This window comes from Hemiscyllium ocellatum, chromosome 21, assembly GCF_020745735.1.
Source record: "Hemiscyllium ocellatum isolate sHemOce1 chromosome 21, sHemOce1.pat.X.cur, whole genome shotgun sequence".
NCBI lineage: Eukaryota > Metazoa > Chordata > Chondrichthyes > Orectolobiformes > Hemiscylliidae > Hemiscyllium > Hemiscyllium ocellatum.
This window is the reverse complement of record NC_083421.1, coordinates 17,279,253-17,351,341: the sequence shown is the minus strand read 5'-3', so window position 1 is coordinate 17,351,341 and position 72,089 is coordinate 17,279,253. Positions and strand designations below refer to the sequence as shown.

Genomic DNA, 72,089 nt, shown 5'->3' with positions numbered 1-72,089 from the left:
ACGGGTTTTATAAAGGGATGTAGGTCCTCCAATAATATTTAAAAATGTCTTTATATGGTCTGAGTGTGTCAGCAATGACTGATTTAGGATTTGCTGATGTCTTTAGACACAGAGAAGTCATTCGATCGGGTGGAGTGGCTGTATAACTTTTATATTCTGGACTAGTTTGGTCCAGGCAAGGTCTATGTCAGATGGGTGGGGGTCCTATATGTTGACTCTCTGGCTGCGGTTCTCACCAATGGTGGAAGATCCGGTAATTTCAGTATTGGTTGGGGCAATCGCCAAGTAGCCCCCACATCACCGCCCGTGTTTACATTGGTGATTGAGCCGCTGGCAGAGGCGATCCATAAGGAATCTAACATAACTGCCCCAGAAGTGGGATCAGGGGCACGTAAGGTTATGTTGCATGCAGATGCCATTCTCCTCCTCTAATCAAACCTGACAACTTCTGTTCCCCATCTAATGCAACATACTAATTTACTCGGCTCTTTTTCGGGGTGTTAAGGGAATACCTGATATTGAAGGTGAATTACGATTCCCCTTTAAATAGTCGTTGGGGGGTTTCTTTACTTAAACATTAACGTTACTCCCACCTTTAATCAGTTCTTTAAGGCTAAATTTGCTCATTTGTTTGACAAGATTAGACAAGACCTTCAAAGAAGGGAGGCCCTTCCAATCTCCTGGTTAGGTCGAATAGCCTTGATCAAACTGAATGCCCTTCCTTATCTGTTATATCCCATGCCAATGCTCCCACTGATGTTTCCCAGGAAAATGTTGCAGAGACTCACTGGTTGGTTTAGTTCTTTTATTTGGTGTCACAGGTGGCCCCTGATTAAGCTGGCCAAATTGCAGTTACCCCAAAGATTGGGAGGAATAGACTTTCTGGATATTAAGAATTGCCAACTAAGTCCTTACTGTCCTTCGTGAGTGACTGAGCTTATGAGGACCCGAGATCAAAATGGTTGGATATTGAGGCGTCCCAGGCAAAGTGTCCCCCTTACTCATCGATTGTTTGTGGATAAGATGAGGGCAGTTATGGAATACTGTCTGGATCCAATCATTATTAATACAGTCAAAGCATGGAGAGCAATGTGACAGAGCAGGGAAGTTTATCTCAAACTTTCTTTCTTACCTGTATAGTTAGTACTCCAAGATTCCGGCCAGGGATGATGGACCCTGGATTCAAACTGTGGGCAACTAGGGGAGTCTCCTGTTTGGGAGACTTGTTTGAGGGGAGGTCACGATGTCCTTTTCCAAATGAACCAATTGTATGGATTGGCCAGCCCAGAAGAGATCTTGTTTGTTACTTTCAGGTTCAAGAAAAGACCAACCTCCATCAGTATGATACGGAGAGGAGAGTGTTTCATGCCACAAGCACTCTCTCAGTTAGTACTCTTTACCATCTTTTGGAGTACAGTGTCTCGAGTGACATTGAGCGACTATGTGAGGTCTGGGAGCAAGAGTTGGGAGTGGAGATTCCTTCAGGGACATGGGAAGACATTTGGGGGAATGCAAGAAAGATCTCAATCTGTAACAGGACGCATGCCATACAGTTGAAGGTTCTTCCATAGGCTTCATCTGGCCCCAGATTGTCTTGTGAAATTCAAAAAGGGAACATCTCCAATGTGCTCCAAGTGCAAAATAATCATAGGCACTCTCACTCATTGTTTGTGGTCATGCCACAAGCAGGGTAGGTACTGGAGCGCTGTGGCGGGAGTAATAGAGAGGGTCCTGGGGACTGAAGTTAAGATAGACCTGGTCTCTCTGCTCTTGGGTCTGCTGAATTTATCTTCCTTAGATGCACGTGGGAAAAAGTTATCAGAGTCCTGAATAAATATGGGTGTAATAATCAATGCTTCTGAAGATTGCGAACCTTGGTGCGGTTACGCTGAGTGGCGCTATTTATTTATTTATCGATTTGTAGTGAGTGTAGTTTTGATTTGTTTTATGGGGTAAGGTAGTAGTTACTTCATTACAATTGTTGTTATAATAATAAATTGTTATATTTTTGCTTTTTTATAATTTTGTAAAGAAAAAAATTCTCAATAAAAATACTTCAAAAAGAAAATACAAACCTCAAACAGATTATTGTTCACAGGAAATTGCCCAGCCTTCAGGACAACATTGACCACAACACTGGACAACCCTGTCATGGCAACCTCTGCAAGACGTTGCAGAGTATTGGCAGAGATAACACCATTATGCGTGGGGACACTTCCCATCATGTACTATGTGAGCACTCATGTGGCTCAGCCTATGTTGCCCATCTATACGCTGCAGGCAAGAATGCCCTAAGGCTTGGTACATTGGTACCAGCAGACACTACGATATTAGATGAATGGAACCATACAACAATCACGAGGCAGGAGTGTTCCCTCCCAGTCGGGGAACACTTTAGCGGTCAGGGATATTCTGCCTCGGGCCTTCTGGTGACCATCCTCCAAGCAGACTACAGGACAGGAGCGCAGAGTTGCTGAGCAGAGGCTGATAGCCAAGTTCAGTACCCATGAGGATGGCCTCAAATGGGATCTTGGTTTCATGTCACACTACAGGTCACCCCATTGTGTGCACACACACACACACACACACACACGCACACAGACACACACAGACACAGACACCTTAATATTCCAGGTGCATCATTTGAAGGAGCAACTAGCCATTGTTGTCTAAAACAGCCCGTGAAACCCCAAGAGGAAGAACCCTACTCATGACGCGCTGAGTGGAGACAATTAAAGGCTCATAGAGCCTAAGGAACATATCCACAAAATCTATTAAAACAAAACTTCTAAAAACTGCAGCTACAATAAACTAATACAAAACACAGATAATAGGAGACTTTCCCCCTTGCCCATAGGGGGCACTCACACCACCCACAAACACCTCCACGGCTCCTTCCAGCTGAAGCTTTGCTCCAAACCCAGACAAAACAGAAGTAATAAAAAAACGTAAATCTTATAAGCATAGGAATTAAAAGTGGGCATTTCACCCATCCCACCTATGCTTTGACCTCCAATATTGCTGGGAAAAACAAACCAAAAGTTCCAACAACGCTTCCCAGACCCAGGAAAGCGAAAAACAACAACAAAGGAGAACCATTATTGTCCATATTACTCGAGCCAGTCAGTCTATTTTAAGGTGTCCAAAAAGTTCTTTGTTTTCTCTGATAAATCAACGACAGGTATGGACCCTGCATGGCTACAACAGAGCTCTGCTACGTATCTGATGGAGTATTGGATATCCAGATCCCTCAGCCTCTTCCTTACCTCATTAAAGGTATTCCTCTTACGGATCACTACCACAGAAACGTCCTGACACAACATAATCTTTGATCCCTTATAGATCAGGGCCTGCAGTTCCTTCCCCAGTGTTCTGGAAGCTTCTAAACCTTTTGTTTGTCTCTATAGGACTGAAATCGCACTTGGACTGGGCAGGGGTGCTGGGCTGACCTGGGCCTGCGCACCGTGACCTGGTGAACTTGATCAATCCGCACCAGGCCCGCCTTGGCTTCCCATCCCAGAAAATGCGGCAGCCATTGCTCAAAAAAACCTGGCTGGCTTGATCCCCTTCTTCTTGCTCCGCCAATAATATGAAAGTTCTTTCTCTGGCCTCGATTCTCAAGGTTGTCGACCTGCTCCACAAAGCCTGGATCCATCCCACCGAAGATTCAGCCGTGGTCTCCGATGCCATGGTCTGCTGCTCGACCTCCTCTACATGCTGCCAAAGACACTGCATCTCCTGCTCATGCTTTTGCAGCATGGCCGAGATCAGTCCCAGCCTGGTCCGGGTCTCTTCCATTGCTGATTTGATATTTTTTCGGAGTTTAACAAACTCCAAAGCCGGGCCTTGCTGATCAGGTAAATCCAACTGATACTGCGGCTGTAGATGTCCCCACCACTGTAGGGGAGTACCCTGCTTGTTGTGATCCATGCTGACCTTTTCCATCAGTCATCCTCCCCGTTCACTAAAAAGGAGGTATAGCGATTCTAATCACTTAAAATTACCTATTTTTCCCAGAATAGATAAAATGTGGACAGTAAAAGCATCACTTTGCCTGGGTTATGGTGCAGAGCTCAGCAAGGCAGACCTGTTAGATCGCCACCATCTTGAATCCCCATAGTTCTTTGAGAGTTGTATCGCAGGTTGATAGGGTGGTTAAGAGGCTGCTGGGCATGCTTGCCTTTATGGCTCAGACCTCTGAATACAGGAGTAGGGATGTCATGTTGAGGCTGTACAGAATGTTGGTGAGGCCACTTCTGGAGTATTGTGTACAGTTCTGGTCACCCTGCTATCGGAGAGCTGTTATTATTAAACTGCAGAGGGTTCAGAACAGATTTACCAAGATGTTGCCGGGACAAGAGTGTTTGAGTTATAAGGAGAGGCTGGACAGGCTGCAGGCTTTATTCACTGGAGCATAGGAGATTGAGGGGTGACCTTATAAAAGGTTTAAAAGATCATGAAAGGCAAAGATAAGATGGATAGCAAAGGTCTTTTCCCTAGGGTGAGGGAGTTCAAAATTATGGTGCACATTTTTAAGTTGAGAGGAGAGAGATTTAAAAGGGACCTGAGAGGGACCTTTTTCACACAGAAGGTGTTTCATAGATGGAATGAACTGCCAGAGAAAGTGGTAGATGCATTTACAGTTACAACATTTAAAAGACATTTGGACAGGTACATGAACAGGAAAACTTTAGAGGGATATGGGCCAAACACAGGCAAGTGGGGCTAGTTTAGTTTGGAAACTTGGTCAGCATGGACAAGTTGGACTGAGGGGTCTGTTTCTGTGCTGCTTGGCTCTATGATTCTATGGCACAGTCTATACCACCTCCTTGTGTATATGCCTCTTCCATGCTGCAATGTCACCTACATGCCCTTTCTAGATGAAGAGGCAATTTCCGAATCTATCACAGCTCATAAAGGAATCAAAACCTTACCTTTGGCACCAATCTGAAGCACGCACCAGTCATCCAGAAAGCTGAGCTAACCAATTCCTCAGAAAAGGTAGGGAATAGAGAAAAGAAGGAGGATAGTATTACTGCTAAAGGAGCTGGAGACAGAGCCTGGGACAGAAATGTCAAAAACAGACTGTATCTTGTGACAGCTGAGAATGCATCGAGGGATATTTAGGAGGCACAGCTCTGGCTCATTGGTCTGGGGTACGATTCCTGCTTTAGTGGGTGGCGTAAATGTGAGGGGTGGGCAGCACGATGGCACAGTGGTTAGCACTGCTGCCTCACAGCGCCAGAGACCTGGGTTCAATTCCCGCCTCAGGCGACTGACTGTGTAGAGTTTGCACACTCTCCCTGTGTCTGCGTGGGTTTCCTCCGGGTGCTCCGGTTTCCTCCCACAGTCCAAAGATGTGCAGGTTAGGTGAATTGGCCATGCTAAATTGCCCGTAGTGTTAGGCGAAGGGGTAAATGTAGGGCATTGGGTCTGGGTGGGTTACGCTTTGGTGGGTCGTTGTGGACTTGCTGGGCCGAAAAGCCTGTTTCCACACTGTAAGTAATCTAATCTAATCTAGGTCCTGAGTTCAAATCCCTGATGAGCTCTGGTGTTCTGCATCTAGTTCCATTTTATTTCAAGGTGAGTGGGGAAAGATTTAAGAAGAACCTGAGGAGCAATTTCTTCACACAGTGGTGGTGCATATATGGGCTGTCAGAGAAAGTGGCCAAAGCAGGTACAATAGCAACATTTTAAAAAATAATTTGGATAGATACATGGATGGGAAGGGTTGAGAGGGATATGGACCAAATGCGGGCAGTTAGAACTAGCTGAGTGGGCACCATGGTCAGCATGGACCAGTTTGGGCTGAAGGATCTGTTTCAATGCTGCATTACTCTATGACTCTATGACTTTACGACTGTCTAACTGGAGCTGTTATATGGGCCACTGACTGGTGGGACAGGTCTTTTGGAGGAAACATACAGAGATGTTTCACAAACTATAGAGTAGCAAGAGTGAGGCGCTGAAGCTACTCTCATTCAGACTGAGATAGTGATGGTGGGAAGGGCACAAATCAGGAAGGAGCATATCCTGATGTTTCCCTTTGAAGGGAAGGAGGCATTGCTGGATCTAGAGAAGGAGTAGGTGTCCGTGTGGGAACATTTCAGAAACTGTAATATAAGAAACTACAATTGTGCATTTCAAAAGGCAATGGGTCAAGGAAAAAGGAGTGAAAATTTGCCGGTAAGAGTCCATGGGATCCAAGGCAAGTTGGCAAATTGGATACAATGTGATTGGAAGCCTGGGACCAGTGATGTACACAGGGATTGCTGCTGGGACCCTTGTTATTTGTCAACTATCAAGTTAAAGAATCTGACATAAATGTAGAAGGTATAATTAGTAAGTTTGTTGATGACATGAAAGTTGATGGAATATTGTTAATATTGAGGAGGATGGCTGATATTGATCAGCTGGGAAATTGGGCAGAACAATGGCAAGTGGAATTTAATCCTGGTAAATGCAAGATGATGCATTTTGGGAGGTCTCATAAGGGAAGGATATGCACAATGTGGAGTGGGTCCCGAGGGAGTACTGAGGAGCAAAGTCATAGATCCCTGAAGGTGTCAACACAAACAGATAGACAGATATTCCTGATGAAGGGCTTTTGCCCGAAACATTGATTTTACTGCTCCTTGGATGCTGCCTGGAATACTGTGCTTTTCCAGCACCACTAATCCAGAATCTGGTTTCCAGCATCTGCAGTCATTGTTTTTACCTAGATAGACAGATGGACAGATAGGTAAAAACAAGGACTGCAGATGCTGGAAACCAGGGTCTAGATTAGAGTGGTGCTGGAAAAGCACAGCAGGTCAGGCAGCATCCGAGGAGCAGGAAAATCAATATTTTGGGCAAAAGCTCTTCATCAGGAATATCTGTCTGCAGGAAAGGTAGACAGATAGACAGATATTCAGATAGGCAGGTTGTTCGCCTTCATCAGCAGGAGAGTAGAAAATAGGAGCAGGAAATCTTGTAACTTTATAAAACATTGATTAGGGCACTGATGGAATACTGTGTGCAGTTCTGGTTGTCACACTGTAGGTAGGGTGTAATTGCACAGGAGAGGATGCAGAGGCAATTCACCAGGATTTTGCCTGAGTTAGAAAGTCACAGTCATGAAGACAGACTGGATAGGCTGGGTTTGTTTTCCTTGGAGCAGGCAAAGACATGAGAACATCTGATAGAGGTCAACAAAATTATGAAAGGCATAGACAGGATGGATCATGAGAACCTTTTCCCTATGTCAGAGGTGTCTAAGATAGGGGAGGTGAGGAGTGAGTAGTTTGGAGGGGAACTGAGGAAAAATGTTTTCTTCTGGAGGGTGTTAGAAATGTGGGACGTGCTGCTTGAAATGATGGTGGAGGTAGGTACTTTCACAATATTTCTGGGGATGAGCACTTAAAATGGCAGGACACAGTAAGATGTGGACCAAGTGCAAGCAAATGAGATGAGTGTAGTTTGGTGTTTGGGCAAGGCTGGAGGAGTGCATTGAGCTAGGGTGCTTTTGCAGAGACCCAGCACTGACATGACCTGCTGATTGGTCTCTATCTGTGCTGAAACCATTTCTTGTTTCAGTGATTGCAGGTGTTGGAGAATGATGTGGGGCTTAGAGAGCAATCGAAAGGGAGCAGCTCTCACAGGTATCTGCTGTCCTTGTCCTTCTCATTGGTATAGCTCATAGGTCACAGAAAATGTGACGCTGCTGTTAGAAAAAGGAGTTAGACGAAAATTGGGGAATAATGGGCTGCTTAGCTTAACTTCTGTAATGGGGAAAATGATTCATAGAATTCCTACAATGTGGAAACAGGCTAACAAGTCCACACTGGCCCTCTGAAGAGTACTGCAACCAGACCCATTCCCCTACCTTATTATTCTACATTTCCCCTGACCTATGCACCTCACCTACACATCCCTGAACACTATGGGCAATTTAGCATGGCCAAACAAACTAACCTGCACATCTTTGGACTGTGGGAGGAAATGGAGCACCAGGAGGAAACCCACACAGTCACCCAGGGCTGGAATCAAACCTGGCATCACGAGGCAACAATGCTAACCACAATGCTACCCTAGAATTTACTGCCCATCATTTTAAATAGAACTCCTATAGTGTGTTTTGCCCAACTAGTCCACAACAACCCTACAAACAGCATCCCACCCAGTCCCAACCCCCTACGCTATCCCTGTATCCTTGCATTTCCCCAGGTTAATGAACCTAACCCACACATCCCTGGATAATGTGTACAGTTTAGATTAGATTAGATTAGACTTACAGTGTGGAAACAGGCCCTTCGGCCCAACAAGTCCACACCGACCCGCTGAAGCGCAACCCACCCATACCCCTACATTTACCCCTTACCTAACACTACGGGCAATTTAGCGTGGTCAATTCACCTGACCCGCACATCTTTGGACTGTGGGAGGAAACCGGAGCACCCGGAGGAAACCCACGCAGACACGGGGAGAATGTGCGCACGGTGGCACAGTGGTTAGCACTGCTGCCTCACAGCGCCTGTAGACCCGGGTTCAATTCCCGACTCAGGCGACTGACTGTGTGGAGTTTGCACGTTCTCCCCGTGTCTGCGTGGGTTTCCTCCGGGTGCTCCGGTTTCCTCCCACAGTCCAAAGATGTGTGGGTCAGGTGAATTGGCCAAGCTAAATTGCCCGTAGTGTTAGGTAAGGGGTAAATGTAGGGGTATGGGTGGGTTGCGCTTCGGCGGGTCGGTGTGGACTTGTTGGGCCGAAGGGCCTGTTTCCACACTGTAAGTCTAATCTAATCTAATCAAACTCCACACAGTCTGTCGTCTGAGTTGGGAATTGAACCCGGGTCTCAGGCGCTGTGAGGCAGCAGTGCTAACCACTGTGCCACCGTTTAGCATGGCCAATTCATCTAACCTGGACATCTTTGGATTGTGGGTGGACCAAGAGCACCCAGCTTGAATCTATTAGGATTCAAGGAAGAAATAAGAAGGGATCTAGATAGGAATTGTCCCATTGGAAAGATGCAGCATGGGTTGATGAAAGGCAGGTCATCTTTAATTAATTTATTGGAATGCTATGAAGACATTACCACCAGTGGACAATGGGGAACCAGTAGATGTTGTGTCTCCAGATTTCCAAAAGGCATTCCACAAAGTTTCGCATAAAAGGCTGCTGCATAAGATAAAGATGTACGACATTATGGGAAATGTTCTGGCATGGATAGATGATTGGTTAACTAACAGGAAGCAGAAAGATGGTGATAGATGAGTGCTTTTCTGGTTGGCAATCAGTGACTAGTGGTGTGCCTTAGGGACCAGTGTTGGGATTGCAATTATTCACGGTTTACATAGACGATTGGTGTCATGTGTGGTGTGTCAAAGTTTGCGGATAACACTAAGTGGTAGAGCAAAGTGTGCAGAGGACTGTGAAACTTTACAGAAGGACATAGACAGTTTAAGTGAGTGGGCAAAGATCTAGCAGATGGAGCACAATGTTAATAAATGTGAAGTCATCCACATATTCGATAGGAATAACAGTAAAAAGGACTATTTATTTGAAAGGTAAAAAATTGCAGCATGTTGCTGTGTAGAGGGACCTGGGTGTCCTTGTGCATAAATCAGAAGGTTTGCAGATACAACAGAAGGCTAAAGGGATTATGTTTAAAAGCAGAGAGGTAATGTTGCAGTTGTATAGGGAGTTGGTGAGGCCACATCTGGAGTACTGTGTGCAGTTGTGGCCTCCTTACTTGAGAAAGGATGAACTGGCGCTGGACGGGGTGCAGAGGAGGTTCACTAGGTTGATTTTGGAGTTGAGGGGGTTGGCTTCTGAGGAGAGGCTGAGTAGACTGGGATTATATTCATTGGAATTTAGAAGATTGAGGGGGGATCTTAGAGACACATATACAATTATGAAGGGAATATAGAGGAAAGAAGTAGAGAGGATATTTCCATTGGCTGGTAAAACTAGAACAAGAGGACATAGCCTCAAAATAAGGGGAAGCAGATTTAGGACCAAATTGAGGAGGAACTTCTTCACCCAGAGGGTTGTTAATCTATGGAATTCCCTACCCAGTGAAGTAGTTGAGGATCTCTCATTGGATGTTTTTAAAGCTAAGGTAGACAATTTTTTGAACAGTAAAGGAATTAAGGGTTATGTTGTGAGAGTGGGTAAATGGAGTTGAAGCCACCAAAAGATTAGCCATGATCTTATTGTATTGGCAGAGCGGGCTCGAAGGGCCAGACGGCCTACTCTTGCTCCTGGTTCTTATATCCTTATGTTTGGAAGATGCTGTTGGAGGAGCCTTGGTGAATTGGCTGCCACACAGCAAGGAGATGATAGACACAATAAGGGAACAGGTGGAGAAAAATGTTGTTGAGGAGGAGAATCCTATTGAGATAGCTATGTCATTCAAATGGCTCAATCACCTCTCCCTGCCTCGATCCATTCTGCTTCAACCCACTCTGCTCTAATCCATTCTGCTGCATGGCGTGGGGCTTCATCAGTGTTGCTGCTAACTTCCTGACTCATGCCTCCTGGACAGGCTTTGGGAAATCAGAACATGTGTTACTCATTGCAGTGTTCCTTGCCCCTGACCTGCTGTTGTAACCTCTACATTTATGTGGTTGACCCACAGTAACTCCCAGGATACCTGGGTTTTCAGTGATGGTGATGCTACAGAATGAAAGGAAAAAAACTGCAAACTCATCTTTGCTCATTGCTTGGCACTTGTGTGACCCAAATATTACTTGTCACTTGTCAGATCGAGCTTGGGTATTATGCAGGTCTTGATGCATTTGGACATAGACCATTTCATGTACCTGAGAGATTGTGAATGGTGCTGAACATCGAGCAATCACCAGTGAACATTCTCACTTCTGACCTTATGATGGAGGGAAAGTCATTGATGAAGTAGCTGAAGGTGATTGAACCTATGAGACTACACTGAGGAACTGTTGCAGAGATGTTCTGAAGCTAAGACGATGACCTCCAACAACCTCAAACATCTTCCTATGTGCCAACAAATGGAGAACTTTTCCCCTGATTTCATTGACTCTAATTTTCCTAGGGCTCCTTTTTGCAACATTCGTCAGATGTGGCGTCAATGTCAAGGGCTGTCACTCTCACCTCCCCTCTGGGATTCAGCTCTTTTGTTCATGTTTGAACCAAGGCTGTAATGAGGTCAGGAGCTGAGTGGACCTGGTGGAAACCAAACTAGGCATCAATGAGCAGGTTATTGCTGAGAAGGTGTTACTTGATAGCATGTTGATGACATTTTCCATCACTTACTGATGATCGAGAGTAGACTGATGGGGCAGTACTTGGCCTCATTGGATTTATCCTGCTTTTTATGAACAGGACACTTTTGGGCAATTTTCCTCGTTGTCGGGTAGATGTCTGTGTTGTAGCTGTATTAGAACAGCTGGGTAAAGGAGTGGCAACTTTGGGAGCGCAAGTCTTCAGTACAATTGCCAGAATGCTATCAGGACCAATAGCATTTACTGTGTCCAGCAACTCCAACCATTTCTTGACATCATGTGGAATGAAAAAATTGGCTGATACTAATGTCACTGGGCCTAGTTATCCAGGCTTATGCTGTGACTTTAAAGCTTCTCGTCCCATCATAGCAACAAACTTTCATGAATAAATTTGGAGTTAAAAACAAGCCTCATGAAATTATCACTGATTGTTGTAAAAGTCCATCTTGTTGAGTGATGTCCTTTCTAGAAGGAAATGCTGGGCTGAACTGGTTGGGTCATATCAGTTGAAATATTGTAGAGGTTTAAATGATGTGAGGTTTGCTGAGAAATGTGCCAGAATTCCAGTTAAACAGTCAATGCTGATGGACTGCAGCAGTCCAAGGAGGTAACCCTTTCAAGGGAAGAATAGACACCTTTTCTCAAATACCCACATTACATTTGGCCCAACAACTCAACACTGATCCTCTGAAAATTATCCCACCCAACCCTATTATACAACATTTCCCCTGACTAATGCCTCAAACATACACATCCCTGAACACAATGGGCAATTTATCATGCGCAATTCTCCTAACCTGTACATCTTTGGATTGTGGGAGGAAACCCACACGTACACAGGGAGAATGTGCAAACTCCACACAGACAGTTACCTGAGGCCGGAATCGACCCAAGATCCCTGACGCTGTGAGGCAGCAGTGCTAACAACTGAGCCACCATGCCACCCGACGTGAAGAGAGCACACTTTGCTCTCAAAATCTCATGCTCTTGTTGCTGGTAATGGTGATATAAGACATGTGGTGCCAAAATGAGAGTACCTGGGAACCCCTTGTATAGATCAGAATGTTGCACATTGAACAATCCACACCCTGGAGACGCGAGTATTTTCAATTACAGAATTTTATTGATCAATTAGTTTGGAGGCATGGTCACAAAACTGAGCTGGAATTTGAGCAAACTCCCTCCTTCTATCCTTTAGGATCAGGCCGTACAAAGTGTCTGATGGATCACTCGAAGTCATCACTTTAATGATTATTTCCATCATTGCTCTCACTGGTTTCTTCTTTTATTTCCAGCTACACTTTCTTGGCAACAACCAGAAGCTCATCATCTTCTGTAAAAGAGAGTAGGGTCAGTGTCATCACAGCTGGTTCCAGGTCAGTGCCACACAGCGTGACAGCAAGTGAAGCTCTTAGGGAGGCCCTGTTCTTTTCGCAATATTTACCCCCATGCACTGAACAGTTAAGAGCCTTCTGATTACTGTCTCTCTTATAGAGTCATAGAGATGTACAGCATGGAAACAGACCCTTCAGTCCAACTTGTCCATGCTGACCAGATATCCCAACCCAATCTAGTCCCACCTGCCAGAACCTCGCCCATATTCCTCTAAACCCTTCCTATTCATATATCCATCCAGATGCGTTTTGAATATTGTAATTGTACCAGCCTCCACCACTTCCTCTGGCAGCTCATTCCATACACACTCCACCCTCTGCATGGAAAAGTTGCCCCTTAGGTCTCTTTTATATCTTTCACCTCTCATCCTAAACCCATATCCTCTAGTTCTGGATCTCCCAACCCCAGGGAAAAGACTTTTTCTATTTCTCCTATCCATGCCCCTCGTGATTTTATAAACCTCTGTAAGGTCACCCCTCAGCCTCCGATGCTCCAGGGAAAACAGCCCATCCTATTCAACCTCTCCCTATAGCTCAAATTTTCCAACCCTGGCAACATCCTTGTAAATCTTTTCTGAGCCCTTTTAAGTTTCACAACATCTTTCCGATAGGAAGGAGACCAGAATTTCATGCAATATTCCAAAAATGGCCTAACCTATGTCCTGTAAAGCTGCAACATGACCTCCCAACTCCTGTACTCAATACTCTGACAATAAAGGAAAGCATATCAAATGCCTTCTTCACTATCCTATCTACCTGAGACTCTATTTTCAAAGAGCTATGAACCTGCACTCCAAGGTCTCTTTGTTCAGCAACATTCCCGAGGACCTTACCATTAGGTGTATAAATCCTGCTAAGATTTGCTTTCCCAAAATGCAATACCTCACAGTTATCTAAATTAAACTCCATCTGCCACTTCTCAGCCCATTTGCCCCTCTGATCAAGATCCCGTTGTAATCTGAGGTAACCTTCTTCGCTGTCCACTACACCTCCAATTTTGTGCAAATTTACTAACTATACCTCCTATGCTCACATCCAAATCATTTATATAAATTATGGAAAATAGAGGGCCAGCACCAATCCTTGTGGGACTCCACTGGTCACAGGCCTCCAGTCTGAAAAGCAACCCTCCACCACCACCCTGTTTTATACCTTTGAGCCAGTTCTGTATCCAAATGGCTAGTTCTCCCTGTATTCCACGAGATCTAACCTTGCTAAATAGTATCCCATGGGGAACCTTGTCGAACACCTTGCTGAAGTCCATATAGATCACATTTACTGCTCTGTCGTCGTCAATCCTCTTTGTTGCTTCTTCAAAAAACTCCATCAAGTTTGTGAGACATGATTTCCCACGTACAAAGCCCCTCGGACACTTGTCCCACTTCAGCCACCACCAGCAGAACGCTGGTTGATGACTGTGAGTTTAACCATGAAATGAAATTGATCAGGAAATATAGCCAGTCCCAGTTGAAATATATCTGGAATCAGCAGCTGGAATGAATACAGGAACATATGCAGTGTAGCATAAAGGGTTAATGTAAATAAGGTCCTGCAATATTTACCTCCCACCACTCCACCCCTCAACCAAGTCTTCATGTATGCCATACCTTCTGGGACAGCATCACAGTATTCCTCACACTCCTTCTTGGTGTAGAACTTGTTTCCATTTCCTTGACACCCACTGTACGTGAAGGGTACACATGCACCAGCAGCAGAGTCAAAAGCCCAGAGAGGAATAATTGACTTGCATGGACCAGGTTCCATAGGCAATCTACAGGCAGCTGAAACACACACACACACACACACACACACACAGAGGTATTAGAAAGAGGATCACAAAGAGTAGATACACATAGGCAACAGGCAGTCACACTGAGGATCACTAACATCTATTACAGACACAACTGTCAGCTCCCATGGTGGAATGGCCTGTTAACATTTACTATCAAGACACAGACATAAAAACTGGCAGAGGGTAAGGTGCCAGATGCTAGTGATGTGGGAAAGTGACGGCTGTTCGAAATGACAGCGAGAAAGTGGTGCAGCTTTTTCCTATTTAGAGTGGTCAATCTGTCCATTGACCCATAATGCACCTGTTCAGAGGAGTACCCTGACTGAAAATGTACACAGACAGGTGTCCTGTGACTGAGCTCCTGAATGAGTGTATGCATGAGTATTCCTGGGGTAAGACTCATAGAGGGTTATAGCCCTTTAGCACATCTAGTCTATGTCAGTCAAAAGCAATCACCTAACTATTCTAAGCCCATTTTCCAGCACTTGGCCAAAGCCTTGTATGCCTTGGCATCACAAGAGCATATCTAAATACTACTTCAATGCTCCGAGAGTTTCTGCCTCTCCCACCCATTATAGGCAGTGAGTTCCAGATTTCCACCCCCCTCTGGGTGAAAACTCCCTTCCTCATTTCTTCTCCAAATCTTTGCCCCTTACTCTTCTCTCAGGTCACTGATCCTGCCACCACAGGTAACAGTTTCTTCCTGTTTACCCTGTCTGTGTCCCTTGTTAGTCTATACATGTCAATCATGCCCCCTCTCAATCTCCTCTGCTCTAAGAACTACCCGAGTCACTGTTCAGTCTCTTTTCATAAGTAAAACTCTCTGGCCTAGTTGGTGCTGAATCTTACTTTTCTTAACTCAGTGTGAGTTATGTTGAGTTTGTTGGAGCTGCGAGGGGCCAAGTGAGATTAGTCCTCCGGGGAGTAAAGCAGAATAAGGGGTGATTTATTCATGATTTACAAGATTATAAACAGCATTTATAAGATTGGCATGAAAAAGCTGTTCCCAATCACTGATTGTGTCAGGGAGCACTGATTGAAAGTGCTGGGTAAGAGATATGGGGAAATGTGAAGAAGACTTGCTTAGAGTGGCAAATAAAATTAAACTGGAATTTCTGCTTCTGGCACTGTTGGAATCAGAGATGATGAATAATTGGAAAAATGGAAAAACCTGAACAAAATAAATGCAAAAGAATGTTGAATAAAGAGTTGGGACTGAATTGGATTGCAGTATATCAAACCAGCATGGACGTCAGTGGGCTGAATGGCCATCTTCTGCATCATAGTGACTCTATGGCTCTCTCAGTATTGACGGAGGAATGTATATTCACTGTTTGAGCTTGGGGATTATCTCACCTACAGTCCTGCATCTCTGCAAACATTCCTGCTCTGTCTTAAAGTTGTTTCCGTTTCCAAGACAACCACCATAATTGAACGTCTGACAGGCCATTGAGCTGTGGTTGTAGTAGAATTTTGGCACATGGCCGAAGCAGGGCCCAGCATCAGGTGCCAGTTGACAGGATCCTTCAGAGCAAAAGCAAACGACGGGATTAATTTATCATCAAATACATGAACCTTCCTAACCCAAATACTAACCCTAACCATACCCGATGGAGGGCCACTTAGTACGCCTACCCTTCCCATTCCAATAACTTGGGAATCAGGACCAATCTTCATACAGTTATTCTCAGATTGCTTTATAAGGGAATTTTTCCCATCGGGGCTGTTTCCCACTCTGTTCTCAGTAATAGAGCCAGTGTTAGATCCAACACCGTATCCCATGCTGCTCTCACCTGCAGTATGAGTTGTGTTCATGAAGTCTTCAAAGCCAGACCCTTCCTCATCTTGCCCTCCAAGTGCTCGACGTTTGCGATCCTTGTGCAGCAAGAGAGACAGAGAGAATGAGAGATGGAGAAAACATTCCAGAATTACATAAGGACCAGAAAATTGAAGATGAAGTGGAGTGGAGGACACACCACTGTCTGTATCAATGGTGCTGAGGTGGTGGTATTCAAGACATCAAGTTCCTAGCAGTAAATATCATTAACAATCCTTCCTAGTCCATTCATGTCAATGTGATGGTCAAGCAAGCAGATCAATGCCTCTACTTCCTCAGAAGGTGAAAGAAATTTGGCATGTCTGTAACGACTCATCAATTTTTATAGATGAACTAAAGAAAGCATCCTATCCAGCTATATCACAGCTTGGTTTGGCAACCACTCTGCCCAAGGCCATAAGAAATTCTAGAGAGTTGTGAACACATCCCAGTCCATCACAAGAACCAGCCTTCCTTCCATTGACTCCACTCACACTTCCTGCTGTCTTGGGAAAATAGCCAACCTGATCAAAGACCATTCCAACTCTCTTCCCCTTTCTTCCATCGGCCAAAAGATACAAAAATTCAAAAACACACACCATCAGATTTAAGAACAGCTTCTTCCCCACTATTATCAGACTTATGAATTGACTTCTCATATATTAGAGTTGATCTTCCTCTGCACCTTCTATGTAGCTGTAACACTATAGTCTGTATTCTGTTCTATTACCCTGATGTACTTATGTAAGATATGATTTGTCTGATTAGTACGCATTACAATACTTTTCACTATATCTCAGTACATGTGACAATAATAAATCAAATCAAATCAAAATCAAACAATGAAGAAGTAAGGGGGACATGACTGAGAGCTGGCTGAGAAAGCCTATGGTTCAGCGCTGTCAGATGAAGCGTGCGGAACTGTACACCCGTCAGTAATAAACCAGCTATCGTTTGAACATTCTGAAACTAGATTAACGAACATACAACAACAACTGTCAGGATTATTCCAGGTTATCGTTCCCATCATAGAGGTTAAAGTGATATGTTGCTTTGTTAATTCCTTTTGGACCACATCAAGCTGTTTGCTATCCCCTCAGTAACAGACACAGGTCTACCCTGGTCAGCAGAGTTCCCATCACTAATCTTTTACGCACTTCACTTTGTCAATGACCTAGAGCCAGTCACTGAGCTGATCCGCTCTGTACATCTCCCAAACACTGCTCACTGCAACACTCAATTCCAACATCTTCTGTCCTCATGGCTGACTATTTAGGAAGTGACCTGACTGATTGCCTCACCTTGACCGATGACTCTGGGATGGGGTCCCATGGAACACATGCTCCTGTTAGAAACAGATACACAGTTAGGGTCCTGTCTGTAAACACGAACCAACATTGACATTTCATGATGGTCATTCAAACCAGGGGGGGTCGGGAGGCTCTGTAATCATGAATTATCTTCCTCATTCAAACCACAGTATGGCAATCAGATCTCAGTGAGTCCATATCATGTACAAAACAGGGGAACTGATGTTCACTTTGTTTCATTTCTCTCAGACTCCTCTAATTTGTCTCTCTTGACCTCTCCCTCCTTTCTCCTCTTTTTTTCTCTCTCTTTCTCTTTTAGAATGAAAGTGATTCTAAATGCAAGAGGAATTACAGCACATTGAGCTAGCAATGTCAAGACGAGAATTGAATGAGGTTATCCACTTTGGTTGCAGGAATAGAAAGATAACTTTTTATCTCAATGGAAGGAAATGCCCGAATGTATTGGTGCAAAAGGGATGTGAGTATCCTCATGGTTGAATGGTAGAAATAGATCGGTTAAATGTGTGGGCAAAACACCGGCAAATGGAGTGTACTCTGGGAACAAGTGAAGTTGGTCATTTTGTAAGGGATGCCAAAAGGACGCAATATTATTTCAATGGAGAAAAGCTGCCACTTCCTTGTTCCACCTAACTGTCTCACCAGGTTCATTTTCTAAGGGGCCTGTGTTCACTTCGACCTCTCTTTTCCTTTTTATATATTTAAATAGTATACACCTCTCTCAGGTCCCCTCATCAATATTTTCTGCTCCAAAGAAATCAACCCAAGCTTCTCCAGCCTCTTTTCACAGCTGATGTGCTCAATCCCAGGGACCATCCTGGTAAACCTCCTCTGAACACGTCCACTGCAATCACCTCCTTCCTATAGTGTGGTAACCAGAACTGCACACTGTTCTCCAGCTGCGGCTTAACTAAAGATCTGTATCGCTCCATCAAAACTTCTTTGCTTTTCTAATCTATGATAAAAGCAAGTGTCCCATATGCCTTCCTAACTACCTTCTTAACTTGTTGTGTCCACAGTGATATGTGGAAAAGCACTCCAAAATTCCTCTGTTGCTCTGAGCTTTCTAGTGGCCTGCCATTCACTGAGTACTCCTTTCCTTTGTTCCGTTTTCCAAAGTGTATCACCTCACATTTATCAGGGGGTTAAGTTACATCTCCCACGGATCTGACGGACCTGTTTATGCCCTTCTGTAATCTAAGACTTTCTTCCTCATTGTCAACCACCTGGCCAATCTTTATCATTTGCAAACTTACCTATCAACCCTCCCCCACGTTCGCATCAGCATGTTATAGGGCTGTTTATTGCATGATGTTTGAGGTGGTTTGGAACGTTGCTTTGAGTTTTCTCAATGTGAAAGATATAACAGTGCTTATTTAAAAAGAAAGATATTTTGCTTCAATTAAGAAGATAGTCAGATAAACGAAATGGTTGGAAGAGGATTAAGAGGATAAGAGGATGTGCTGACAGGAGCCAATGCTGCTGTGTATGCCAGCCTATCAGAAGATTAATCTGCAGAGTATGAACATGTCAAAGATGCAATTCTTAATGTTTATGAGCTATTAAAGCTTATTCATAAAAATTTAGGACTACGAGGAGGAAACCTAATCGGACACTTGTAGAATTTCCAAAGGAGAGAGAAGTGCTGTGGGGTCAGTGGTTGATATCATTTAAGCTAGAGAAACATTTTGAAAATGTGAGGGAAGCTATGATTATCGAAGAATTCAAAAATAGAATGCATGCAAATTTAAAAACTTATTTCGATGAGCATCAAATATTCATGATCAGTGCAGCAGCAGTTCAGGAGGGTACCCATGATATCTCACATAGATAATTACATGCTGGGAAATGGTCAAATGGAAATCCACAAGGAAATTGGTGGAGGGGAATACCAGTGGATGGAAGTGGAGCTAGTTGTAGACAACAGACAGAGGCATGTCAAAGTGGTAAAGGGGGAAGGCTAGAACTGAAAATTTGTAGAAACAAATTGACATGCTTTCATTGTAATAAGGGTGAACATAACAAAGCAAATTGCTCAAGAAGAAATGAGAGACCAATAGCAGTAATAGGGCTCTTCAGAAACAAAATGAGAGAATAGGGAAGGAAATAGGTACTAAAGCTATGGGAGGGGTACAAAGAAAACATTAGAATGTACTAAGATGGTAGAGGACAGGCATGAACATTCTATTTCAGAGATCGACAAGGAAAAGCAGGCTCCTGAAGGTGGTAAATATTTTATATCAGAAAGGAAGATCATTCTTTATGCTTCAACTCAGGAATATAAACCAGAAATGATGTTAAGAACCACTAGAACAGGTTGATGCTAGCTGCTGCTGATATTTCTTTTCCAGAGGAGATGAAGGGGAACATATGAAGGGGAGGAATTCACAGAGATTACAACCAATCTCATTATACAAAGTGGGATTAAAGAAGGACTTGGTAAATGGAGGAGTGATAGAGTAGCGAAAATATTCCTACAGAGCAAACAAACTCATTCTAAAGAAGAGTCATACTGGGCTCAAAACATTTTACACTGTTTTTCTCTCTCCATTGTTGTTGTCGGACTTGCTGAGCTTCTCCAGTATTGTCTGTGTTTGTCTCAGATTTACAGCATCTGCGGTGGTTTGCCTTTATTCCTATAGAGAGAGTTGGCTTTATTTGGGAAATGACCAAAGTCTTTCAAAACGAGCATCCTGGATTATTTCCTCATTATGTCGTAACTGGATCAAAATCCCATAAAAAATAATCAGGAAAAAAAGGAGTTTATGAAACAGGGAGATGATTTGAAAATTCAGATTTGAAATGCAGATACAATTTTTGAAAAGCTAATTGAACAGAATGAAGATAAAGAAAGTTGAGACAGCTTGTCCACCTTCTTAAGTAAGAACGCAACAGACATATGGAGACAGATCTAACAGGACGAGATAGGGTAAACACAGGGAGGATGTTCCCTATGATCAGGAATCCAGATCCAGGGGTCACAGATATGGGGTAGGCCATTTAGGACTGGGATGAGGGGAAATGTGGTGAACCTGTGGAATTCTCTGCCACAAAAAGCAATTGAGGTCAAAACATTGAATATTTTCATGAAGAAGTTTTAGGGTAAAAGAATCAAAACATTTGGAAGAAAGCAAGAACAAGAGTTGGATGATCAGCCACGGTCATATTGAATGGCAGCTCGAAGGGCTGAATGACCTCCTTCTGCTCTTCATTTCCATGTTTCTATTTGGTATGGAACAATTTATACCAAACAGCCTACTCAGAAACTGATTCAGAAACTATATCTGAGTGTCATTACTGAAAAACAAAGTATTAGTGAAGGAAATAAGAAAAGAAATAAACATCAGAGCACTTGGAAACTGAATCCAAGTTATCGGTTAACACATTAACTGTTGTGTGACATAGAATTAGTGTTAAGATGATTTTGATATACGATGCCTCTTTCAGATACACTTCCATTCTTTTCGAGGACAGATGTGATATAACTGATGTTTATACATTTGTTATTTTAATATTGTTTCCTGTAAGGCTGCTTTTTAAAATCTGCAACATCCATAATTAAAAGTGAGAGGAAGTTACCCAGAATACTTAAGAACTATCAAAAGGGCTTGAGAGAGAATTTTTCAGACTCTGATTTTCTTTACGAGTCTGTGTTGGTCAGTTGTTTGACTGGGAAGAACACATTAAGCTCTGAAGTACAAACAAGTCTTTCAACTGAGTGACACATACTAAGCAGCATTCCTGACATAAAATTTTAGAATAATTAGCTTATCTTACAATTAATAGTCCCAGACTGGATTGTTTCGATCGAGTCAGTGAAAAAGAACTAAAGGTTTTGAAGTTCTAAAAAAGGAAGAAAAGAAATAGAAGCGGTATCAGGGAGAGCACAGCACTGAGAGGAAGCTCAGTCAGCAGCACACAATTCTAATAATGATTAAGAAAGAGCTCTAGCAGATCTGTTAAGATTTTAAATACTCCAAGCCCACCAACAAAATAAAAACAAGTCCCTCTGTTAGAAATTAGCTGGTATAGACCAGATGTTCTCGGAATTGTAATGGTGCTTGTAAGGTCGACCAAAGGGGATTGATTCCAAAAAAAAAATGTTGTTTCTATTCAGTCTGTAAAGAGTGCTTGGGTTACTTTTACTATGTGCTTTAAAATCTTGTTTAAGTTAATAGAATGGTTCATTTCTTGGTGATCTTCATTTCTGTTGTGAATAAAATTTTGTTTGTTTTCTTGATTGCAAAAAAACCCCGACGAAGTGAATGTGTATGTTTCACTTAAAGCTTATTTCAGTAACAAAAATTTAAATATAATTATGATCGATCTAGCCAGGTTTGTATCTGGGATCTAACTTGGCTGGTATTGATATCAGCTGGGCATTAACCCATTGTAATTGGGACCCATCAGATCATTGTAATGGAACAGTGCACAGCTGGAAATAACTGACAGGTTGCAATGGGGCCTAGGGGCTCTTGATGTGCTTACCTTTCTCAGGTAGAAAGATGATCATGCTCTCTGGGACCCTGTGTCTTAATGCAAACTCTTTGAACTCTTCATTGATCTCCTTGCTCAGCTTCCGTGTCCTTCCTGTGAGATGAGTACTTAGTTAAATATCCAGAAATCAATCTGAGAAAGTGGTGAGTGGAGCAGCTGATGTATAATCTCTTACCCAACAAGGCCACTGATTTTGTTTGATTCACTCCTTTCATTCTGTCATACAGTATTAAAGCATATTCCTGGTAGTTGGTTTTGATGACTCGCATATCTGCTGTGGCTTCAAAGACTGTCAAAGAAAGACATAAACTGCTTAATTAGTTTCTTTATTGGGTGTGACCCTTCTTCTTAGAAACTGTTACCCACCTCCAACCCATCTTTCCTCTCCAAGGTCATTACCCCTTCCATTACATAAGTGCAACCTCAAGTTCTGCACTACCTTAGTTTTTCCCATGTACATTGATTGCAGCCAGCTCTACCTCAGCACACGTCACTCTCGCCCTCAACATTGTCACAATATTGCTCCAATGTCCATCAATGGACAAACAGAAATGTCCTCCAATTAAATACTGAGAAGACCTAAACCAATTTTGTTTGGTTACCACCACAAACTCTACTTTCTGGTTTGGCACCATTCCTCTCCCTAACATCTATCGAAGGATGAATGAAACATTTTACAAACCTAGTGCCCTAATTCACCTTGAAATGAGCTTCAAGCACAAATCAATATTCATCACTAAGAACACCCATTTCCACATCAGTTACATTATTTATTCCACTGTGCCTTAGCTCATCTGCTGAACCTACTTTATGAAACATCAAGCAGGGGCAGAAATAGGTCATCCAGACTCTCGATTCTGCGCTGCCTTTCAATAAGATTTGTGGCTGATCTGTATGAGTTACAAGTTCCAAATTTCCATCTACACCCTTGTCACACTCTATTTTTCTGCCTAACAATATTTCAATTTCCGATCTCCTTCAGCTTCTGAGGCAGAGTTCCAAAGTTCGTTTCAGAGAAAAAAAAATTCTTCGTATCTCAGGTTTAAAAAGATGCTGTCTAATTTTAAAACTGTGCTGTCTAATTCCAAACTGGTCCACTCCAGTGGAAACAGGCCCAGTCTGTCCAACAATTCGATAATCGTTCATTACAATTGTGTAAACCTCCTTTAAACAGCCTCCATCATGTGTATATCATGATTAAATACTGAATATGGGTGTTACCTATAAATGTGACAGTTGCCCTGGCCAACCTTCAATTATCCACCCTTCAGAACGTCAGCTCATTCAGACATTGTTGCTGCATCCAAACTCAAGCCATGTGCTGCTCCGACATCACCTTTGTACTCACTGAGCAAGTGAGCAAACATCAGCCCAGAGTTTTTGAATCCCTCCTTGGCTTGCCCCCTCCATAACTCTGTAATCTCTGCGCACCCTCCAATTCCCACCAAGTCTCTTTGCTGTTTCCATTCTGGAATCTCGATGATCCTGGTTTTCCTCACTCTGTCACTGGTAGAGGAACATTCCATGGACTGGGCCTCAACTTGTGGACTTTATTCTGAAATCTAATCCTTCTTGAGTGCCCTCTTCTTTAAAAACACTTTTAAAACTATATCTCTTTGAATAAAGTTTGCTCATCTTGCGCTGTACCACCTCATGCGGCTGTCCTTGTTCTGGGAGTGTTGGATGGAGACAGTGTCGAAAAAGCTTTAATTTCAGTTTAAAACTGTAGCGGAATCTTTACTCTCTATCCAACCCTCTGCTGTCCCTGTTCTGGGAGTGTTTGATGAGGAAAGTGTTGAGATGCTTTACATTCATTTTAAAAGATTCGAGGGAACTTTACTTTTGGTTCAGAAGAGTAGAGAAAGCTTTACTATCAATTTAAAAGAGAAGAGGAAACTTTAATTTAGTTTCAAAGAGTTGAGGAAGCTTTACTCTATGTCTAACTGTACGTTATCACTGTCCTCGGAGTATTTGATGGAGACAGTATAGAGAGAGCTTTATTCTGAATCTAACCCAGTGCTGGTCCTGACTTGGGAATATTTGATGGGGACAGTATAGGGAATCTCACACAGTATCATCTCTATCTTGGGAATATTTGATGGGGACAGTGTAGAGTTACCCCATGCTGTCCTTTTGATGTAGATAAACAAGGGATTTTTACTCCATCTATCTGACCTCATGTTGTCATTGTCCTGGAGGTTTTCAATGGGGACAATGTAGGGGACGCTTTACACTGTGTCTAATAGTGAGGTGTTGAATGTTATAATGTCTCAGTTGGGGAACACTCTTGGTACTAACCAGAAAGTCATTGTTCCCTTTTCCTTTTCACTTCCTGATTTGTCTGGTTCTAAATGAGTACTTGCTCATATAGAATCAGGATCTTTCAGAAGAGGATTTATCTACCAATGAGGTAATAGGACCAACCATGACTAACACTGTCCAATCATGGCCTGGAATCTCTCTTGGGTGAGCAAATCTTGTATCCTATTTGTGATCAGCAAGATCCCAGAAACAGAGCATTTGTGATTTGATTGTGTTGATGATTTTTGGATTACCATTGGCCAGGATACTAGAGGGATCTCCCCTGCCCTTTTTCTATTTCAAGTCTGTGGATTGTTTAGACATTTGAGAATGTGTTAAATTTTGGTTTCACAGCTCAAGTGAAAGGCAGCTTCTCTGACTGTGCAGCATCTGAAGATTCAGCCAAGACTGTTTGGAGCTTGAGATTCTGCAGTGGAACTATTCTGATCACAGTCCCACAAACCACACTTCCTGCTTGACTCTGCTCATCTATTTGATCTTAAATGAAGATCCAATTGCTCCTCATCCTGCTCCAAACTGAATTGAAATGGCATCTCATTCCTCAGAGATCTATTTATGGTAACTAATGGACCAGATACTGAGTTCCTACACTTTGGCATTGCCTCCCTAAAACTACCTCAGCTTGTTTAAACATGTTCTTCATATCACCCTATTCAATATCCTTCATATTATTCATCGCACATTATTCAATACCATTTAATCTCCCCATGCAATAACCTTAATATCATCTGTTACAATGTCCTTAATATCACCCCATTCAATAACATTCATATCACTCCTTCATGTCACTCCATTCAATGTTCTTCTAATCTAACCATTCAGTATCTTTCATTTCATCCCATTCAGTATTGTTCATATCACCATTTAATATCTATTTGGCCATCTCTCCTATGTCACATTTTCTTTAAGTCTCACAGAAGGACCAATTGACTTGCATTGAGAGCTTTGTCTTACCATTAGTGGTATTAAATACAAAGTGTCCTGGAAGATCTTGCACATTGTACTCTGCCACCACCTGAACACACGAGCTTCCATTCCTAACAATAAAAAGAGAAAGCACAGAGAGATAAACTGTGTTGTAGTATAGGATTGCTGTATTACTCCACAACAGGCTACATTTTAGACAGTAGCGACCCAAGGTGGTGAGTCATAGAGATGTACAGCATAGAACAGACCCTTCAGTCCAACCCATCCGTGCTGACCAGATATAAACTAATCTAATCCCATTGTACTCTAAACCCTTCCAGTTCATATACCCATCAGGCTGCCTTTTAAATGTTGTTATTGTACCAGCCGCCACCACTTCCTCTGGCTGCTTGTTTCATGCACGCACCACCCTCGACATGAAACAGTTCCCCTTAGGTTCCTTTTATATCATTCTCCTCTCACCTTATATATATCCCCTCTAGTTTTGGACTTTCCTCCCATTGAAAAAAGACCTTAGATATTCACTCTATTCATGCCCCTCATGATTTTATAAACCTCTATAAGGTCACCCCTCAGCATCCAAAGCTCCAGGGAAAACTGTCCCTGCCTATTCAGCCTCTCCCTATAGCTCAAAACCTCCAACCCCAGCAACATCCTTGTAAATCTTTTCTGAACCTTCTCAAGTTTAACAACATCTATCCTATAGCAGCGAGACCAGCAATGAATGCAGTACTCTAAAAGAGGCCTCACCATTGTGCCGTACAGCCACAACATGACCTCTCAACTACTATGCGCAATGCACTGACCAATGAAGGTAAGCATGACAAAGGCCTGTCTACCTGCGACTCCACTTTCAAGGAACTATGCACCTGCACTCCCAGGTCTCTTTGTTTGGCAACACTTCCTAGGGACCTGTTGTTAACTGCATACGTTTTGCCCTGATTTACCTTACCAAAACACTGCCTCTCTCAATTATCTAAATTAAACTCCACCTGCTATCCTCAGCCATTGGGCCTCGTAAATCAAGGTTTCATTGTATGCTGAGATAACCTTCTTCCCTATCCACTATCCCACCTATTTTGGGATCTGATGGTGGGTCTATAGTGCATCAGGAGTTCTCATGTTAGTTTGTAGTGTGTGATAACCTGGTAGTTGACCTTAATGTTGTGGATCTGACAGTGAGTAGCCAGTGCTGGGGTGGGGGGGTGGGGGGGGAGGACGGGGGTGGGGGATGGAGGTGGGAGTCTTGTGGCGGATCTCTAGTAGTAAGCCTGTAGTGTTTGTGGATCTATAGGGGGGCTGTAGTGTTGGGTGCTGGGTTATCTGGTGGTTAGTAGGGTTTTTGGTGATGATTAATATTATTGGGGGATTTGGTGGTGCATGTGTATTGTTCAGGGATCTGGTGGTTGGTCTGTATTGTTGGGGATATGTTTGTGAGTCAGTACTGTTTCAGGATCCAGTGGTGGGTTTGTATTATTGCGGGATCTAGTGGTGGGTCTGTTGTTGGGGGATCTGGTAGTGAGTCTATTATTTGGGGATCTGGTGCTAAGTATGTACTATTGGGGGATCTGTAGGTGAGTATGTCTTATTGGGGGATCTGGTACTGGGTTGAAATGCTGGTAAGTGAGTTGTGAATATGAACCTATTCTAAAAGGAAGACTGAGGCAATAGTCTGTCTTTGCTGCAATCTGAACATTAACAAAAGCTGGTAGAAATCCTGTGCAGATTCTGGCAGCGAGTGGGAGAATGAAATGGAGAGAAAGTGTTTCAGGTTGAAACTCATTTTCAAATTAGTTGCTGAGAGGGACAGAGCAGGTTGGAAGCCAGTGCAGAGACTAGGAGGATCTAGGTGGGAGAGCACAAATCTAAAGTTCCCTGTTGAGGGCATCGAGGGACTGACGCAATCACAAAATGGAAGATAGCCCACTGCAAAACAAGATGGTAACAGCACGTGCAAAAACACAACTTGTGTCAAGAGGAGTGAACTAAAAACCAACCCCACCAACTATCCTCCAAAATAAAAACACACACAACCAGAAAGGAGAACAGGTCAGAGGATTGACAGTGATTCCCATTCAACACTAAATTTAACACTATAATTAACAATTTCACATCAGATACACTGGTCACAAAGTCATTTCCCTCAATTTGAGTACTTTTCTGAAACAAACCCTTTGTCTATTCCACTATATTGACTGTTCCATATATTATACTGTGCTTCAAACATTCTATTCGTTACATGCTGCACTGTTCATTCCATACACTACGCACTATACTGAGATTCCATACACTACACACTGCACTGTGCATTCCATGCACTACACACTGCATTGAGATTCCATACACTATACACTACACTGTAAATTCCATACACTATACACTGCACTGTTCATGCCATACACTACACACTGCACTGTGCATTCCATACACAATACACTGCACTGGGAGAAAGTGAGGACTGCAGACGTTAGAGATCAGAGCTTAAAATGGTATTGCTGGAAATGCGCAGCAGGTCAGGCAGCACCAAAGGAACAGGAGAATCGATGTTTCGGGCATACGCCCTTCTTCAGGAATGAGGAAGGTGTTGTCAAGCAGGCTAAGATAAAAGGTAGGGAGGAGGGACTTGGGGGAGGGGCATTGGGAATGCGATAGGTGGAAGGAGGTTAAGGTGAGGGTGATAGGCCGGAGAGGGGATGGGGGCGGAGAGGCCGGGAAGAAGATTGCAGGTCAAGAAGGCAGTGCTGAGTCTGAGGGTTGGGACTGAGAAAAGGTGGGGGGAGGGGAAATGAGAAAGCTGGAGAAATCTGCATTCATCCCGTGTGATTAGGCGGTTCCTAGATGGAAGATGAGGCGCTCTTCCTCCAGGCGTCGTGTTGCTATGGTCTGGCAATGGAGGAGGCCAAGGACCTGCATGCCCTTGGCGGAGTGGGAGGGGGAGTTGAAGTGTTCAGCCACTGGGCGGTTGTGTTGGTTGGTGCGGGTGTCCCAGAGGTGTTCTCTGAAATGTTCTGCAAGGAGGCGGCTTGTCTCCCCACTGTGTAGGAGGCCACATCAGGTGCAGCGGATGAAGTAAATAATGTGTGTGGAGGTGCAGGTGACTTTCTGACAGATATGGAAGGATCCCTTGGGGCCTTGGAGGGAAGTGAGGGGGGAGGTGTGGGCGCAAATTTTGCATTTCTTGTGGTTGCATGGGAAGGTGCCGGTAGTGGAGGTTGGGTTGGTGGGGAGTGTGGATCTGACGAGGGAGTCACGGAGGGAGTGGTCTTTCCAGAACGCTGATAGGGGAGAGGAGGGAAATATATCCTTAGTGGTGGGGTCCGTTTGGAGGTGGTGGAAATGACGAAGGATGATACGATGTATATGGAGGTTGGTGGGGTGGTAGGTGAGGACCAGTGGGGTTCTGTCCTGGTGGCAATTGAAGGGCGGGGCTCAAGGGCGGAGGAGCGGGAAGTGGAGGAGATGCGGTGGAGAGCATCGTCAACCACGTCTGAGGGGAAATTGTGGTCTTTGAAGAAGGAGACCATCTGGGTTGTTCGGTTTTGGAATTGGTCCTCCTGGGAGCAGATGCGGCAAAGGTGAAGGAATTGGGAATATGGGATGGCGTTTTTACAGAGGGCAGGGTGGGAGGAGGGGTAGTCTAGGTAGCTGTGGGAGTCAGTCAGTTTGTAGTAAACATCTGTATTGAGACGGACATCCGAGATAGAAATGGAGAGGTCTAGGAAGGGGAGGGAGGAGTCTGAGATGGTCCAGGTAAATTTGAGGTCGGGGTGGAAGGTGTTAGTAAAGTGGATGAACTGTTCAACCTCCTTGTGGGAGCACGAGGCAGCACTGATACAGTCATTGATGTAGCGGAGGAAAAGGTGGGGTGTGGTGCCAGTGTGGCTGCGGAAGGTGGACTGTTCCACATGTCGAACAAAGAGGCAGGCATAGCTGGGGCCCATGCGGGTGCCCATGGCAACTCCTTTGGTTTGGAGGAAGTGGGAGGATTGGAAAGAGAAGTTGTTCAAAGTGAGGACCTGTTCAGTCAGTCGAAGAAGAGTGTCAGTGGAAGGGTACTGGTTGGTCCGGCGAGAAAGGAAGAAACGGACGGCTTTGAGGCCTTTGTGGCAGGGGATGGAAGTATATAGGGACTGGATGTCCATCGTGAAAATAAGGCATTGGGGACCGGGGAAGCAAAAATCATGGAGGAGGTGGAAGATGTAGGTAGTGTCCCGAATGAAGGTGGGGAGTTCTTGGACCAAGGGGGACAGGACTGTGTCAAGGCATGCAGAAATGAGTTCGGTGGGGCAGGAGCAGGCTGAGACAATGGGTCGGCCGGGGCAGTCAGGTTTGTGGATTTTGGGCAGGTGGAAGAAATGGGTGGTGCGGGGTTGTGTGACTATGAGGTTAGAGGCGGTGGATGAGAGATCCCCTGAGGTGATGATGGTATGGATGGTCTGGGAGATGATGGTTTGGTGGTGGGAGGTGGAGTCATGGTCAAGGGGGCAGTAGGAGGAGGTGTCTGTGAGTTGGTGTTTAGTCTCAGCATTCCATACACTACATACTGCACTGAGATTCCACACACTACACACTGCACTGAGATTCCATAAACTGTACGCTACGCTGTGCATTCTATACACTAAACACTGCACTGTGCATTCCATAGACTACACACTGCACTGAGATTCCATACACAATACACTGCACTAAGATTCCATAGACTACACACTGTACTATTCATTACATATATTATATATCACACACTGCACTGAGATTCCATATGCTACACACTGCATAGTTCATTCCATACATTACACACTGCACTATGCATTCCATACACTAAACACTGCACTATTCATTCCATACACAATACACTGCACTGAGATTCCATACACTACACACTGCACTGAGATTCTAGACACTATACACTGCACTGAGATTCCATAGACTACACACTGCACTGTTCATTCCATACACAACACACTGCACTATGCATTCCATATACAACACATTACACTGAGATTCCATACACTATACACTGCACTGTGCATTCCATACACTATACATTGCACTGAGATTCCATACACTACACACTGCAGTAAGAATCCATACATTACACACTGCAGTGAGATTCTAAATACTGCACACTGCAATGTACATTTTTTACACTTCACACCACATTGTGCATTCCGTACATTACACACTGTACTGTGCATTCCATACACTGCACACTGCACTGTGCATTCCATAGACTACACACTGCACTGAGATTCCATATACAATACACTGCACTAAGATTCCATAGACTACACACTGTACTATTCATTACATACATTATATATCACACACTGCACTGAGATTCCATATGCTAAACACTGCATAGTTCATTCCATACATTACACACTGCACTATGCATTCCATACACTACACACTGCACTATTCATTCCATACACAACACACTGCACTGAGATTCCATACACTACACACTGCACTGAGATTCTAGACACTATACTCTGCACTGAGATTCCATACACTACACACTACACAGCTCATTCCATACACTACACACTGCACTGTTCATGCCATACACTATAACTGCACTGAGATTCCATACACTATACACTGCACTGAGATTCTTTACACTGTACACTGCACTGTGCATTCCATGCACTATACACTGCACTGAGATTCCATACATGATATACTGCCCTGTGCATTCCACGCACTACCTACTGCACTAAGATTCCACACACTATACATTGCACTGAGATTCCATACACTATGCACTGCACAGTTCATTACATACACTACACACTGCACTGTGCCTTCTGTACACTGTACACAGCACTCCATGCACTATAACTGCACTGAGATTCCATACACTAAATACTGCAGTGAGATTCCTTACACTGTACACTGCACTGTGCATTCCAAACATGATATACTGCACTGTGCTTTCCATGCACTATACACTGCACTGAGATTCCATACATGATATACTGCACTGTGTATTCCACGCACGACACACTGCACTAAGATTCCACACACTATACATTGCACTGAGATTCCATACACTACGCACTGCACAGTTCATTACATACACTACACACTGCACTATGCATTCTATACATTTCACACTGCACTGTGCATTCCATGCATTTTACACTGCACTGAGATTCCATACACGATACACTGCACTGTACATTCCATACACTATATACTGCACTGAGAGTCCATACAATATACACTACACTGAGATTCCATACACACACACACTGTACTGTGCATTCCATGCACAACACACTGCACTGTGCATCCATACACTACAGACTGCACTGTGCATTCAATATACTACACAATGCTCTGTTCATTCCATACATGACACACTCTACTGTGCAATCCATACACTACACACAGCACTGTGCATTCCATACACTGTACACTGCACTGTGCATTCCATACACTACACACTGCACTATTCATTCCATACACTATACACTGCACTGTGCATTCCATGCGATAAACACTGCAATGTGCATTCCATATACTTTACACTGCACTGTGCATTCCATACACGTTACACTGCACTGAGATTCCATACACTACACATTGCACTGTGCATTCTATACTGTACACTGCCCTGTGCATTCCAAATGCTTACACTGCATTGGGATTCTATATACTACACACTGCACTGGGCATTCAATACAGTATAAACTGCACTATTCATTCCATACACTGCACACTGCATTGTAGATTCCATATACTACACACTGCACTGAGATTCCATACACTACACAATGCACTGTGCATTCTATACACTACGCACTGCACTGTGCATTTCATACACTACACACTGCCCTGAGATTCCATACACTATATAGTGCACTGTGCATTCCATACACTATGCACTGTACTGAGATTCCATACACTACACACTGTGCTGTGCATTCCATAAACTATAAACTGCACTGTGCATTCCATGCACTGTATACTGCACTGAGATTCCATACACTGCACACTGCACTGTGCATTCCATACATTCACACACTGTACTATGCATGCCATACACTGTAAACTGCACTGTGCATTCCTACACTATACACTGCACTGAGATTCCATACACATCACACTGCACTGTTCATTACATGCACAATACACTGCACTGTGAATTCTATACACTGCACACTGCACTGTGCCTTCCGTACATTGTACACTGCACTGAGCATTCCATACACTACACACTGCACTGTGCATCCATACACAACACACTGCACTGAGATTCCATACACAACACACTGCACGGAGATCTGTGCATGACATACTGCACTGTTCATTTCATACACAACACACTGCATTGAGATTCCATACTCTATACAGTGCACTGAGATTCCATACACAATACACTGCACTGAGATTTTATACAGTACACACTGCACAGTTCATTCCATACACCACACACTGCACGATGCATTCAATATACTACACAATGCACTGTTCATTCCATACATGACACACTCTACTGTGCGATCCATACACTACATACAGCACTGTGCATTCCATACACCATATACTGCACTGTGCATTCCATACACTGCACATTGCACTGAGATTCCATATACCACACACTGCACTGTGCATTCCATACGCTGTATACTGCACAGTAGATTCCATACACTACACACTGCACTATTCATTCCATACACTATACACTGCACTTTGCATTCCATGCAATAAACACTGCCCTGTGCATTCCATTCACTGTACACTGCATTGAGATTCCATATATTCCTGCACAGGGCATCCCATACAGTATAAACTGCACTACTCATTCCATACACCGCACACTGCACTGCAGATTCCATATATTACACACTGCACTGAGATTCCATACACTACACACTGTACTGTACGTTCTATACATTACACACTGCACTGTGCATTCTATATACTATACATTGCACTGAGATTCCATACACTGTACACTGCACTGTGCATTCTACACACTACACACTACACACTGCACTGTGCATTCTATACACTACACACTGCTCTGTGCATTATACACACTACACACTGCACTGGGATTCCATACACACCACACTGCACTGTACATTCCATACACTACACACTTCACTGTGCGTTCCACACACTGTACACTGCACTATGCATTCTGCACACTACACACTGCATTGAGATTCCATACACTACACACTGCACTGTCCATTCCACACACTGTACACTGCACTGTTCATTTCATACACTGTACACTGTGCTCTGCATTCTATATACTATACATTGCCCTGTGCATTCCATGCACTACACACTGCACTGTGCATTCTATACACCACACACTGCACTGTGTATTCTACACACTACACACCCGTACTGAGATTCCATTCACTTCACACTGCACTGTGCATTCCATACACTGTACACTGCACTGTGCATTCTATATACTATATACTGCCCTGTGCATTCTACACACTCTACACTGCACAGAGATTCCATTCACTACACACTGCACTGTGCATTCCATACACTATACACTGCATGGTGCATTCTATATACTATACACTGCCCTGTGCATTCCATACACTACCCACAGTGCTGTGCATTCTGCACACTATACACTGCACTGTGCATCCCACACATTACACACGACACAGTTCTGTGTATTCCTTGCATTATACACTGCACTGAAATTCCATACACTACGCACTATATTATGCATTCCATACACTACACACTGCACTGTGAGTTCCAAACACGGTACATTGCACTGTGCATTCCATTCACTACACACTGGACCATGCACTCTATATGCTGCACACTGCACTGTACATTCTACACACTACACACTGCACTGAGATTCCATACACAACACACTGCACTGAGATTACATACAATATACACCGCACTGTGCATTCCATGCACTACACACAGCACTGTACATTCTACACACTACACATTGCACGGTTCATTCCGTACACTACACACTGCACCGAGATTACATGCAATATACACTGCACTGTGCATTCCATACACTACACACAGCGCTGTGCATTCTGCACACTATACACTGCACTGTGCATCCCACGCAGTACACACAGCGCAGTTCATTCCATACACTTTACACAGTACTGTGTATTCCATGCATTATACACTGCACTGAGATTCCATACACTATACATTGCACTGAGTTTCCATACACTGTACACTGTATTATGCATTCCATACACTACACACTGCACTGTGAGATCCAAACACTGTACATTGCACTGTGCATTCCATACATTACACACTGCACTGTGCACTCTATACACTACAAACTCCACTGTGCATTCTATACACTACACTGAGATTCCGTACATAATACACTGCACTGTACAATCCATACACTATACACTGCACTATTCATGCCATACACTACACACTGCACTGTGCATTCTATACACTGCGCCGTGCATTCTATATACTATTCGCTGCACTGTTCAGTCTAAACACTACACACTGCACTGTGCATTCTACACACTACATTGTGCATTCTATATACTATACATCTCCCTGAGCATTCCATACACTACACAACGTTATGCATTCTACACACTATACAGAGATTCCATACACAATACACTGCAGTGTATATTCCATATACTATACACTGCACTGTGCATTCTATACACTACACACTGCACTGTGCATTATACACACTACACACTGCACTGAGATTCCATACACAATGCACTACAGTGTACCTTCCGTACACTATACACTGCACTGTTCATGCCATACACTACACACTGCACTGTGCGTTCCATACACTGTACACTGCACTGTGCATTCCATACACTACACACTGCACTGTGCATTCTACACACCACACACTGCACTGAGATTTCATTCACTACACACTGCACTGTGCATTCCATATACTATACACTGCCCTGTGCATTCCATACATTACACATAGCGCTGTGCATTTTGCACACTATACACTGCACTGTGCACCCCATGCACTACACACTGCACAGTTTATTCCATACACTGTACACAATACTGTGTATTCCATGCATTATACACTGCGTTGAGATTCCATCCACTACACACTGCATTGTGCATTCCATGCAATACACACTGCACTGTGCATTCTACATACTACACACTACACTGAGATTCTATAACCAATACGCTGCACTGTGCATTCCTACACTATACACTGCACTGAGATTCCATACACATCACACTGCACTGAGATTCTATACACTACATACTGCACGTTTCAATCCATACACTACACTCTGCGCTGTACATTCCATACACTAGAAACTGCACTTAGATTCCACACACTGCACACTGCACTGTGATTCCATACACTACACACTGCACTGAGCATTCAATATACTACACACTGTGCTGTGCATTTCATACTTTACACACTGCACTGAGCTTCCACTCACTATACATTGCACTGTGATTCCATACACTACACACTGCACTGAGCATTCAAAATACTACACACTGCACTGTGCATTCCATACATTACACACTGCACTGAGATTCCATACACTATACTCTGCACTGAGATTCCATACACTCCACACTCCACAGTTCAATTCGTACACTACACTCTGCGCTGTGCATTCCATACACGAGAAACTGCATGGTTCATTCCATATACTGTACACTGCACTTAGATTCTACACACTGCACACTGCACTGTGATTCCATACACTATACACTGCACTGAGCATTCAATATACTACACACTGCACTGTGCATTCCATACCATGTGGTTCCCTTGTTCAAGAAGGGGAGTAGGGATAATCCTAGTAATTATAGACCAGTGAGTCTTACCTCTGTTGTTAGATTAGATTAGACTAGACTTACAGTGTGGAAACAGGCCCTACGGCCCAACAAGTCCACACCGACCCGCCGAAGCTCAACCCACCCATACCCTTACCTAACACTACGGGCAATTTAGCATGGCCAATTCACCTGACCCGCACATCTTTGTGACTGTGGGAGGAAACCGGAGCACCCGGAGGAAACCCACGCAGACACGGGGAGAAAGTGCAAACTCCACACAGTCAGTCGCCTGAGTCGGGAATTGAACCCGGGTCTCTGGTGCTGTGAGGCAGCAGTGCTAACCACTGTGCCACCGTGCCACCCAAACTCTTGGGGCAAACTCTTAGAGAGAATTGTAAGGGATAGGATTTATGAACATCTGGATAGGAATAATGTGATCAGGGATAGTCAGCATGGTTTTGTGAAGGGCAGGTCATGCCTCACACACCTTCTTGAATTCCTTGAGAAGGTGACTAAGGAGGTGGACGAGGGTAAAGCGGTAGATGTGGTGTTATTGGATTTTGGTAAGGCATTTGATAAGGTTCCCCATGGTAGGCTACTGCAAAAAATACGGAAGTATGGCATTGAGGTTCAGTTGGAGGTTTGGATTAGGAATTGGCTGGCTGGAAGAAGACAGAGAGTAGTAGTTGATGGTAAAGATTCATCTTGGAGTGCAATTACCAGCAGTGTTCTGCAAGGATCTGTTTTGGGACCATTGCTGTTTGTCATTTTTATAAATAACCTGGAGGAGGGGCTAGAAGGTTGGGTGAGCAAGTTTGCAGATGATACGAAAGTCGGTGGAGTTGTTGACAGTGAGGAAGGACGTGGCAGGTTACAGCAGGATATAGATAAGCTGCAGAGCTGGGCAGAAAGGTGGCAAATGGAGTTCAATGTAGCTAAGTGTGAAGTGATTCACTTTGGTAAGAGTAACAAGAAGATGGAGTACTGGGCTAATGGTCGGATACTTGGTAGTGTGGATGAGCAGAGGGATCTTGGTGTCCATGTACAAGATCTCTGAAAGTTGCCACCCAGGTAAATAGTGCTGTGAAGAAGGCATATGGCGTACTGGCTTTTATTGGTAGAGGAATTGAGTTCCGGAGTCCTGAGGTCATGTTGCAGTTGCATAAGACTCTGGTGCGGCCGCATCTGGAGTATTGTGTGCAGTTTTGGTCGCCATGCTATAGAAAGGATGTGGAGGCACTGGAACGGGTGCAGAGGAGGTTTACCAGGATGTTGTGTGGTATGGTAGGAAGATCGTATGAGGAAAGGCTGAGGCACTTGGGGTTGTTTTCATTGGAGAAAAGAAGGTTTAGGGGTGACTTGATAGAGGTGTACAAGATGATTGGGGGTTTAGATAGGGTTGACCATGAGAACCTTTTTCCACGTATGGAGTCAGATATTACGAGGGGGCATAGCTTTAAATTAAGTGGGGGGTAGGTATAGGACAGATGTCCAGGGTAGATTCTTTACTCAGCGAGTCGTGAGTTCATGGAATGCCCTGCCAGTAACAGTGGTGGAATCTCCCTCTTTATGGGCATTTAAACGGGCATTGGATAGGCATATGGAGGATAGTGGGCTAGTGTAGGTTAGGTGGGCTTGGATCGGTGAAACATCGAGGGCCGAAGGGCCTGTACTGCGCTGTATTTTTCTATGTTCTATGTTCTATGCATTACACACTGCACTGAGATTCCACTCACTATACATTGCACTGAGATTCTATACACTACACACTGCACTGTGCATCCTTACACAACACACTGCACTGAGATTCCATACACTACACACTGCTCAGTTCATTCCATACACTACACACTGCACTGTACATTCTACACACTACACACTGCGTTGATATTCCATATACTACACACTGCACTGAGATTACAAAAAGATACACTGCACTGTGCATTCCATACACTACACACAGCACTGTACACTCTATACACTACACATTGCATGGTTCATTCCATAAACTACACACTGCACTGAGATTACATAGAATATACACTGCATTGTGAATTCCATACACTACACACAGCGCTGTGCATTCTGCACACTATACACTGCACTGAGATTTCATACACAACCCACTGCACTGTGCATTCTATACACTACACACTGCACTGTGCATTCTATACACTACACACTGCACTGAGATTCCATTCACAACACACTGCACTGTACATTCTATACGCTACACACTGCACTGTGCATTCCACACACTGTACACTGCACTGTACATTCTACACACTACACACTGCACTGATATTCCATACACTACACACTGCACTGTGCATTCTATATACTACACACTGCACGGTTTATTCCATACACTACACGCTGCACTGAGATTCCATTCACTACACACTGCACTGTGCATTCCATACACTGCACACTGCGCTGTGCATTCTGTATACTATACACTGCACGGTGCATTCCATACACCACACACAGTGCTGTGCATTCTGCACACTATAAACTGCACTGTGCATCCCACACACTACACACGGCACAGTTCTGTGTATTCCATGCATTATACACTGCACTGAGATTCCATACACAATACACTGCACTTAGATTCCATACACTACACACTGTGTTATGCATTCCATACACTACACACTGCACTGTGCACTCTATACACTGCACACTGCACTGTACATTCTACACACTGCACTGAGATTCCATGCACTACACACTGCACTGAGATTACATACAATATACACAGCACTGTACATTCCATACACTACACACAGCACTGTACATTCTACACACTACACATTGCACGGTTCATTCCATGCAGTATACACTGCACTGAGATTACATACAATATACACTGCACTGTGCATTCCATACGCTACACACAGTGCTGTGCATTCCATACACTATACACTGCACTGAGATTTCATACACGACACACTGCACTGTGCATTCCATACACTGTACACTGCACTGTGCATTCCACACACTACACACTGCACAGTGCATTTCATACACGATATACTGCACTGTGCATCCATACACAACATACTGCACTGAGATTCCATACACTACACACTGCACAGTTCATTCCATACACTGCACTGTACATCCATACACAATACACTGCACTGACATTCCATACACTACACACTGCACAGTTCATTCCATACACTGCACTGTGCATTCCATACACTACACACTGTGCTGTGCCTTCCATACACTTTACACTGCACTGTGCATCCATACACTACACACTGCACTGTGCGATCCATATACTACACACAGTACTGTGCATTCCATACAAGATACACTGCACTGTACATCCATACAGAACACACTGCACTGAGATTCCATACACAACACACAACACTGTTCATTACATACATTATACACTGCACTGCAATTCTATACAATATACACTGCACTGTGCATTCCATACACTACACACTGCACTGTGCATCCATTCACTATACATTGCACTGAGGTTCGATGCACTACACACTGCACTGTGCCTTCCATACACTACACATGGCACTGACATTCCATACACTACACATGGCACAGTTCATTCCATGCACTACACACTGCACTGTGCATTCCATACACTACACACCGAGTAAAAAGTGAGGACTGCAGATGCTGGAGATCAGAGCTGAAAATGTGTTGCTGGTTAAAGCACAGCAGGTCAGGCAGCATCCAAGGAACAGGAAATTCGATGTTTCGGGCATAAGCCCTTCATCAGGAATGAGGAAAGTGTGTCCAGCAGGCTAAGATAAAAGGTAGGGAGGAGGGACTTGGGGGAGGAGCGATGGAGATGTGATAGGTGGAAGGAGGTCAAGGTGAGGGTGATAGGCCGGAGTGGGGTGGGGGCGGAGAGGTCAGGAAGAAAATTGCAGATTAGGAGGGCGGTGCTGAGTTTGAGGGAATCAACTGAGACAAGGTGAGGGGAGGGGAAATGAGGAAACTGGAGAAATCTGAGTTCATCCCTTGTGGCTGGAGGGTTCCCAGGCGGAAGATGAGGCACTCTTCCTCCAACCGTCGTGTTGTTATGTTCTGGCGATGGAGGAGTCCAAGGAACTGCATGTCCTTGGTGGAGTGGGAAAGAGAATTAAGGTGTTGAGCCATGGGGTGGTTGAGTTGGTTGGTCCGGGTGTCCCAGTGGTGTTCCCTGAAGCATTCTGCAAGTAGGCGGCCCGTCTCCCCAATATAGAGGAGGCCACATCGGGTGCAGCGGATGCAATAGGTGATCTGTGTGGGGGTGCAGGTGAATTTGTGGTGGATATGGAAGGATCCCTTGGGGCCTTGGAGAGAGGTAAGGGAGGAGGTGTGGGTGCAAGTTTTGCATTTCCTGCGGTTGCAGGGGAAGGTGCCGGGAGTGGAGGTTGGGTTGGTGGGGGGTGTGGACCTGACGAGGGAGTCACGAAGGGAGTGGTCTTTGCGGAACGCTGATAGGAGAGGGGAGGGAAATATATCCCTGGTGGTGGGGTCCATTTGGAGGTGGCGGAAATGACGGCGGATGATACGCTGTATACGGAGATTGGTGGGGTGGTAGGTGAGGACCAGTGGGGTTCTGTCCTGGTGGTGGTTGGAGGGGGCAGGGCTCAAGGGCGGAGGAGCAGGAAGTGGACGAGATGTGGTGGAGGGCATCGTCGATCACGTCTGGGGGGAGTCTGCGGCCTTTGAAGAAGGAGGCCATCTGGGCTGTACGGTATTGGAACTGGTCATCCTGGGAACAGATACTACACACCGCACTGTACATTCCATACACTATGCTGAAAATGTGTTGCTGGTTAAAGCACAGCAGGTCAGGCAGCATCCAAGGAACAGGATATTCGATGTTTTGGACCAAGCTATTCCACACACTACACATTGTACTGTGCATCCATACACTGTACACTGCACCGAGATTACATACACTATACTGTGCAGTTGATGCAATACACACTACACTGTGCATTCCATACAACACACACTGAGCTGAGATTCCACACACTACACACTGCACTGTGCGAGTCATACACTACACACTGCACTGTGCATCCATTCACTATGCACTGCACTGAGATTCCATACACTATGCACTACACTGAGATTCCATACACTATGCATATTCACTGAGATTCCATACACTACACATTGTAATGTGCATTCCACGGCACAGTTCATTCCATACACTACACTCCGCACTGTGCATTCCATACGCTGTACACTGCACTGTGCATTCCATACACTACACATTGTACTGTGATTTCTATACACTGTACACTGCACCGAGATTACATACACTACACACCGAAGTCGATGCAATACACACTACACTGTGCATTCCATACACTACACACTGCACTGTGCATCCATTCACTATGCACTGCACTGAGATTCAATACACTGTACACTGCACTGAGATTCCATACACTATGCATATTCACTGAGATTCCATACACTACACACGGCACAGTTCATTCCATACACTACACTATAGGAAGGACGTGGAGGCATTGGAACGAGTGCAGAGGAGGTTACCAGGATGTTGCCTGGCATGGTAGGAAGATCTTATGAGGAAAGGCTGAGGCACTTGGGGCTGTTCTCATTGGAGAGGATTCTCCCTCTTTATGGTCATTTAAGTGGGCATTGGATAAGCATATGGAGATTATTAGGCTAGTGTAGGTTAGGTAAGCTTTGGTCGGCGCAACATCGAGGGCCGAAGGGCCTGTACTGCGCTGTATTTTTCTATGTTCTATGTTCTATGTACTACACATTGTAATGTGCTTTCTATACACTGCACAGTTCATTCCATATACTACACACCGCACTGTGCATTCCATACACTTCACATTGTACTGTGCTTTCTATACACTGTACACTGCACCGAGATTACATACACTATACTGTACAGTCGATGCAATACACACTACACTGTGCATTCCATACACTACACACTGAACTGAGATTCCATACACTACACACTGCACTGTGCGAGCCATACACTATACACTGCACTAAGATTCCATACACTATACACTGCACTAAGATTCTATACACTATGCATATTCACTGAGATTCCATACACTACACATTGTAATGTGCATTCCATACATTACCCAAGGCACGGAAATTCCATACACTACACACTGCACTGTTCATTCCATACACTACACACTGCACTGTGCGATCAATATACGACACACAACACTGTGCATTCCACGCACGATACACTGCACTGTGCATCCATACACTACACACTGCACTGAGATTCCATACACTACAATGTTCATTACATACATTATACAATGCACTGTGATTCCATACAATATACACTGCACTGTGCATTCCATACACTACCCACTGCACTGTGCATCCATTCACTATGCACTGCACTGAGATTCCATACACTATACACTGTACTAAGATTCCATACACGCCACACTGCATAGTTCATTCCATATACTCCACACTGCACTGTGCATTCATTACACTACACATAGCACTGTGCATTCCATACACCATACACTGAACTGTCCATCCATTCACTATACACTGCACTGAGATTATGTACACTATACACTGCACTGAGATTCCATACACTATACATATTAACTGAGATTCCATACACTACACATTGTAATGTGCATTCCATACACTATACACGGTACTGGCATTCCATACACTACACACTGCACAGTTAATTCCATACACTACACACCACACTGTGCATTACGTACACTGTACACTGCACTGTGCATCGGTACACTACACACTGCACTGTGCATTCCATAAACGATACACTGCACTGTGCATTCCACACACTACACATTGCCCTGTGCTTTCTATACACTGTACACTGCACCGAGATTACATACACTATACTGTGCGGTTGATGCAATGCACACTACACTGTTCATTCCATACACTACTCACTGAACTGAGATTCCATACTCTACACACCGCACTATGGATTCCATACACTACACACGGCACTGACATTCCATACACTACAGACTGCACTGTGCATTCCATACACTACACACTGCACAGTTCATTCCATACACTACACACTGCACTGCGCATTCCATACACTGTACAATGCACTATGCATTCCATTCACTACACACTGCACTGTGCGATCCACATACAACACATAGCACTGTGTATTCCATACACTATACACTGCACTGTGCATTCAATACACAACACACTGTACTGTGATTCCATACATTACACATGACATTGTTCGTTACATTATGTACTGCATTGCGATTCCATACACTATACACTGCACTGTGCATCCATTCACTATGCACTGCACAGAGGTTACATACACTAGACACTTCACTGAGATTCCATACACTATACATGTTCACTGAGATTCCATACACTACACATTGTAATGTGCATTCCATAGATTACACACTGCACAGTTCATTCCATACACTATAAACAGCACTGCGCATTCCATACATTACACACAGCACTGTGCATTCCATACAGTGTACACTGCACTGTGCAATCCATATACTACATACAGCACTGTGCATTCCATACAAAACATACTGCACTGAGATTCCATACACCACACATTACACTGTTCATTACATACATTATACACACAGCACTGCGATTACATACAATAAACACTACACTGTGCATTCCATACACTACATACTGCACTGTGCATTCATTCACTATACACTGCACTGAGATTCCATGCACCATACACTGCACTAATATTCCATACACTACACACTGCACTGAGATTCCATACACTAAACCTTAACAACTACATTGAACTGTGCATTCCATACACTATACACTGCACTGAGACTACATACACTATACACTGCACTGAGATTCCATATACTATATATATTCACTGAGATTCCATACACTACACATTGTAATGTGCATTCCATACACTATACACGGCATTGACATTCCATACACTACACACCACACTGTGCATTACGTACACTGTACACTGCACTGTGCATCGGTACACTACACACTGCACTATGCAATCCATATACTACACACAGCACTGTGCATTCCATAAACGATACACTGCACTGTGCATCCATACCCAACACACTGCACTGAGATTCCATACACTACACTACAATATTCATTACATACACTGCACTGCAATTCCATACAATATACACTGCACTGTGCATTCCATACACTGCACACTGCACTGTGCACCCATTCACTAAACACTGCACTGAGATTCCATACACTGCACACTGCACAGTTCATTCCATATACTACACACCACACTATGCATTCCACACACTACACATTGCACTGTGCTTTCTATACACTGTACACTGCACCGAGATTACATACACTATACTGTGCAGTCGATGCAATACACACTACACTGTGCATTCCCATACACTACTCACTAAACTGAGATTCCATACTCTACACATTGCACTATGGATTCCATACACTACACACTGCACAGTTCATTCCATACACTACACACTACACTGTTCATTACATTATACACTGCACTGCGATTCCATACAATATACACTGCACTGTGCATCCATTCACTATGCACTGCACTGAGATTCCATACACTGCACACTGCACAGTTCATTCGATATACTACACACTGCACTATGCATTCCACACACTACACATTGCCCTGTGCTTTCTATACACTGTACACTGCACTGAGATTGCATACACTATACTGTGCAGTCGATGCAATACACACTACACTGTGCATTCCATACACTACTCACTGAACTGAGATTCCATACTCTTCACACTGCACTATGGATTCCATACACTACACACGGCACTGACATTCTATACACTACAGACTGCACTGTGCATTCCATACACTACACACTACACAGTTCATTCCATACACTACACACTGCACTGCGCATTCCATACACGGTACACTGCACTATGCATTCCATTCACTACACACTGCACTGTGCGATCCACATACTACACATAGCACTGTGTATTCCATACACTATACACTGCACTGTGCATTCAATACACAACACACTGTACTGTGATTCCATACACTACACATGACATTTTTCATTACATTATGTACTGCACTGCGATTCCATACAATATACACTGCACTGTGCATCCATTCACTATGCACTGCACTGAGATTACATACACTATACACTTCACTGAGATTCCATACACTATACATGTTCACTGAGATTCCATACACTACACATTGTAATGTGCATTCCATACACTACACACTGCACAGTTCATTCCATACACTACACACAGCACTGCGCATTCCATACACTACACACAACACTGTGCATTCCATACACTGTACACTGCACTGTGCATCGATACACTACACACTGCACTGTGCAATCCATATACTACATACAGCACTGTGCTTTCCATACATGATACACTGCACTGTGCATTCCATACAAAACATACTGCACTGAGATTCCATACACCACACACTACACTGTTCATTACATACATTATACACACAGCACTGCGATTACATACAATAAACACTACATTGTGCATTCCATACACTACATACTGCACTGTGCATCCATTCACTGTACACTGCATTGAGATTCCTTGCACCATACACTGCACTAATATTCCATACATGACACACTGCACAGTTCATTCCATACACTACACACTGCACAGTTCATTCCATACACTGCACACTGCACTGTGCATCCATTCACTAAACACTGCACTGAGATTCCATACACTGCACACTGCACAGTTCATTCCATATACTACACACCACACTATGCATTCCACACACTACACATTGCACTGTGCTTTCTATACACTGTACACTGCACCGAGATTACATGCACTATACTGTGCAGTCGATGCAATACACACTACACTGTGCATTCCCATACACTACTCACTAAACTGAGATTCCATACTCTACACATTGCACTATGGATTCCATACACTACACACTGCACAGTTCATTCCATACACTACACACTACACTGTTCATTACATTATACACTGCACTGCGATTCCATACAATATACACTGCACTGTGCATCCATTCACTATGCACTGCACTGAGATTCCATACACTGCACACTGCACAGTTCATTCGATATACTACACACTGCACTATGCATTCAATACACAACACACTGTACTGTGATTCCATACACTACACACTACACTGTTCATTACATTATACACTGCACTGCGATTCCATACAATATACACTGCACTGTGCATCCATTCACTATGCACTGCACTGAGATTCCATACACTGCACACTGCACAGTTCATTCGATATACTACACACTGCACTATGCATTCCACACACTACACATTGCCCTGTGCTTTCTATACACTGTACACTGCACTGAGATTACATACACTATACTGTGCAGTCGATGCAATACACACTACACTGTGCATTCCATACACTACTCACTGAACTGAGATTCCATACTCTTCACACTGCACTATGGATTCCATACACTACACACGGCACTGACATTCTATACACTACAGACTGCACTGTGCATTCCATACACTACACACTACACAGTTCATTCCATACACTACACACTGCACTGCGCATTCCATACACGGTACACTGCACTATGCATTCCATTCACTACACACTGCACTGTGCGATCCACATACTACACATAGCACTGTGTATTCCATACACTATACACTGCACTGTGCTTTCCATACACTGTACACTACACTGTGCATCCATACACTACACACTGCACTGTGCATTCAATACACAACACACTGTACTGTGATTCCATACACTACACATGACATTTTTCATTACATTATGTACTGCACTGCGATTCCATACAATATACACTGCACTGTGCATCCATTCACTATGCACTGCACTGAGATTACATACACTATACACTTCACTGAGATTCCATACACTATACATGTTCACTGAGATTCCATACACTACACATTGTAATGTGCATTCCATACACTACACACTGCACAGTTCATTCCATACACTACACACAGCACTGCGCATTCCATACACTACACACAACACTGTGCATTCCATACACTGTACACTGCACTGTGCATCGATACACTACACACTGCACTGTGCAATCCATATACTACATACAGCACTGTGCTTTCCATACATGATACACTGCACTGTGCATTCCATACAAAACATACTGCACTGAGATTCCATACACCACACACTACACTGTTCATTACATACATTATACACACAGCACTGCGATTACATACAATAAACACTACATTGTGCATTCCATACACTACATACTGCACTGTGCATCCATTCACTGTACACTGCATTGAGATTCCTTGCACCATACACTGCACTAATATTCCATACATGACACACTGCACAGTTCATTCCATACACTACACACTGCACAGTTCATTCCATACACTGCACACTGCACTGTGCATCCATTCACTATACACTGCACTGAGATTCCATACACTACACACTGCACTGCGCCTTCCATACACTACACACGGCACTGACATTCTATACACTACACATGGCACAGTTCATTCCATACACTACACACTGAACTGTACACTATAACTGCACTGAGATTACATACACTATACACTGCACTGAGATTCCATACACTATACATATTCACTGAGATTCCATACACTATACATTGTAATGTGCATTCCATACACTACACACTGCACAGTTCATTCCATACACTACACACAGCACTGCGCATTCCATACACTACACACAACACTGTGCATTCCATACACTGTACACTGCACTGTGCATCGATACACTACACACTGCACTGTGCAATCCATATACTACATACAGCACTGTGCATTCCATACAAAACATACTGCACTGAGATTCCATACACCACACACTACACTGTTCATTACATACATTATACACACAGCACTGCGATTACATACAATAAACACTACATTGTGCATTCCATACACTACATACTGCACTGTGCATCCATTCACTATACACTGCACTGAGATTCCTTGCACCATACACTGCACTAATATTCCATACATGACACACTGCACAGTTCATTCCATACACTACACACTGCACAGTTCATTCCATACACTACACACTGCACTGTGCATCCATTCACTATACACTGCACTGAGATTCCATACACTACACACTGCACTGCGCCTTCCATACACTACACACGGCACTGACATTCTATACACTACACATGGCACAGTTCATTCCATACACTACACACTGAACTGTACACTATAACTGCACTGAGATTACATACACTATACACTGCACTGAGATTCCATACACTATACATATTCACTGAGATTCCATTCACTATACATTGTAATGTGCATTCCATACACTACACACTGCACAGTTCATTCCATTCACTACACACTGCACAGTTCATTCCATACACTACACACTGCACAGCGCATTCCATACACTACACACCACATTGTGCATCGATACACTGTACACTGCACCGAGATTACATACACTATACTGTGCAGTCGATGCAATACACACTACACTGTGCATTCCATACACTACACACTGAACTGACATTCCATACACTACACACTGCACTGTGAATTCCATACACTACACACAGCACTGTCATTCCATACACTACAGACTGCACTGTGCATTCCATACACTACATACTACACTGTGCATTCCATACACCGTACACTGCACTGACATTCCATACACTACACACTGCACAGTTCATTCCATACACTACACACTGCACTATGCATTCATACACTACACATAGCACTGTGCACTCCATACACTATACACTGAATTGTGCGATCCATATACTACACACTGCACTGTGCATTCCATACATGATACACTGCACTGTACATCCATACACAACACACTACATAGTTCACTACATACATTATACACTGCACTGCGATTCCATAGAATATACACTGCACTGTGCATCCATTCACTATGCACTGCACTGAGATTTGATACACTACACACTGCACTGAGATTCCATACACTACACACGGCACTGACATTCCATACACTATACACTTCACAGTTCATTCCATACACTACGCACTGCACTGTGCATTCCATACACTACACACTGCACTGTGCATTCCATACACTACGGAATGGGCGGCACGGTGGCACAGTGGTTAGCACTGCTGCCTCACAGCGCCTGTAGACCCGGGTTCATTTCCCGACTCAGGCGACTGACTGTGTGGAGTTTGCACGTTCTCCCCGTGTCTGCGTGTGTTTCCTCCGGGTGCTCCGGTTTCCTCCCACAGTCCAAAGATGTGCGGGTCAGGTGAATTGGCCAAGCTAAATTGCCCGTAGTGTTAGGTAAGGGGTAAATGTAGGGGTATGGGTGGGTTGCGCTTCGGCGGGTCGGTGTGGACTTGTTGGGCTGAAGGGCCTGTTTCCACACTGTAAGTCTAATGTGGGCGGCACGGTGGCACAGTGGTTAGCACTTCTGCCTCACAGCGCCTGAGACCCGGGTTCAGTTCCTGACTCAGGCGACTGACTGTGTGGAGTTTGCACGTTCTCCCCGTGTCTGCGTGGGTTTCCTCCGGGTGCTCCGGTTTCCTCCCACAGTCCAAAGATGTGCGGGTCAGGTGAATTGGCCACGCTAAATTGCCCACAGTGTTAGGTAAGGGGTAAATGTAAGGGTATGGGTGGGTTTCGCTTCGGCGGGTCGGTGTGGACTTGTTGGGCCGAAGGGCCTGTTTCCACACTGTAAGTCTAATCTAATCTAAAAAAAATCTAATCTACACATAGCATTGTGCACTCCATACACTATACACTGAATTGTGCGATCCATATACTACACACAGCACTGTGTATTCCATACACAACATACTGCACTGAGATTCCATTCACTACACTGTTCATTGCATACATTATACACTGCACTGCGATTCCATAGAAAGTACACTGCACTGTGCATCCATTCACTATACACTGCACTGAGATTCAATACACTACACAGAGCACTGTGCCTTCCATACACTACACACAGCACTGACATTCCATACACTACACACGGCACTGTGCATTCCATACACTACACACCACACTGTGCATTCCATACACTACACACCACACTGTACATTCCATACACTGCACATTGCACTGAGATTTCATACACTATACACTGCACTGAGATTTCATATACTATACATATTCACTGAGATTCCATACATTACACATTGTAATGTGCATTCATTACACTACTGAAAATGTGTTGCTGGTTAAAGCACAGCAGGTTAGGCAGCATCTCAGGAATAGGGAATTCGACGTTTCGAGCATAAGCCCTTCATCAGGAATGAGAGAGAGTAGCCAAGCAGGCTAAGATAAAAGGTAGGGAGGAGGGACTTGGGGGAGGGGCGATGGAGGTGGGATAGGTGGAAGGAGGTCAAGGTGAGGGTGATAGGCCGGAGTGGGGTGGGGGCGAAGAGGTCAGTAAAGAGATTGCAGGTTAGGAGGGCGGTGCTGAGTTGAGGGAACCGACTGAGACAAGGTGGGGGGTCCGTGCGGGATCAGTCGGTTCCTTAGGCAGGTGCTGAGGAAGGAGATGTGGCTGTGGTAACGAGTCTGTTTGAGAACGTGGCTGAAGAGTTTCTGTGCAGAGGAGTTGACCTGTGGGGTGCAGTGAGAGAGAGACTCACTGAAATCCTTGTAGAGGGAGGAAGAGAGCTTCTTCAAGGCACACTGCACTGTGCACTCCATACACTACACACTGAACTGTGTGATCCATATACTACACTAGCACTGTGCATTCCATACACGATACACTGCACTGTGCATCCATACACAATACACTACACTGTTCATTACATACATTATACCCTGCACTGCAATTCCATACAATATACACTGCACTGTGCATCCATTCACTATACACTGCCCTGAGATTCAATACACTACACATGCACTGTGCTGTCCATACACTACACACAGCACTGACATTCCATACACTACACACGGCACAGTTCATTCCATACACTACACACCACACTGTGCATTCCATACACTGGACACTGTACTGTGCATTCCATACACTACACACTGCACTGTGCCTTCCATACACTGTACACTGACTGTGCATCCATACACTGTACACTGCACTGTGCATACATGCACTACACACTGCACTGTGCAATCCATTCACTATACACTGCATTGAGATTCCATACACCATACACTGCACTGAGATTCCATACATTACACACTACACTGTCCATTACATACATTATACACTGCACTGTACATTCCATACACTACACACTGCACTGTTCATCTATTCACTATACACTGCACTGAGATTCCATACACTATACACTGTACTAAGATTCTATACACTCCACACTGCACAGTTCATTCCATACACTACACACTGTACTGTGCATTCCACACACTACACACAGCACTGCGCATCCGTACACAACACACTGCACTGAGATTCCATATACTACACACTACACTGTTCATACATTATTCACTGCACTGCGATTCAATAGTGGGTGGCACGGTGACACAGTGGTTAGCACTGCTGCCTCACTGCGCCAGAGACCCGGGTTCAATACCCGACTCAGGCGACTGACTGTGTAGAGTTTGCACATTCTCCCCGTGACTGCTTGGGTTTCCTCCAGGTGCTCCGGTTTCTTCCCACAGTCCAAAGATGTGCGGGTCAGGTGAATTGGCCATGCTAAATTGCCCGTAGTGTTAGGTAAAGGGGTAACTGTAGGGAAATGGGTGGGTTGCGCTTCAGCGGGTCAGTGTGGACTTGTTGGGCCGAAGGGCCTGTTTCCACACTGTAAGTAATCTAATACAATATACACTGCACTGTGCATTCCATAGACTACACACGGTACTGACATTCCATACACTACACACTGCATTGTGCATTCCATACACTACACACTGCACAGTGCATTCATACATTACACACTGCACTGTGTGATCCATAAACCACACACAGCACTGTGCATTCCATACACAATACACTGCACTGTGCATCCATACACAACACACTGCACTGAGATTCCATACACTACACACTACACTGTTCATTACATATATTATACAATGCACTGCGATTCCATACAATATACACTGCACTGTGCATTCCATGTACTACCCCTGCACTGTGCATCCATTCACTCTGCACTGTACTAAGATTCCATACACTCCACACTGCACAGTTCATTACATACACTCCACACTGCACTGTACATTCCATACATTATACATATTCACTGAGATTCCATACACTACACATTGTAATGTGCATTCATTACACTACACATGGCACTGATGTTCCATACACTACACACTGCACAGTTCATTCCATACACTACACACTGCACTATGCCTTCCATACACTGTACACTGCACTGCGCATACATGCACTACACACTGCACTGTGCCTTCCATACACTGTACACTGACTGTGCATCCATACACTGTACACTGCACTGCGCATACATGCACTACACACTGCACTATGCCTTCCATACACTGTACACTGACTGTGCATCCATACACTGTACACTGCACTGCGCATACATGCACTACACACTGCACTGTGCAATCCATTCACTATACACTGCATTGAGATTCCATACACCATACACTGCACTGAGATTCCATACATTACACACTACACTGTCCATTACATACATTATACACTGCACTGTACATTCCATACACTACACACTGCACTGTTCATCCATTCACTATACACTGCACTGAGATTCCATACACTATACACTGTACTAAGATTCTATACACTCCACACTGCACAGTTCATTCCATACACTACACACTGTACTGTGCATTCCACACACTACACACAGCACTGTGCATTCCATATACAACACACTGCACTGTGCATTCCATACACTGTACACAACACTGTTCATTCCATACACAGTACACTGCACTGAGATTCCATACACTACACTGTTCATTACATACATTATACAATGCACTGTGATTCCATACAATATACACTGCACTGTGCATTCAATACATTACCCACTGCACTGTGCATCCATTCACTATGCACTGCACTGTGATTCCATACACTATACACTGTACTAAGATTTCATACACTCCACACTGCACAGTTCATTCCATACACTACACACTGTACTGTGCATTCCATACACTACACACAGCACTGTGCATTCCATACACTATACCCTGAACTGTGCATCCATTCACTATACACTGCACTGAGATTCCATACACTGTACACTGCAATGAGATTCCATACACTGCACACTGTAATGTGCATTCCATACACTACACACGGCACTGAGATTCCATGCACTACACATTACACAGTTCATTCCATACACTACACACTGCACTGTTCATTACATGCATTATACACTGAACTGCGATTCCATACACTGTACACTGCACTGTGCATTCCATTCACTACACACTGCACTGTGCCTTCCATCCACTGTAAACTGCACTGTGCATCCATACACTACACACTGCACTGTGCATTCCATACACGATACACTGCACTGTGCATCCATTCACTATACACTGCACTGAGATTCCATACACCATACACTGCACTAGCATTCCATACACTACAGACTGCACAGTTCATTCCATACTTTACACGCTGCACTGTTAAATCCATACACTACACTGTTCATTACATGCATTCTACACTGCACTGCGATTCCATACAATATACACTGCACTGTGCATTCCATACACTAACCACTGCACTGTGTATTTCATACACTATACACTTAATGGAGATTTCATACACAACACACTGCACTGTGATTTCATACACTACACACAGCACTGACATTCCATACACTACAGACTGCACTATGCATTCCATACACTGTACACTGCACTGTGCATTCCATTCACTACACACTGCACTGTGCCTTCCATATACTGTACACTGCACTGTGTATCCATACACTACACACTGCACTGTGCATTACATGCACTATACACTGCACTGCAATTCCATACAATATGCACTGCACTGTGCATCCATACACTACACACTGCATTGTGCATCCATACACTACACACTGCACTGTGATTCCATACACAACATACTACACTGTTCATTACATTCTTTATACACTGCACTGCGATTCCATACAATATACACTGCACTGGGCACTCCATACATTACACACTGCACTGTGATTTTTATACACTGTACACTGCAATGAGATTCCATACACTATACAGTGCACAGTTCATTCCATTGCTACACACTGCACTGTGCATTCCATACACTACATATTGCACTGTGCTTTCTATACACTGTACACTGCACTGAGATAACATACACTATTCTGTGCAGTCGATGCAATACACACTACACTGTGCATTCCATACACTACACACGGCACTGACGTTCCATACACTACACACTGCACTGTGCATTCCATACACTACAAACAGCACTGATGTTCCATACACTGCACACCGCACTGTGCATTCCATACACTGTACAATGTACTGTGCATTCCATACACAATACACTGCCCTGTACATTCCCATACACGATACACTGCACTGCGCATCCATACACTACACACTACACTGTTCATTACATGCATTATACACTGCAATGCAATTCCATTCACTATGGACTGCACTGTGCATTCCATACACTTCACACAGCACTGTGTATTCCATACATTATACACTGACCTGTGTGAGCCATGCACTACACACAGCACTGTGCATTCCATACACTACACATTGCACTGTGCATCCACTCACTATACACTGCACTGAGATTCCATACACACTACACAGCACTGAGATTCTATACGCTATACATATTCACTGAGATTCCATACATTACACATTGTACTGTGCATTCCATATACTACACACTGCAATGAGTATTCCATACATGGTACACTGCACTATGCACCCATACACCACACTGCACAGTTCATTCCATACACTACACACTGTACTGTGCATTCCATACACTACACACTGCACTGTGCATTCCATACACTACACACTGCACTGTGCAATCCATACATTATACACTGAACTGTGCGAGCCATACACTACACACAGCACTGTGCATCCATTCACTATACACTGCACTGAGATTCCATACACTGTACACTGCACTGAGATTCCATACGCTATACATATTCACTGAGATTCCATACACTACACATCGTAATGTGCATTCCATACACTACACACTGTACCGTTCATTCCAAACACTACACACTGCACTGCGCATTCCATACACTGCACACTGCACTGTGCATTCCATTCGCTACACACTGCACTGTGACTTCCATACACTGTAAATTGCACTGTGCAATCCATATACCACACACTGCACTGTGGTTTCCATGCACGATAGACTGCATTGTGCATCCATACATTACACACTGTATTGAGATTCCATACACTACACTGTCCATTACATACATTATACACTGCCCTGCGATTCCATACAATATACACTGCACTGTGCATTCCATACACTACACACTTCACTGTGCATTCCATACACTACACACCACACTGTGCATTCCATATACTACACATTGCACTGTGCTTTCTATACACTGTACACTGTACATACACTATTCTGTGCAGTCGATGCAATACACACTACACTGTGCATTCCATACACTACACACTGAACTGAGATTCCATACACTACACATGGCACTGATGTTCTATACACCACAGACTGCACTGTGCATTCCATACACTACACACCACACTGTGCATCCATACACTGTATACTGCACAGTGCGTCCATACACTACACACTGCATTGTGCGATCCATATACTACACACAGCACTGTGCATTCCATACATGATACACTGCACTGTGCATCCATACACAACACACTACGCTGTTCATTACATACATTATACACTGCACCGCGATTCCATACAATATACACTGCACTGTGCATCCATACACAACACACTACACTGTCCATTACATACATTATACACTGCCCTGCGATTCCATACAATATACACTGCACTGTGCATTCCATACACTACACACTTCACTGTGCATTCCATACACTACACACCGCACTGTGCATTCCATATACTACACATTGCACTGTGCTTTCTATACACTGTACACTGTACATACACTATTCTGTGCAGTCGATGCAATACACACTACACTGTGCATTCCATACACTACACACTGAACTGAGATTCCATACACTACACATGGCACTGACGTTCTATACACCACAGACTGCACTGTGCATTCCATACACTACACACCACACTGTGCATCCATAAACTGTATACTGCACAGTGCGTCCATACACTACACACTGCATTGTGCGATCCATATACTACACACAGCACTGTGCATTCCATACATGATACACTGCACTGTGCATCCATACACAACACACTACGCTGTTCATTACATACATTATACACTGCACTGCAATTCCATACAATATACACTGCACTGTGCCTTCTATACACTACACACTGCACAGTTCATTCCATACACTACACACCGCACTGTGCATTCCATACACTACAAACTGCATTGAGCATTCCATTCACTACACACTGCACTGTGCCTTCCATAGACTTTACACTGGACTGTGCATCCATATACTACCAACAACACTCTGCGATCCATACACGATACACTGCACTGTGCATCCATACACAACACACTGCACTGAGATTCCATACACAACACACTGCACTGTCCATTACATACATTATACACTGCACTGCGATTCCATACAATGGATACACTGCACTGTGCATTCCATACACTATACATTGCACTGAGATTCCGTACACTACACACTGCACTGTGCCTTCCACACACTACACACAGCACTGACATTCCTTACACTACACACGGCACAGTTCATTCCATACACTATACACCTCCCTGTGCATTCCATACACTGTACACTGCACTGTGCTTTCCATATACTACACACTGCACTGTGCATTCCATACATTAAACATTGTACTGTGCTTTCTATACATTGTACACTGCACTGAGATTACATACACTATACTGTGCAGTCGATGCAATACACACTACACTGTGCATTCCATACACTACACACTGAACTGAGATTCCATACACTACACACTGCACTGTGCATTCAATACACTGTACACAACACTGTTAACTCCATACACGGTACAATGCACTGAGATTCCATATATGTTACACTGCACTGTGCATTCCATTCACTATACACTGCACTGTGCCTTCCTTGGACTTTACACTGCACTGTGCATCCATATACTACCAACAGCACTCTGCGATCCATACACGATACACTGCACTGTGCATCCATACACAACCACACTGCACTGAGATTCCATTAACAACACACTGCACTGTCCATTACATACATTATACACTGCACTGCAATTCCATACAATATACATTGCACTGTGCATTCCATACACTACACACTGCACTGTGCATCCATTCACTATACACTGCACTGAGATTCCGTACACTTCACACTGCACTGTGCCTTCCATACACTACACACGGCACAGTTCATTCCATAAACTACACACCTCCCTGTGCATTCCATACACTGTACACTGCACTGTGCATTTCATATACTTCACACTGCACTGTGCATTCCATAGATTAAACATTGTACTGTGCTTTCTATACACTGTACACTGCACCGAGACTACATACACTATACTGTGCAGTCGATGCAATACACTGTGCATTCCATACACTACACACTGAACTGAGATTCCATCCACTACACACTGCACTGTGCATTCCATACATTACACTCTGCACTGTGCATTCTATACACTAGACACTGTACTGAAATTCCATACACCACACACTGCACTGAGATTCCATAAACTGTAGACTGCACTGACATTCCATACACTACACACTGCATTGTGCATTCTACATATTACACATTGCACTGAGATTCCATACATTACATACTGCACTATGCATTCCTTACACTGTATGCTGCACTGTGCATTCCATACACTACACACTGCACTGTGCATCTATACACTATACATTGCACTGAGATTTCATATACTGTATGCTGCACTGTGCATTCTATATACTAAAAACTGCTCTGTGCATTCTATATGCTACACACTGCACTGTGCATTCCTTACACTAAACATGGCACTGTGCATTCCATACATTGTACACTGCACTGATATTCCATACACTACACACTACACTGTGCATTCTATACACTACACACCGAACAGAGATTCCATACACTGCACACTGCACTATGCATTCCATACACTACACACCGCACTGAGATTCCATAATCGACACTCTTTACTGAGATTCTGTACTCTACACATAGTCCATACAGTGTATACCACACTGAGATTCCATACACTGTACACTGTACTGAGATTCCATAATTTAAACACTGCACTGAGATTTCATACACTGTAAACTGCACAGAGATTCCATGCACTACACACTGCACTGAGATTCCATACACTGCACTGTACATTCTATATACTACACACTGCACTGTGCATTCTAGACACTAAACACTGCACTGTGCATTCTATACTCTACACACTGCACTGGGCATCCATACACTGTACACTGCACTGAGATTCCATACATTACACACTGTACTGAGAGTCCCGGAGCAGAGCGAGGGGGGAATCCCGAGTCCTGGTGCAGGGAGAGAGGATGTGAGTCCATGTGAAGTGCGTTGGGAAACCTGCATCCCAGTGCAATGCGAGTGGAAGATAGTCCCGGAACAGTGCAAGGGGAATGTCGAGTCCCACTGCAACGTGAGGGGTAATTAGTCCTGGAGCAGCGCAGCTGATGGCCGGTGCAGAGCGGAGCAGAGCATTGGTGCCCTCCACTTTGTGTTCAGCAGCAAGAAGAGTGGGACTGATGACCAGGGACTGATGGGAAGGTGAATCACCGCTTTAAAAATTGACGGAGCGCACACTGAGCAGGAGCTGGCACAGTACTGCTGAGTAAGTGAGGTCATATATTTGGGTGGTTATGTTACCCAAAACACGACTCAGGTAGTGTCTCCCACCCATCATCCTCCTCCTCTAATCAAAGAAAAATGTTCTGTGTGCCAGATTGGTAAGGTAACTAGCTTTTTATTTGGAATTTAGAATAGTGGGAATGAATAGTTGAATGTTCCTCCTGCAGAATGCGGGAGGTAAGGGTCACCCCTAGTGCCCCTGCTGACTTCAACTCTGGGAAGTGCACCCAACTCCAGCTCCTCAAAAACCGTGTTAGGGAGCTGGAGCTGGATGAACTTCGGATCATTTGGGAGGTGGAGGGGATAACAGAATGGAGTTACAGGGAGGTAATCCCACCTCAGGGATAATAAAAAGGCAGATGGGTTGGAAAGGGAACAGGCAGGTAGTGCAGGGATCCCCTGTGGCTGTTCTCCTCAATAACAAGTATACTGTTTTGGAAAATGTTGGGGGGTGGTGGGAACCAATTACCAGGGGTAAGGGAAGTGGGGAGAGGAGGAGAGCATTAGTCATTGGGGACTCCATAGTTAAGGGGACAGACAGGAGAGAGACTCATGGTTGGTGTGTTGCCTCCCAGGTGCCAGGGCTTGTGATGTCTCTGATTGTGTTTTTGGGACCCTTGAGGGGGAAGAGGAGGAGTCCCAAGTCATGGTCCACATCGGCACCAACATCATCGGTAGGAAGAAAGGTACGGATCTAAGGTAGAAATTCAGGGAGCTAGGGTGGAAGCTTAGACTTAGAATAAACAGAGTTATTATCTCTGGTTTGTTACCGGTGCCATGTGCTGGTGAGGCTAGGAACAGGGAGAGAGAGAGGAGTTGTACACGTGGCTACAGGGATGGTGCGGGAGGGAGGCTTTCGGATACCTGGATAATTGGGACTCTCTCTGGGGTAGGAGGGACCTCTACAAACAGGATGGTCTTCACCTGAACCAGAGGGGTACCAATAACCTTGGGGGGGGGGGGGCATTTGCTAATGGTCTTCGGGAGGGTTTAAACTAATTCAGCAGGAAGATGTGAACCTAAATTATAGTTCCAGTGTCCAGGAGGTCGAGAGTAGTGAGGTCAGAAATAAGGTTTCAAGGTCACAAGAGGGTACCTGCAGGCAGGAAGCTGTTTGAAGCGTGTCTACTTAATGCCAGGAGCATCCAGAATAAGGTGGGTGAATTTGCAACATTGGTTGGTACTTGGGATTTCGATGTTGTGGCTATTTCAGAAACATGGATCGAGCAGGGACAGGAATGGTTGTTGCAGGTTCTGGGGTTTAGATGTTTCAGTAAGAACAGAGTAGATGGTAAAAGAGAAGGAAGTGTAGCATTGTTAGTTAAGGACAATATTGAGGACTCATCTACTGAGGTAGAATGGGCTGAGGTTAGAAACAGCAAAGGAGAGGTCACACTGTTGGGAGTTTACTATAGGCCTCTGAAGAGTTCCAAAGATGTAGAGAAAAGGATTGGAAAGATGATCCTGGATAGGAGTTAGAATAACAGGGTAGTTGTTATGAGGGACTTTATCCAAATATTGACTGGAAATACTCTTGTTCAAGTACTGTAGATGAGTCAGTTTTTGTCCAATGTATGCAGGAAGGTGTAGACAGACCAACAAAGGCCACCCTAGATTTGTTACTAGGTAATGAACTCAGCCAGGTGTTAGATTTGGAGGTAGGTGAGCACTTTGGTGGCAGTAACCACAATTAGTTGATGGAAAAGGATAAGTATATACCACAGAACAAGAGTTTAGCTGGGGGAGAGGCAATTATGATGTGATTAGGCAAACTTTAGGATGCATAGCATGGGGAAGGAAACTGCAGGGATGGGCACAATTGAAATGTGGAGCTTATTCAAGGAACAGCTACTGCGAGTCCTTGATAAGTATGTACCAGTCAGGCAGGGAGGAAGTGGTTGAGCGAGGGATCCATGGTTTACTAAAGAAGTTGAATCTCTTGTCAAAATGAAGAACAAGGCTTATGTAAGGATGAGACATGAAGGCTCATTTAAAGTTAGCCACAAGAGACCTAAAGAGAGAGCTATGGAGAGCCAGGAGGGGACATGAAAACTTGTTGGTAGACCAGATCAAGGAAAATAATAGTTTTCTATAGGCAAATCAGGTTACAGAGGGACATAGATAAGCTGCAGAACTAGACTGAGAGGTGGCAAATGGAGTTTAATTTGGAAAAATGTGAGGTGATACACTTTGAAAGAGCAACAGGAATAAAGTGTACTGGGCTTATGATAAGATTCTTGGTGGTGTAGATGGCAAAGAGATCTTAATGTCCATATACATTGATCCCTGAAAGTAGCCACCCAAGTTGATAGAGTTGTTCAGAATGCATATGGTGTATTAGCTTTTATTGGTCAAGGGATTGAGTTTTGAAGTCACGAGGACATGTTGCAGCTGTACAAAACTCTGGTGCAGCCACACCTGGAATATTGTGAGCAGTTCTCTTCACCGCATTATAGGAAGGATGTGGAAGCTTTGGAAATGGTTCAGAGGAGATTTACCAGGACGTTGCCTGGTATGGAGGGAAGGTCTTATGAGGAAAGGCTGAGGGTCTTGAGACTGTTTTCATTGGAGAGGAGGTTGAGAGGATATATATGATAATCAGAGGGTTAGCTAGGGTGGACAGTGAGAGCCTTTTTCCTTGGATGGTGATGGCTAGCATAAGGGGGCATAGCTTTAAATTGAGGGGTGACAGATATAGGACAGATATCAGAAGTAGTTTCTTTACTCAGAGAATACTAAGGGCATGGAACGCACTGCCTGCAACAGTGGTAGACTTGCCAACTTTAAGGACATTTAAATGCTGATTGGGTAGGCATACAGATGAAAATGGAATAGTGTAGGTTGGATATTCTTCAGATTGGTTCCACAGGATGGTGCAACATCGAGGGCTGAAGGGCCTGTACTGCGCTGGAATGTTCTATGTTCTATGGACTGGAGGCTTGAAACTGAGTGAGGCAGCTGTTGGACGAGGGTCTGGCATGGGTAGACAGACCATGTGCTGAGCTGCTGCTGTTTGAAATTCTTTACCGAACTGTAATGTCAATCCTTTAACTATATTATAATTATCTTATTTCAACTTTTTTTTTAGATACTGTAAGTGAGGCTACTACTTTTCATAGTCATAGAGTCATTGAATCCTACAGCACAGAGACAAGCCCTTTGGCCCAAACTGGTCCATGCCAACCAGAATCCACCCTAGCCCCATTTCCCTGCACTTGGCCCATATCCTTCTGAACCTCTCCCATCCATGTATTTGTCCAAATGCCTTTTTGAATACTGTTAATGTACCCGCCTCAACCACTTCCTCTGGCACCTCATTCCATATGCGTACCACCCTCTGTGTAAGTAATTTCTGTTCAAGTTCTCTTTTATTCTTTCCCCTCTACCTCTAAACTGATGTCCTCTAGACATCGATTCCCCAACCCTGGGAAAAGGACTGAGTGCACTCACTCTATCAATTCCTCTCATGATCTTATACACTTCTATAAAAACACCCCCTCAGTCTCCAATGTTCTCTATAGAAAAAAGTGCTAGTTTGTCCAGCCTCTCCCTATAATGCAGATCGTTGAGTCCTGGCAGTATCCTTGTAAATATGTTTTATTCCTCTTTTGTATCCACGATTTGTATCTAAGTCCTTGTCCCAAAGATGGCGCCATTAAAGGCAGCCATTGTAAAAACCTTTCTCTGGACTTCTACACGATAATAAAGGATATTCTATTCTGTTCTATAAAATGCACACTTCACTGTTCATTCCATACAACATGCTGTCCATTCTTTACACGGCAAGGTTCATTTCGAACACTGCACACTGCCCTGATGAGTCCATACATTGCACAGTGCACTGTCCATTCCATATACCGCACACCGCACTGACCATTTCATACACTGTACACACTGAGCTATCCATTCCATAGAGTGCACAGACCATTTCTAACACTACACTCTACACTGTCAATTCCACACCCTGTACTATTAGTTCCAGGCACTGTGCTTCAATTACACATTCTGCACAGTCAGTTCTTTCCAATTCCGCATGCTGTATACTTCACTGTCAGTTCCACACTCTGCATTGTCAGTTTCACACAACGTGTACTCAACACTGTTGTCAGTTTCATTCACTGCACTGACTTCCTCACTCTTCACATTGCACTGTTAATTCCACACTCTGCATTGCCAATTCCACACAATGTGCACTCCACACCGCTCTGTCAGTTCCGCACACTGTCCTGAGTTCCATTCTCTTCACACTGCACTGTCAGCTCCACACAATGCACCCTCTTTTCCACAAACAGCACACTGCACAATTCATTCCACAAACAGCTCTGTCAATATCACACTGCACCTGAAGTACCACACACTGCACATTCTTTTCCACACACTGTATTTGCACTTTTCACTCCAACACAGAACTGTTAGTTCCACGCTCTGTACTGTCAGTTCCAAACATTGCACAATCAATTCTCCACACTGCCCTGGCAGTATCACAAACCACATTGCCTGTTCTGATGTCAGGTTAGACAGTTAAAACAGTATCTTTGTTAACTAGAGTATTTCCACTCATTCTATGGTTATCTTTACTGTGTTTGTATATGAATGAGGTGGTGAGAAGGTGCAAGTGCTAATGTCACTGGATCTATAATCCTGGAGCCCCGTCCAATGCTTGCAGTGCGTTCAACCCTTGCAACATATCTGATAGAAATGACATGCAAATAACTAAAAATTGAACATGAAGCTTGTTTGAGGAGGCTCGTGGTCATGTCCTTATGTCTGAGCTGGGAGACCTGGATTCAAGTCCTATCTGATGCAGAGGTGTATGCTAACATGACTGAACATTTTGTTTAGAAAATATCTGCAAAGCTAGTCTTGGTGGCAATGAAACCCGCTGCTGATTGTTGGTCAAATCCCATGTGGCTCACTAATGTCCCTCAGGGAAGGAAACTGCTGTCCACCCCTGTTCTGGTTTCCATGTGACTCCAGGTGCACATCAATCTCGTTGACTTTGGACTGCCCTCCATAGCAAGTTCCTGAGTTCCAGGGCAATTAGGGATGGTCCACAAATGCTGGCCTTGCCCCTGAAGAACCCTTCACACAGCTCCCGTGAACTTTAATCACTGAATATCATGGTCAGGGTATAAATAAGCCTCCTTACCGATCATACACATAGTTCCCGATGAGTTTAGTCATTTCCTCGTTGGTTGAGAATGTTACTTTGCTAATTGCTATTATTTTCTCAAATTTCTTAATGAACTCAGGGCAGTCACAGCCATTTGCAAGTGTGTACCATGTCCCAAGAAACTGCAAGAAAAATATTTTCATTAAAACTACAGTTCATAACTGTCAAATATAGAGCCTTGCATTATAATCTGATAAATGCCAAACCATTCATTTGCATTTATATAGCACCTTCAACATCACAAAACCTCAGGTGTTACGCAGGAGTGTGATAAACCAAAGTATGACTCAGCCACAAAAGGAAATAGTAAGCAAAATAGCAAATAGTGGTGTATGTGGAAGTTTGAAGGAAGTGGGATGGAGATGCTGTGCAGTTTGAGAAGTGGGTTCCAGAGCCAAATGTGTGGGACAAATTAAAGTGAGGAAGCTAAAGAAGCTCAAGTTGAAAGGACATAGATCTCTTGAAGATTTGGGAAGCTGCAGGTATTTCCTGACAGCGGGTGGCCTGACGTCATGAAGGGATTTCAAAAACCAGAATGAGAATTTTAAAGTAGAGATATTGCTACCAGAAATGTAGATCAGTGAGGATAGTGATGATGGATGAAAGGATCCTGGGCAGCACAGTGGATAAATGGTTAGTACTCCTGCGTCAAAATGCCAGGGACCTAGGTTTGATTCCAATCTCGGGTGACTGTGTGGAATGTGTATGTTCTTTCTGCATCTACATGGATTTCCTTTGGATGCTCCGGTTTCATCCCATGTTCCAAAGATGTGCAGGTTAAGTGGATTAGCCAAGGGATATGCAGGGTTGCAGGGATGGATCTGGGAAGGATGTTCTTCGGAGAGTTAGTGTGGACTTGATGGGCTGAATGACCTACTTCCACACTGTAGGTTTTCTATGATTTTAGTGATTTAATTTCAACCTGATTCTATAGGTCTACATCCCAGGGTACTCAAGGAGGTGGCTTGAGAAATCGTGGATGCGTTGGTGATTATTTTCCAGAGTTCAATAGATTCGGGATCAGTTCCTGCGGATTGGAGGGTGGCTAATGTTGTACCACTTTTTAAGAAAGGTGGGAGAGAGAGAGCAGGAAATTATAGACCAGTTAGTCTGACCTCAGTGGTGGGAAAAATGCTGGAGTCTATTATAAAGGATGAAATTACGACACATCTGGATAGTAGTAACAGGGTAGGTCAGAGTCAGCATGGATTTTTGAAGGGGAAATCATGCTTGATTAATCTTCTGGAATTTTTTGAGGATGGATGAGGGAGATCCAGTAGATGTGGTGTACCTGGACTTTCAGAAAGCTTTTGATAAAGTCCCACATAGGAGGTTAGTGAGCAAAATTAGGGTGCATGGTATTGGGGGCAAAGTACTAACTTGGATTGAAAGTTGGTTGGCTGATAGGAAACAAAGAGTAGTGACAAACAGCTCCATTTCGAAATGGCAGGCAGTGACCAGTGGGGTACCGCAGGGATCTGTACTAGGACCGCAGCTTTTTACAATATATGTTAATGATGTAGAAGATGGTATTAGCAATGATATTAGCAAATTTGCTGATGATGCTAAGCTGGGTGGCAGGGTGAAATGTGATGAGGATGTTAGAAGATTACAGGGTGACCTGGACAAGTTAGGTGAGTGGTCAGATGCATGGCAGATGCAGTTTAATGTGGATAAATGTATGGTTATTCACTTTGGTGGCAAGAACAGGAAGGCAGATTACTACCTAAATGGAATCAATTTAGGTAAAGGGGCAGTACAGAGAGATCTGGGTGTTCTTGTACACCAGTCAGTGAAGGTAAGCATGCAGGTACAGCAGGTAGTGAAGAAGGCTAATAGCATGCTGGCCTTCATAACAAGAGGGATTGAGTATAAAAGCAAAGAGGTTCTTCTGCAGCTATACAGGGCCCTGGTGAGGCCACACCTGGAGTACTGTGTGCAGTTCTGGTCTCCAAATTTGAGGAAAGACATTCTGGCTATTGAGGGAGTGCAGCGTAGGTTCATGAGGTCAATTTCTGGAATGGCGGGACTACCTTACACTGAAAGACAGGAGCGACTGGGCTTGTATACCCTTGAGTTTAGAAGACTGAGAGGGGATCTGATTGAGACATATAAGATTATTAAAAGATTGGACACTCTGGAGGTAGGAAACATGTTTCCACTGATGAGTGAGTGCCGAACCAGAGGACACAGCTTAAAAATATGGGGTAGACCATTTAGGACAGAGGTGAGGAGAAACTTCTTCACCCAGAGAGTGGTGGCTGTGTGGAATGCTCTTCCCCAGAGAGCAGTGGAGGTCCAGTCTCTGAATTCATTTGAGATAGAGCTCTCAAGGGTAGTGGAATCAAAGGTTATGGAGATAAGGCAGGAACAGGATACTGATTAAGGATGATCAACCATGATCATATTGAATGGTGGTGCAGGCTCAAAGGGCAGAATGGCCTACTCCTGCACCTATTGTCTATTGTCTAGTGGGAGCAAGGACACAGGAATCATGTTCTGGAGGAATTGGAGTTTCTGGAGAATGAGTGGGGCTGACCAGAAATGAGTTGGAAGTGTCTGGGATAAGAATAGCCACAGCATGAATAAGGCTTTCATCAAGAGGGGACTCACGCAAGGCTGAAATCAGTAAGATTCTGGATTAGTGGTGCTGGAAGAGTTGACATGTAGCTGATTGAGTGTTATTGCAAAGATATGATTGGAAGTTTGTCTCTGACAAGGTGCAAAATTTACGTTGACAACTGCAGAGCCTTTCATGGGAGAGAGATGGAGTCAGGAGTATGGGAATGGAGTTTGGAGCACAGACCAAAAATAATGGCCCCAGTCTACCCAAGGTTTAAGTGGAGGTCATTTTTGTTCATCCAGTAATGGATATTGATCTGCAGCCATTCAGCCCATTGAATTTGCTTCATGGTTCAATGAGATTGCTGCCTATTTGGTTATAGCCTCAATTCTCCTTTCCAGTTTAATCCCTGCAACCCTCATTGATCCAAATCTCTCTAACTCAGCCCCGAGGATTTTCAATGACCTGGCCTCGACAGCTCTCTCAGGGTAGAGAAGTCCAAAGTTTAACCATCTTCTGACAAAAGATATTTGAACTATATGAAGAGGCTGAATAGATTGGGATTATTTTTCCTGGAGGGTCAGAGGCTGCGGGGTGACCTTATAGAGGTTTATAAAATCACAAGGGACATACATAGAGTAAATAGACAAGGTCTTTCACTAGGTTTCCCTGGAAGTTCAGAATGAGAGGTTTAAGGTGAGAGGGGAAAGATTTAAAAGGGACCAAAGGGGCAACCTTTAGGGTGGCGCATGTCTGGGAGGAGCTGCTAGAAGAAGTGATGGAGGCTGGTATAATTATAACATTTAAAAGCATTATGAATGGCTTTATGATTAGGAATGGTTAAGAGGAGTATGGGTCAAATGCTGGCAAAAGGGACTAGATTTAGTTAGGATATCTGGTTGGCATGGATGAATTGGATGCAAGGGAATGTTTCAGTGCTGTATATTTCTGTGACTCTATGACACTAAATTCATTCTCTTCTTTGTCTTGTTTTTAAACTAGTCCCAAGTTGAAGATTCCCTCAGATGGGAAAACATTCTTTCAGTATCTATCCTGCCAAGCCCCCTCAGAATAATAAATATCTTGGTAAGGCCATTGCTCATTCTTGCAAACTTCAATGTGTACAGGTCCAACCTGCACAACTTTCCTCATAAGACACGCCTTTATCCCAGGAATCAGCCTAGTGAGCCTTGGTTGGACTGTTTTAATGCAAACATGCCTCTCTTTAAGTAATGACAATATTCCATGTGCAGTTTCACCAATGACTTGGACAACCGTAGTAAAGCTTTCCTTTTTTTAATACTCCATCTTCCTTACACTAAAGAACTGTACAGCACAGGAACAGACTCTTAGGCTCACCACAGTTGCACCAACATGTGATGTCCTTCTAAACTTGAAGCAATTTGCTTCTATACGATCTGTATCCGTCTATTCCCTGCCTATTCATGTATCTGTCAAAAAGGCTCTTAAACGTTGCTATTGCTTCTACCACCTCTTCTAGGAGCACTTCCCACCCTCTGGGCAAAATACTTGCCTTCCACATCTCTTTTAAAATTACCCCCTTTTACCTTAAACTTATATCCTCTCGTAATTTATATTTCCATCCTGGGGAAATGATTCCAATTATGCAGTCTATCCATGCTTCTCATAATTTTATAAGCTTCCCTCAGCCTCCAATGTTCAAGTAAAAACAAACCAAGTTTGTCCAATCTCTCCTCATAGCTAGTACTCTCCAAACCAGGCAACACCCTGGTAAATTGTTTCTGTATCGCCTCTAAAGCCTCCACATCCTTCTGGTAGTGCAATGACCAGAACTATACACAATATTCCAAATGTGGTCGAACTAAAGTTCTGTACAGGCTGTAACATAACTTGTCAACTTCCATACTTTATTTCCTGACCGATGAAGGCAAGCATGCCACATACCTTATTGACCACCTTATTGATTTGTATTGCCACTTTCAGGGAACTGTGGACCTGTACACCTAGACCCCTCTCTATGTTAATGTTCATAAGGGTTCTGCCAATTACTGTACACTTCTCTCCTGTGGAATGAGCTGCAGAGAAAGTGGTGGAGGCTGGTACAATTGCAACATTTAAAAGGCATTTGGATGGGTATATGAATAGGAAGGGTTTGGAGGGATATGGGTCGGGTGCTGGTAGGTGGACTAGATTGGGTAGGGATATCTGGTTGGCATGGATGGGTTGGACCGAAAGGGTCTGTTTCCATGCTGTACATCTCTACGACCCTATGACTCTAGTAGACCTTGCATTTGTCTGGATTAAATTCTATATGCCATTTCTCCTCTCAGGTCTCCAGTCTATCTATATGCTACTGTACCCTTCGTCAATCTTCCTCACTATCCACAGCTCCCGCAATCTTTGTGTTGCCCACAAAGGGCCAACTTTGAGTCTTTCTAATTTAACATGTGCCCACAGGCTGACCTTTTATGTTTCATGTACAAGGACACCCAGATCCCTCTGTACTGCAGCATTCTACAGTCTCTCTCCATTAAGTGATATTCTATTTTTCTTAGCAAAGATTATTCCACATTCTGCTCCATCTGCCAATTTCTTTTGCCCACTCACTGAAACAACCTTCTCCCTCACAATGTTTGCCCCAGTCCCAACTTATATGAACAGTTTGGACGAGGAAATGAAATATTCGCTAATGACACAAAATCAGATGGAATTGTGAGCTGTGGAGAAGGAAGGAAAGAGGCATCAAAGTGGTTTAAACAAGTTGAATACATGGCAGATGCAATTTAAGGTGGATACATGTGAATTTATACAGTTTGGCAGCACAAACTGAATGACAGTGTGTTATTTAAGTAGTGATAGATTGGAAAATGTTGATGTACAAAGGGTCCTGGGAGTCCATGTACACTGGTCATTAAAAACAAGCATGCAGCTGTAATACACTGTCAGGAAGGTAAATGGTATTCATTGGAAGAAGGTTTGGATACAGGAGTCGGGAAACCTTAACTGCAGCTGTATAGGTCCTTGCTGAGTCCATTGCTGGAATACTGTGAGAAAAAGAAACCAAAGATCTGCAGATGCTGGAAATCAGAAACAAAAACAGAAATTGCTGGGAAAACTCAGCAGGCTGGCAGCATCTGTGGGGAGAAAACAGAGTTAACATTTCGGGTCCAGTGACTCTTGGAGAAGCATCTAAAGAAGGATATCTGGACCCAAAACATTATCTCTGCTTTTTCCCCACAGATGCTGCCATTCCTGCTGAATTTTCCCAACCATTTTTGCTATTGTTCCTGGAATACTGTGTGCAGAGTTTTGTCTCCCAAAAGATATGCCCCGCAGGTCAGGCAGCATCCAAGGAGCAGGAGAATCGACATTTCGGGCATAAGCCCTTCTTCCTGAAGAAGGGCTTATGCCCAAAACATCGATTCTCCTGCTCCTTGGATGCTGCCTGACCTGCTGCGCTTTTCCAGCAACACATTTTTCAGCTCTCATCTCTAGCATCTTCAGTCCTCACTTTCTCCTGTCCCAAAAGATATGCTTGCCATAGAGGGAGTGCAGTGAAGATTTGTCAGAGTGGTTCCTGGACTAGATCTTAGTCCTCTGTGGAGGGGATTAGGGCAATTTAACTGGCATTTGGAAGAATGAGAGGGGATTTGATCGAAACATATTCAATTCTAACAAGGCTGGAGAAATTGGATGCAGATCCCTTTGGATGATCTAGAACAAGGAGTCACAGGCTCAGGACACAGGGCATGTCAGAATTAGAAGGTGATGAATCCTTGGAACTCTGTATCACAGAAAACTATGGAGGCCAAGCCACTGAATATAATTAAGAAGGTGCATTACCATCTTTGGCAGCACAGTGACTCACTGGTTAGCACTGCTGACTCACAGTGCCAGGGTCCTGGGTTCGATTCCTGCCTCGGGTGACTGTCTGCGTGGAGTTTGCACATTCTCCCCTTGTCTGTGTGGGTTTCCTCCCACAAGCCAAAGATGTGCAGGTGAGGTGAATTGGCCACGCTAAATTGCCCATCGTGTTCAGGGATGTGGACATTAGATGCATTAATCAGGAGTGAATATAGGATGATGGGTTAGGGGAATGGGTCAGGGTGGGTTACTCTTCACAGGGTCATTGTGGACATGTTGGGCCAAAGGGCCTGTTTCCATACTGCAGGAATTCTATTCATACAAGTTCCCCTCCAAGCCACCCATCATCCAATCTTGGAAATATATTGCTGCTCCTTCAGGGTCACTGAGTCAAAATCCTAGAATTCCCTCCCTAACAGAATTGTGGGTTTACCTACACCACACGAACTGCAGAGGTTCAAGGTCAACTTGGGACTGACAATAAATGCTGGACCAGCCCATACCCGTAATTGAATTTAAAAGCAGGACTACAGTCTCCAAAACCCAGCAAGCCAACGTTGTTGTGCTAAATCAAATGTCAATTACCTGATTTAAATCAAAGTTTTCTTGAATCTGATCATAGTCAGCTTCATTCAGTGGGACAGCAGCTCCAGTTCCCAGGGAGAGCACAGCAACCAGCAACACAACACCGCACCTCATTTTCTCTGGTCAGCTCTGATCTGATCCAAAACGACAGAAGTGAGCAATAACATGAAGCACAGGGAGGTGTGTAGCTCAGGATTTCCCAATCCCGGGTTAGGTACAACAACGGACGGTCAAACATCCAATGTTGATGCTTCTTGTTAATTGTTAATCACAGTACAGACCAGCAATTGGGAAATGGCAGCAACTGGAATTTTCCAGTTTAAAGTTAAAGTATGTCCAGAAACTTAGTCAATGGCATCATCTCCTCCTTTGCGGAGAGTTGGGGGGAGGAGGGGATGGGGTGGGATCTGGAGGAAGTGATCTTGTCTTCTTATCTAGTTTGCAGATCATTACATATGCCCATGAGATACAGTGCAAGGAGTCGGTAAACTCCAGGCCATACTTTTGGTGGGGTGGGGTGGGGGATGGTGTCCTCACCTCTGGCTGGCCCTTACTCAGTGGAAAGTTCCGGTGGCATGTTTAGAGTCTGGCTTTCTGAAAACACCTCTTCCGATAGCACCTTCCAATCTCATAATCGCTTCCACCTAGAAGGGCAAGGGCAGCAGATACATGGGAATACCCCACTTGCAAGTTTCCTCCAAGCCACTCACCGTCCTGACTTGGAAATGTATCCCCTTTCCTTCAGCCTCAGTGTTAATG

General features: G+C 44.0%; 1 protein-coding gene across 1 annotated transcript; it reads right to left on the bottom strand.

Moving 5' to 3' along the window:
- Positions 1 to 12,532: 12,532 nt before the first annotated feature.
- On the bottom strand, positions 12,533 to 71,444 carry LOC132826026 (protein AMBP-like). Its single transcript, XM_060841747.1, has 9 exons — positions 71,331 to 71,444; positions 64,313 to 64,458; positions 25,341 to 25,423; positions 22,240 to 22,353; positions 22,056 to 22,157; positions 17,541 to 17,584; positions 16,217 to 16,298; positions 15,780 to 15,947; positions 12,533 to 12,570 (listed from the first exon to the last, which is right to left on the bottom strand). The coding sequence occupies exons 1-9, from the start codon at positions 71,442 to 71,444 to the stop codon at positions 12,533 to 12,535; spliced, it is 891 nt and encodes a 296-aa protein (XP_060697730.1).
- Between the last annotated feature and the right edge of the window lie 645 nt (positions 71,445 to 72,089).

What these genes read in the sequence shown, in the direction of transcription:
- LOC132826026 (XM_060841747.1), bottom strand. Translation starts at nt 71,444, where the DNA reads ATGAGGTGCGGTGTTGTGTTGCTGGTTGCTGTGCTCTCCCTGGGAACT. An exon ending in TGTATTTAATACCACTAATG is followed by an intron (nt 22,354 to 25,340) that starts GTAAGACAAAGC and finishes TTTCTTTGACAG; the next exon opens with TCTTTGAAGCCACAGCAGAT. An exon ending in AAAATCAGTGGCCTTGTTGG is followed by an intron (nt 22,158 to 22,239) that starts GTAAGAGATTAT and finishes CTCATCTCACAG; the next exon opens with GAAGGACACGGAAGCTGAGC.